Below are 62,201 nucleotides of genomic sequence, written 5' to 3'. Positions count from 1 at the left end.
ACAGGCCCTGGGGCCCAGTGATTAAAAGCCCAGAAACAGGCCCTGGGGCCCAGTGAGTAACGGCCCAGAAACCGGCCCTGGGGCCCAGTGAGTAAAGACCCAGAAACAGGCCTTGGAGCCCAGTGATTAAAGGCCCAGAAACAGGCCCTGGGGCCCAGTGAGTAACGGCCCAGAAACCGGCCCTGGGACCCAGTGAGTAAAGGCCCAGAAACAGGCCCTGGGGCCCAGTGATTAAAGGCCCAGAAACAGGCCCTGGGGCCCAGTGAGTAAAGGCCCACAAACAGTCCCTGGTGCCCAGTGAATAAAGGCCCAGAAACAGGCCCTGGGGCCCAGTGATTAAAGGTCCAGAAACAGGCCCTGGTGCCCAGTGATTAAAGGCCCAGAAACCGGCCCTGGGGCCCAGTGAGTAAAGGTTCAGAAACAGGCCTTGGGGCCCAGTGAATAAAGGCCCAGAAACAGGCCCTGGGGCCCAGTGAGTAAAGGCCCACAAACAGGCCCTGAGGCCCAGTGATTAAAGGCCCACAAACAAGCCCTAGAGCCCAGTGATTAAAGGCCCAGAAACAGGCCCTGGGGCCCAGTGATTAAAGGCCCAGAAACAAGCTCTGGAGCCTAGTGATTAAAGGCCCAGAAATAGGCCCTGGGGCCCAGTGAGTAAAGGTCCAGAAACAGGCCCTGGAACCTGGTGAGAAGCCAAAATGCTTTTTTAAAAAAGAAATATAAATAAATGTAAAAAACGCAAATGTAAAACAGACACCAGAAATCTTATAAAACAAACCGTGTCAACATAAAATGTTCCAATGGGAAATTGTGAGAAACCAACATCAACAAATAAATGAGGATCGGTCGATTGTCTTTGCTCCGTTATCGGCACCGCGGCCTCTTTATTCAGGATCCACACCGAATGTCACCAGCAAAGGTTCCAAAAATCGTAAACATTCGGTAACCTTGATATCACGTGTAGAGCAGTAGCAGAATAACCAGGAGCAGCGGTGGGGAGGGAGTGATGGTTCCCGGGGGAGTGGGGCCCGGGAGCAGCGGTGGGGGGAGGAAGGAGTGATGGTTTCCAGGGGGGTGGGTCCCGGGGACCCTCACACGAGTCGCGGTGCCAGGGAAAGGCTCCAGTCCCTCACCGTGGTTCCCGTGGGTCACGTGATACAACAAAATGGCTGCGCTCCGGGAGACCACGTTCCTCCACAGCGAATCCTTTAAAGGAGGATTATTCTCTGTGAATTTACAGAATGTCCCGCACTTTATTAACACAATGGCCGAACCCGACAAGCTCATTCCTGGAACGATGAACCCCACAATACATAAACAGAGGGGAAGGCCATCTGAGCCCCAACATCTCCTGCTCCACTCACCCCAAATGTGCTCACCTACCACGGGGCTGATCAGAGCAGGTTCCACAATGAATTACCCTCAGGAAGCCCTCCTGTACCTGGACTGTCAAACAGCAGCGGTGGAATGAAGGAGAAGATTGTGTGGGTGAAATCTCTGAGCAAGGGTTAAATGGTCCCACAGTTCAGCTCAAACACAATCGCAATTTCACTTCTTTTTGCTGCCGAGCGTTAAGGATTCGTTCTTCCTTTGTGCCTAGAAATGAAAAAAATGCAGGAGATATAACATCGCACAGGATTGAGCAGGAATGTGGCAGTCCATCATTGACTGGCTCATCAGCAACGTCTGTCAGCTCCACACCAGACATTCTGCAGGGGTGGGGGGTGGTGTAACAGGACACCTGTCCCGGGGGGGGGGGACACCTGTCCCGGGGGGTAACAGGTCACCTGTCTCGGGCGGGGGGGACACACTTGTCCCGGCGGGGGGGGGGGGGGGGGGAAACACTTGTCCCGGGGGGGGGGGGTGTGTAACAGGTCACCTGTCCCCGGGGGGGGGGGGTGGGGGACACCTGTCCCGGGGGGGGGGGGGGGGTGTAACAGGTCACCTGTCTCGGGCGGGGGGGGACACACTTGTCCCGGCAGGGGGGGGGGGGGGGGACACTTGTCCCGGGGGGGGGGGGGGTGTAACAGGTCACCTGTCCCCGGGGGGGGGGGGTGGGGGACACCTGTCCCGGGGGGGGGGGGGACGGACACCTGTCCCCGGGGGGGGGGGGGAGGGGTGTAACAGGTCACCTGTCTCGGGCGGGGGGGACACACTTGTCCCGGCAGGGGGGGGGGGGGGGGACACTTGTCCCGGGGGGGGGGGGGAGTGTAACAGGTCACCTGTCCCCGGGGGGGGGGGGGTGGGGGACACCTGTCCCGGGGGGGGGGGGACACCTGTCCCGGGGGGGGGGGGGGGGACGGACGGACACCTGTCCGGGGGGGGGGGCAGCATGTACAGCTTTCCTACAACAGTGACTGCACTTTGAAAGTGTTTCATTGACTGTAAAGCTCTTTGGGACGTCCTGAGGTTGGGAAAGGTGCTATAGAAATGCAAGTACTTCTTTCCTACACGTGTGTTACCTCATTCATAATGTCATCGACTTGCTTTAACTCCTCATATCGGTCATGTGAGTCTCGCAAGGGCTGCACCATGGTCTCTTCAATCTGAGGGAATAGCTGAGCACAGAACGGGGTGTCAATATTTGCATTTCATTAACAAAGAGCTACCCAGCCAATCCCACTTCCCAGCTCTCGGTCCGTAGCCCTGCAGGTTACAGCACTTCAAGTACATATGCTGAGGGTTTCTGCCTCTACCACCCCTTCAACAGTGAGTTCCAGACCCCCACCACCCTCTGGGTGAAAACATTTCCCTTCAAATCCCCTCCAAACATCATACCAATTACTTTAAATCTATGCCCCCTCTGCTAAGCGGAATAGGTCCATCCTATCCACTCTATCCAGGCCCTTCATAATTATATACACCTCAATAAAGTCTCCCCTCAGCCTCCTCTGTTTCAAAGAAAACAACCCCAGCCTATCCAATCTTTCCTCATAACCAAAATTCTCCAGTTCCGCCAATATTTTTTCATACCCTTTCTTTGCATAATTCAGAAAAGAAAAAGAGAAGGAAATTAATTTGTAGGGTGTCACCAATTGTAAAATCAGGGCCACACTGGGTCTCGAGCTTGTTCATTACCCATCGCGGAATCAGCGAATTCTCAGCCCTGCATCTGTGTTATCTGTGTGAGTGTGTAAGTGTATGTGCAAATGTATGAGTGTGTAAGTGTGAGTGTGTAAATGAACCAGTGCACTTCATCACTTCTGTCACTCACTTTCATCACCGTCTCAAACATGGGGATGAGGACGAACTTGATGAATCCGATCTGAGCTGTGGCTTTAGTCACCTTTTCTCGGTCCATGAACGGGGCGACGGGCAGACCCTCCAACTTCTCCCGGTCACTCTGAAACAATCAACCAAAGGATGGTAAATGGGGCAGGGAGTAAAGTGGTGGGGTATGGGGGGCGGGGGGGGTTACTGGGCAGGAGGGGGAACGGGGCCGGGGAGGGGGAACGGGGCCGGGGAAGGGGGAACGGGGCCGGGGAAGGGGGAACGGGGCCGGGGAAGGGGGAACGGGGCCGGGGAAGGGGGAACGGGGCCGGGGAGGGGGAACGGGGCCGGGGAGGGGGAACGGGGCCGGGGAGGGGGAACGGGGCCGGGGAGGGGGAACGGGGCCGGGGAAGGGGGAACGGGGAACGGGGCCAGGGAAGGGGAACGGGGAACGGGGCCAGGGAAGGGGAACGGGGCCGGGGAAGGGGAACGGGGAACGGGGCCAGGGAAGGGGAACGGGGCCGGGGAAGGGGAACGGGGAACGGGGCCAGGGAAGGGGAACGGGGCCGGGGAAGGGGAACGGGGCCGGGGAAGGGGAACGGGGCCGGGGAAGGGGAACGGGGCCGGGGAAGGGGAACGGGGCCGGGGAAGGGGAACGGGGCCGGGGAAGGGGAACGGGGCCGGGGAGGGGGAACGGGGCCGGGGAGGGGGAACGGGGCCGGGGAGGGGGAACGGGGCCGGGGAGGGGGAACGGGGCCGGGGAGGGGGAACGGGGCCGGGGAGGGGGAACGGGGAACGGGGCCAGGGAAGGGGAATGGGGCCGGGGAAGGGGAACGGGGAACGGGGCCGGGGAAGGGGAACGGGGCCGGGGAGGGGGAACGGGGCCGGGGAGGGGGAACGGGGCCGGGGAGGGGGAACGGGGCCGGGGAGGGGGAACGGGGCCGGGGAGGGGGAACAGGGCCGGGGAGGGGGGAACGGGGCCGGGGAACGGGGCCGGGGAAGGGGAACGGGGCCGGGGAGGGGGAACGGGGCCGGGGAGGGGGAACGGGGCCGGGGAGGGGGAACGGGGAACGGGGCCAGGGAAGGGGAACGGGGCCGGGGAAGGGGAACGGGGCCAGGGAAGGGGAACGGGGCCGGGGAGGGGAACGGGGAACGGGGCCAGGGAAGGGGAACGGGGAACGGGGCCAGGGAAGGGGAACGAGGCCGGGGAAGGGGAACGGGGAACGGGGCCAGGGAAGGGGAACGGGGCCGGGGAGGGGAACGGGGAACGGGGCCAGGGAAGGGGAACGGGGCCGGGGAGGGGAACGGGGCCGGGGAGGGGAACGGGGAACGGGGCCAGGGAAGGGGAACAGGGCCGGGGAGGGGGAACGGGGCCGGGGAAGGGGAACGGGGCTGGGGAGGGATACAGGCCGGGGGGTGTGAGAAGGGACGTGGTGGTGGGGCTGGTTCGGGGATACGGGGCCTTTACCTGCATGAAGTATTCCTGCAGTAAACAGTCCACCCAGGGTTCTGCCACCTCCTTCGGTCTCACCTCATTCGAGATGTCACAGCATTTTATCAGAACCATCTTCAGCTGCAGAGACAGAGCGAGCAGATGTCACATTGGCTCAGCCTCCGCCGGGGCGGGGCTCAGTAACTCCGCCTCCGCCGGGGCGGGGCTCAGCAACTCCGCCTCCGCCGGGGCGGGGCTCAGTAACTCCGCCTCCGCCGGGGCGGGGCTCAGCAACTCCGCCCTCCGCCAGGGCGGGGCTCAGCAACTCCGCCTCCGCCAGGGCGGGGCTCAGTAACTCCGCCTCCGCCAAGGCGGGGCTCAGTAACTCCGCCTCCGCCAGGGCGGGGCTCAGTAACTCTGCCTCCGCCAGGGCGGGGCTCAGTAACTCCGCCTCCGCCGGGCCGGGGCGGGGCTCAGTAACTCCGCCTCCGCCGGGGCTCAGTAACTCCGCCTCCGCCGGGGCGGGGCTCAGTAACTCCGCCTCCGCCGGGGCGGGACTCAGTAACTCCACCTCCGCCAGGGCAGGACTCAGTAACTCTGCCCCATCTTCGTTGTGCCTGTGCTGTAACAGCTTAGCTAATGTCTCATTCTGGAGCACAGCAGTTGGGATGTTGCCGGGACCTACAGCCTTTGCTTTGTCCAGTGCACTCAGCCGTTTCTTGGTGACACATGGAGGGATACAGCACGCAAGGCGGCCATTCGGGCCATGGTGCCTGTGCCAGCACTTTGAAAGAGCTATCGAATCAGTCCCACTCCCCCCGCTCATTCCCCACAGCCCAGCAAGTTTCTTCTTTTCAACTATTTATCCAATTCACTTTTGAAAGTTACTCTTGAATCTGCTCCCACCGCCCTTTCAGGCAGCACGTTCCAGATCATAACTCGCAGCGTAAAAAAAACTCTCCTCTCCCCCTCTGATCCTTTTGCCAATTATCTTAAATCTGAGTCCTCTGGTTCTCGTCAATCCTGCCGATGGAAAGCCTTCACGATTTTGAACATCTCTATTAAATCTCCCCTTAATCAACTCCAGTCTTCTAACATAACTGAAGTCCCACACCCATGGTACCCTTCTAGAAAATCTCCTCTGCACTGTCTGAGGCCTGGACATCCTTCCTAAAGTGTGGCGCCCAGAATTGATTTTTCATTTATTTGTTCCAGGATGTGGGCGTCGCTGGCAAGGCCGGCATTTATTGCCCATCCCTAATTGCCCCTTGAGAAGGTGGTGGTGAGCCGCCTTGAACCGCTACAGTCCGTGTGGTGAAGGTGCTCAGTGGTTTGGTACAACCGAGTGGCTTGCTGGGCCATTCATAGAAACATAGAAAATAGGTGCAGGAGTAGGCCATTCGGCCCTTCGAGCCTGCACCGCCATTCAATGAGTTCATGGCTGAACATTCAACTTCAGTACCCCATTCCTGCTTTCTCGCCATACCCCTTGATCCCCCTAGCAGTAAGGACCTCATCTAACTCCTTTTTGAATATATTTAGTGAATTGGCCTCAACTACTTTCTGTGGTAGAGAATTCCACAGGTTCACCACTCTCTGGGTGAAGAAGTTTCTCCTCACCTCGGTCCTAAATGGCTTACCCCTTATCCTTAGACTGTGACCCCTGGTTCTGGACTTCCCCAACATTGGGAACATTCTTCCTGCATCTAACCTGTCTAACCCCGTCAGAATTTTATATGTTTCTATGAGGTCCCCTCTCATTCTTCTGAACTCCAGTGAATACAAGCCCAGTTGATCCAGTCTTTCTTGATAGGTCAGTCCCGCCATCCTGGGAATCAGTCTGGTGAACCTTCGCTGCACTCCCTCAATAGCAAGAATGTCCTTCCTCAGGTTAGGAGACCAAAACTGTACACAATACTCCAGGTGTGGCCTCACCAATGCCCTGTACAACTGTAGCAACACCTCCCTGCCCCTGTACTCAAATCCCCTTGCTATGAAGGCCAACATGCCATTTGCTTTCTTAACCGCCTGCTGCACCTGCATGCCAACCTTCAATGACTGATGTACCATGACACCCAGGTCTCTTTGCACCTCCCCTTTTCCTAATCTGTCACCATTCAGATAATAGTCTGTCTCTCTGTTTTTACCACCAAAGTGGATAACCTCACATTTATCCACATTATACTTCATCTGCCATGCATTTGCCCACTCACCTAACCTATCCAAGTCGCTCTGCAGCCTCACAGCATCCTCCTCGCAGCTCACACTGCCACCCAACTTAGTGTCATCCGCAAATTTGGAGATACTACATTTAATCCCCTCATCTAAATCATTAATGTACAGTGTAAACAGCTGGGGCCCCAGCACAGAACCTTGCGGTACCCCACTAGTCACTGCCTGCCATTCTGAAAAGTACCCATTTACTCCTACTCTTTGCTTCCTGTCTGACAACCAGTTCTCAATCCATGTCAGTACACTACCCCCAATCCCATGTGCTCTAACTTTGCACATCAATCTCTTGTGTGGGACCTTGTCGAACGCCTTCTGAAAGTCCAAATATACCACATCAACTGGTTCTCCCTTATCCACTCTACTGGAAACATCCTCAAAAAATTCCAGAAGATTTGTCAAGCATGATTTCCCTTTCACAAATCCATGCTGACTTGGACCTATCATGTCACCTCTTTCCAAATGCACTGCTATGACATCCTTAATAATTGATTCCATCATTTTACCCACTACCGATGTCAGGCTGACCGGTCTATAATTCCCTGTTTTCTCTCTCCCTCCTTTTTTAAAAAGTGGGGTTACATTGGCTACCCTCCACTCCATAGGAACTGATCCAGAGTCAATGGAATGTTGGAAAATGACTGTCAACGCATCCACTATTTCCAAGGCCACCTCCTTAAGTACTCTGGGATGCAGTCCATCAGGCCCTGGGGATTTATCGGCCTTCAATCCCATCAATTTCCCCAACACAATTTCCCGGCTAATAAGGATTTCCCTCAGTTCCTCCTCCTTACTAGACCCCCCGACCCCTTTTATAACCGGAAGGTTGTTCGTGTCCTCCTTCGTGAATACCGAACCAAAGTACTTGTTCAATTGGTCCGCCATTTCTTTGTTCCCCGTTATGACTTCCCCTGATTCTGACTGCAGGGGACCTACATTTGTCTTTACTAACCTTTTTCTCTTTACATATCTATAGAAACTTTTGCAATCCGTCTTAATGTTCCCTGCAAGCTTCTTCTCATACTCCATTTTCCCTGCCCTAATCAAACCCTTTGTCCTCCTCTGCTGAGTTCTAAATTTCTCCCAGTCCCCAGGTTCGCTGCTATTTCTGGCCAATTTGTATGCCACTTCCTTGGCTTTAATACTATCCCTGATTTCCCTTGATAGCCACGGTTGAGCCACCTTCCCTTTTTTATTTCTATGCCAGACAGGAATGTACAATTGTTGTAGTTCATCCATGCGGTCTCTAAATGTCTGCCATTGCCCATCCACAGTCAACCCCTTAAGTATCATTCGCCAATCCATCTCAGCCAATTCACGCCTCATACCTTCAAAGTTAGCCTTCTTTAAGTTCTGGACCATGGTCTCTGAATTAACTGTTTCATTCTCCATCCTAATGCAGAATTCCACCATATTATGGTCACTCTTCCCCAAGGGGCCTCGCACAACGAGATTGCTAATTAATCCTTTCTCATTACATAACACCCAGTCTAAGATGGCCTCCCCTCTAGTTGGTTCCTCGACATATTGGTCTAAAAAACCATCCCTTATGCACTCCAGAAAATCCTCCTCCACCGTATTGCTTCCAGTTTGGTTAGCCCAATCTATGTGCATATTAAAGTCACCCATTATAACTGCTGCACCTTTATTGCACGCACCCCTAATTTCCTGTTTGATGCCCTCCCCAACATCACTACTACTGTTTGGAGGTCTGTACACAACTCCCACTAACGTTTTTTGCCCTTTGGTGTTCTGCAGCTCTACCCATATAGATTCCACATCATCCAAGCTAATGTCCTTCCTAACTATTGCCTTAATCTCCTCCTTAACCAGCAATGCTACCCCACCTCCTTTTCCTTTTATTCTATCCTTCCTGAATGTTGAATACCCCTGGATGTTGAGTTCCCAGCCCTGCTCATCCTGGAGCCATGTCTCCGTAATCCCAATCACATCATATTTGTTAACATCTATTTGCACAGTTAATTCATCCACCTTATTGCGGATACTCCTTGCATTAAGCCACAAAGCCTTTAGGCTTGTTTTTTTAACACCCTCTGTCCTTTTAGAATTTTGCTGTACAATGGCCCTTTTTGTTCTTTGCCTTGGGTTTCTCTGCCCTCCACTTTTCCTCATCTCCTTTCTGTCTTTTGTTTTTGCCTCCTTTTTGTTTCCCTCTATCTCCCTGCATTGGTTCCCATCCCCCTGCCATATTAGTTTAACTCCTCCCCAACAGCACTAGCAAACACTCCCCCGAGGACATTGGTTCCGATTCTGCCCAGGTGCAGACCATCCGGATTGTACTGGTCCCACCTCCCCCAGAACCGGTTCCAATGCCCCAGGAATTTGAATCCCTCCCTGCTGCACCATTGCTCAAGCCACGTATTCATCTGAGCTATCCTGCGATTCCTACTCTGACTAGCACGTGGCACTGGTAGCAATCCCGAGATTACTACTTTTGAGGTCCTACTTTTTAATTTAGCTCCTAGCTCCTTAAATTCATTTCGTAGGAACTCATCCCTTTTTTTACCTATGTCATTGGTACCAACGTGCACCACGACAACTGGCTGTTCTCCCTCCCTTTTTAGAATGTCCTCCACCCGCTCCGAGACATCCTTGACCCTTGCACCAGGGAGGCAACATACCATCCTGGAGTCTCGGTTGCGGCCGCAGAAACGCCTATCTATTCCCCTTACAATTGAATCCCCTATCACTATCGCTCTTCCACTCTTTTTCCTGCCCTCCTGTGCAACAGAGCCAGCCATAGTGCCATGAACTTGGCTGCTGCTGCCCTCCCCTGATGAGTCATCCCCCTCAACAGTACATAAAGCGGTGTATCTGTTTTGCAGGGGGATGACCACAGGGGACCCCTGCACTACCTTCCTTGCACTACTCTTCCTGCTGGTCTTCCATTCCCTCGCTGGCTGTGGACCCTTCTCCTGCAGTAAGACCAACTCGCTACACGTGATACTCACGTCATTCTCAGCATCGTGGATGCTCCAGAGTGAATCCACCTTCAGCTCCAACTCCGCAACGCGGACCGTCAGTAGCCGGAGGTGGACACACTTCCCGCACATGTAGTCGTCAGGGACACTGGTGTTGTCCCCGTGTTCCCACATGGTACAGGAGGAGCATATCACGTGACCGAGCTGTCCTGCCATGACTTAACCCTTAGCTACACTTAAATTGCCGACAACAATGTTAAAAGTTACTGACTAATAAAGAAAAAGAAAAACTACTCACCAATCAGCAGCCAATCACTTACCACGTTGGCTGTGACGTCACCTTTTGATTTCTTTCTACTTCTTTTTTGCTGTGAGTCTGGAGTCACATATAGGCCAGACCGGGTAAGGACGACAGATTTCATTCCCTAAATGTTTTTAAATTCCAGATTTATTTAATTAACTGAATTTAAATTCCCCAGCTGCCGTGGTGGGATTTGAACTCATGTCTCTGGATCATTAGTGCCGGCCTCTGGTCGAGTGCCATAACGACTCTGCTACTGTACACCCATCAAATTAAACCACAGTGCAAATGCACTTTTAGCAACTCATTCGTGAATAGAGCACCATTTTTTTATTGACAATATTGGACACAACCGAACCAATACTTTATGAAGGTTTAGCATACTTTCCTTGCGTTTGTACTCTATGCCTCTATTAATAAAGCCAAAGATCCTGTGTGTTTTATGCTATTTAACTGCCTCCCGTTGATACTTACACAGGACACATCTTCCTCGTTGGTGAAATCGAACTTGTCGATTTTCTGTTTAAAGGAGTCAAGGATGTCACCGTGTCGCGCCATGTCAGTTGCCAGGATCAGATTAATGATCCCCTGGAACAGACAGACAGGAAAAAGCTCAGTCAGTCCCAGGCCCAGTCAGAGGACACCCGTCCGCGCTCTCCCTCTCCACAGCACTGACAGTGAGCAGGAGCAGGAACCCTGGCTGATTTCCCGCTCTCTCTAACCCAGGAGTCACTGGGCAGTGATCAGGAGCAGGAGCCCTGGCTGATTTCCCCCTCTCTCTAAACCAAGGGTCACTGGGCAGTGATCAGGAGCAGGAGCCCTGGCTGATTTCCCCTCTCTCTCTAACCCAGGGGTCACTGGCAGTGATCAGGAACAGGAGCCCTGGCTGATTTCCCCTCTCTCTCTAACCCAGGGGTCACTGGGCAGTGATCAGGAGCAGGAACCCTGGCTGATTTCGCCTCTCTCTCTAACCCAGGGGTCACTGGCAGTGATCAGGAGCAGGAACCCTGGCTGATTTCCCCTCTCTCTCTAACCCAGGGGTCACTGGACAGTGATCAGGAGCAAGAACCCTGGCTGATTTCCCCTTTCTCTAACCCAGGGGTCACTGGACAGTGACAGTGGACAGTAATCAGGAACCGTGGCTGATTGACCTCTCTCGCTCTCTAACTCGGTCCCCGTCCTTTGCTATGTTTTTCACAATATGATTGGGAAGAGTCAACATGGTTTTATGAAGGGGAACTCATGTTTGACAAATCTGTTAGAGTTTTTTGAAGATGAAATTAGTAGGATGGATCAGGGGAACCAGTGGATGTAGTGCATTTGGATTTTCAAAAAACATTCGATAAGGTGCCACACACAAGACGTTATTGAACAAAGTTAGGGCTCATGGGATTGTGGGTAATATACTAGCATAGATTGAGGATTGGTTAACGGACAGAAAACAGAGAGTAGGAATAAACGGGTCATTTTCGGGTTGGCAGGCTGTAACTAGTGGGGTGCCGCAAGGATCAGTGCTGGGGCCCCAGCTATTCACAATATATATCAATGACTTAGATGACAGGACTGAGTGTAATATATCCAAGTTTGCTAATGATACAAAGCTAGGTAGGATAGTAAGCCGTGAGCAGGACACAAAGAGGCTGCAGAGGGATATAGACAGGTTGACTGAGTGGGCAAGAACATGGCAAATGGAATGTAATGTGGGGAAGTGTGAAGATAGGAAAAACAAAAAAAAGCAGAGTATTTTTTTAAATGGTGAGAGATTGGGAAATGTTGGTGTTCAGAGGGACCTGGGTGTCCTTGTACACCAATCACTGAAAGTTAACATGCAATTAAGGAAGCAAATGGTATGTTAGCCTTTGTTACCAAGGGATTGGAGTACAAGAGTAAAGACGTCTTACTGCAGGGCCCTGGTGAGACCGCACTGTGTACCGTTCTGGTCTCCTTACCTAAGGAAGGATATACTTGCCATAGAGGGAGTGCATCGAAGGTTCACCAGACTGATTCCTGGGATGGGGGGATTGTCCTATGAGGAGAGATTGAGTAGACTAGGCCTATATTCTCTAGAGTTTAGAAGAATGAGGTGATCTCATTGAAACATACAAAATTCTTACAGGGCTTGACAGGGTGGATGCAGGGAGGATGTTTCCCCCGGGCTGGGGAGTCTAGAACCAGGGGTCACAGTCTCAGGATAAGGAGTCGGCCATTTAGGATTGAGATGAGGAGAAACTTCTTCACTCAGAGGGTGGTGAATCTTTGGAATTCTCTGCCCCAGAGGGCTGTGTATGCTCAGTTGTTGAGTATATTCAAGGCTGAGATCGATAGATTTTTGGGAACGAAGGGAATTAAAGGATATGGGGTTAGTGCGGGAAGGTGGAGTTGAGGTTGAAGATCAGCCATGATCTTGTTGAATAGCAGCGCAGGGTCGAAGGGTAAAAAGGCCCACTCCAGCTCCTATTTCTTAAGTGTCAGCCGTGGCTCAGTGGGTAGCACACTCACCTCTGACCTCTGAGTCAGAAGGTTGTGGGTTCAAGTCCCACTCTAGGAACTTCGGCACATAAATCTAGGCTGACACTCTGGTGCAGTACTGAGAGAGAGAGCTGCACTGTCGGAGGTGTCGTCTTTCGAATGAAATGTTAAACCTAGGCCCGGCCTGCTCTCTCAGGTGAACATAAAAAATCCCATGGCAGCATTTTGAAAAAGAGCAGGGGAGTTATCCCCGGTGTCCTGGGCCAATATTGATCCCTAATCAACAGAACAAATGATCTGATCATTATCACATTGCTGTTTGTGGGAGCTTGCTGTGCGCAAATTGGCTGCTGCGTTTTCCACATTTCAACAGTGACTACGCTCCAAAAGTACTTCATTGGATGTAAAGCGCTTTGGAACGTCCGGTGGTCGTGAAAGGCGCTATATAAATGCAAGTCTGTCTTCTTTTATGTTCTTATGCTCTCACCTGGCGAATCTGCTTGAAGATGTCTGGGTCCATGTTGCCGAAGATGTTGCACTTGGGCTGTGAGTAGATGTGGAATGCGATGGCACAGTGGTGGTTTTCCAGCGGTGAGATGTCGTTGTATCGGACCGCCAGCTCAGTGCGAGCGTTTATTTGGTAGCTGTGTCGAAAGAGAAGTGCAAGAACCAGTAATGGCGCTTCCAGTGACAGCGTTCATTACCCATCCCCTCACTGACCCTGGCCCCCCAGCCCCTTACTGATCCCGGCACAACCCCCCACCCTTTCACTGACCCCTCAGGGCCCTAACTGACCCCCCCAGGGCCCACACTGACCCTGGCCCCCCACTGACCCTGGCCCCCCCATCCCCTCACTGATCCCGGCGCAACCCCCCACCCTCTCACTGACCCCCCCCCCCCAGGGCCCTCAGTGACCCCCCCCCCCAGGGCCCTCACTGACCTCCCCCCCTCCGGGCCCTCACTGAGCACCCCCCCCCCCCAGTGCCTTCACTGACCCCCCCCCCCCCCAGGGCCCTCACTGAACCCCCCCCCAGGGCCCTCACTGACCTCCCCCCCCAGGGCCCTCACTGACCTTCCCCAGGGCCCTCACTGACCCCGCCCCCCAGGGCCCTCGCTGACCTCCCATGGGCCCTCGCTGACCTCCCCCGGGCCCTCGCTGACCTCCCCCGGGCCCTCGCTGACCTCCCCCGGGCCCTGGCTGACCTCCCCCGGGCCCTCGCTGACCCCCCCCCAGGGCCCTCACTGACCCCCCCCCCCCCAAGGCCCTCACTGACCCACCCCCCCCCCCCCCAAGGCCCTCACTGACCCCCCCAAGGCCCTCAATGACCCCCCCCCCAGGGCCCTCACTGACCCCCCTCCCAGGGCTCTTACTGACCCCCCTCAGGGCCCTCACTGACCACCCCTGGGCCCTCACTGACCACCCCTGGGCCCTCACTGACCACCTCTGGGCCCTCACTGACCACCCCTGGGCCCTCACTGACCACCCCTGGGCCCTCACTGACCACCCCTGGGCCCTCACTGACCACCCCTGGGCCCTCACTGACCACCCCTGGGCCCTCACTGACCTCCCCTGGGCCCTCACTGACCACCCCTGGGCCCTCACTGATTCCCCCCCCACACCCTCACTGACCTCCCTGGGCCCTCACTGACCCCATAGGGCCCTCACTGACCTCCCAAGACCCTCACTGACCTCTCCATGGCCCTCACTGATCTCCCCTGGGCCCTCACTGACCTCCCAGCTCCGTCATTGGCTTATCCGGATGGACCCGGACTGCAGGAGAACACGGAAGAGGCCATTCAGCCCCTCGAGCCCGTTCCGCCATTCAATCAGATCGTGGCTGATCTGTATCTTAACTCCATTGATCCACCTTGGTTCAGTGACCCTCGGTACCCTCACCCAACAAACATCTATCAGTTGAAATTTTCAATTGACCAGCCTCCACAGTTTTTTGGGGGAGAGAGTTCCAGATTCCCACCGCCCTTTGTGTGAAGAAATGTTTCCTGACACCACCCTGAAGTCCTGGCTCTAATTTTAATGTTCCGCCCCTTGTTCTGGATTCTCTACCCGCCCCCCCCCCACTTTCTCCACCAGAGGAAATAGTTTTTCTCTCTATTTACTCTATCAACTCCTGTAATCATCTTCAACACCTCAATTAGATCCCTCCATAGTCTTCGCTACTCGAGGGACTATAAGCCCAGTCTGTGCAACCTGTCCTCGGAATTTAACCCCTGCACCCCAGTATCATCCTGGTGAATCTGCACTGCTCCCCCTCTGTAATGTATTATGCCTGGGTTTACCTGCCACCAGGGGGAGCAACTGTCGGAGGTCATTGGGCCACAGACACACACGTGCAGCCCTTGTATATAAAGAAAGCCTCCATGTATAATCCTCACTTTGAGAGCTGAACACAGTTCCTCCAGATACGTGTCTGACCCGAGCTCTGTACATCACTCCCACCCGCTCTCGAAAGAAAGGCCAACGGTTGGGGGGAGAGGGTGTGGAAATCAGCCATTGCTCCTCCTCCTGATCCATACCCAATGACCACGACTTAGACCCCCCAACCCCGTCTCTTGAGCAGTGTTTCCCAGTCCGGGGACACGGGAACTCCAGGAGTTGGGATATCTGCCCCCAACAAGGGGTAAAGGAAACGCGCAGGCCAGGTGAGGCCTGGCTTGATTTGGGTTCCTGTTGGGGTTACACCAGGACTACACTGGAAAGGCTCTGGGGTCACACCACTGAACCTGAGGAAAGACAGGAGCAGGCTGTTGGGGAGCAGAAAGGCCAACATGGACTGGTTGGGCTGCATGGCCTGTGTCTGTGCCGTATAGCCTATGTAATCCTATGTAGACAAGTTTAAACAATGTGGTGTGCGGAGTGTGTCCCAGATGGTGAGCACATTGTCGCTGAGACTGGAATTTGAACTCGTGTGTGTCCAAATGCCACTGGGCTTCTCAACTGCTTCAGTCTCAGCTCAGAGCTGTGTCTGCTCATCTCAACCGACGCTTCAATTAACCTCAGTGACCCGGGCTAAGGAGGGGGCCCAGAGTCAGGGACCCTGCTCCTGATCACTGCCCAGTGACCCCTGGGTTAGAGAGAGGGGAAATCAGCCAGGGTTCCTGCTCCTGATCACTGCCCAGTGACCCCTGGGTTAGAGAGAGGGGAAATCAGCCAGGGTTCCTGCTCCTGATCACTACCCAGTGACCCCTGGGTTAGAGAGAGAGAGAGAGGGGAAATCAGCCAGGGTTCCTGCTCCTGATCACTGCCCAGTGACCCCTGGGTTAGAGAGAGGGGAAATCAGCCAGGGTTCCTGCTCCTGATCACTGCCCAGTGACCCCTGGGTTAGAGAGAGGGGGAAATCAGCCAGGGTTCCTGCTCCTGATCACTGCCCAGTGACCCCTGGGTTTGAGAGAGGGGAAATCAGCCAGGGTTCCTGCTCCTGATCACTGCCCAGTGACCCCTGGGTTAGAGAGAGGGGAAATCAGCCAGGGTTCCTGCTCCTGATCACTGCCCAGTGACCCCTGGGTTAGAGAGAGGGGGAAATCAGCCAGGGTTCCTGCTCCTGATCACTGCCCAGTGACCCCTGGGTTTGAGAGAGGGGAAATCAGCCAGGGTTCCTGCTCCTGATCACTGCCCAGTGACCCCTGGGTTTGAGAGAGGGGAAATCAGCCAGGGTTCCTGCTCCTGATCACTGCCCAGTGACCCCTGGGTTTGAGAGAGGGGAAATCAGCCAGGGTTCCTGCTCCTGATCACTGCCCAGTGACTCCTGGGTTAGAGAGAGAGGGGGGAAATCAGCCAGGGTTCCTGCTCCTGATCACTGCCCAGTGACTCCTGGGTTAGAGAGAGGGGAAATCAGCCAGGGTTCCTGCTCCTGATCACTGCCCAGTGACCCCTGGTTTAGAGATCCTTACCAACGGATCCATTACAGACCCAATCCATGTCCGGACCGGGTTCAAACAGGGCTGCGTCATTGCTCCAACCCTCTTCTCAATCTTTCTCGCCGCCATGCTCCACCTCACAGTCAACAAGCTCCCCTCTGGAATGGAATTAAACTACAGAAACAGTGGGAAGCTGTTTAACCTACGCCGCCTCCAGGCCAGGTCCAAGATCACCTCAACCTCTGTCGTTGAGCTACAGTACACAGATGACGCCTGCGTCTGCGCACATTCTGAGGCTGAACTCCAGGATATAGTCAAAGTATTCACTGAGGCATATGAAAGCATGGACCTTACGCTTAACATCCCTAAGACAAAGGTCCTCCACCAACCTGTCATCGCTGCACAGCACTGCCCTCCAATCATCAAGATTGACGACGCAGCCCGCGACAACGTGGACCATTTCCCATACCTCGGGAGCCTCTTGTCAACAAAGGCAGACATTGATGAGGAGATTCAACATTGCCTCCAGTGTGCCAGTGCAGCCTTTGGCCACCTGAGGAAAAGAGTGTTTGAAGACCAGGCCCTCAGATCTACCACCAAACTCATGGTCTACAGGGCTGTAGTAATACCAGCCCTCCTTTATGGATCAGTGGCATGGACAATGTATAGAAGACACCTCAAGTCGCTGAAGATATATCACCAACAATGTCTCTGCAAGATCCTGCAAATCCCCTGGGAGGACAGGCGTACCAACATCAGTGTCCTTGACCAGGCTAACATCCCCAGTATTGAAGCACTGACCACACTCGATCAGCTTCGCTGGGCAGGCCACATAGATAGCATGCCAGACACGAGACTCCCTAAGCAAATGCTCCAGGCGGAACTCCTTCACAGCAAACGAGCCAAAGGTGAGCAGCGGAAAAGTTACAAAGGACACCCTCAAAGCCTCCCTGGTAAAGTATGACATCCCCACTGACACCTGGCCAAAGACCACCCTAAGCGGAGAAAGTGCATCCGGGAGGGCGTTGAGCTCTTCAAATCTCAACAGCAAGAGCGTGAAGAGGTCAGGCGCAGGCAGCGGAAGGAGCGCGTGGCAAACCAGCCCCACCCCCCACTTCCCTTGACCAATATCTGTCCCACCTGTAACAAGGTCTGTGACTCTCATAAAGAACTGTTCAGCCACCAAAGAACTCACCAGGAGTGGAAGCAAGTCTTCCTCGATTCCGAGGGACTGCCTGTGATGATGAGAGAGGGGAAATCAGCCAGGGTTCCTGCTCCTGATCATTGCCCAGAGACCCTTGGGTTAGAGAGAGGGGGGAAATCAGCCAGGGATCCTGCTCCTGATCACTGCCCAGAGACCCTTCGGTTAGAGAGAGGGGGGAAATCAGCCAGGGATCCTGCTCCTGATCACTATCTAGTGACCCCTGGGTTAGAGAGAGGGGAAATCAGCCCGGGTTCCTGCTCCTGATCACTATCTAGTGACCCCTGGGTTAGAGAGAGGGGAAATCAGCCCGGGTTCCTGCTCCTGATCACCGCCCAGTGACCCCCGGGTTAGAGAGAGAGAGGGGGAAATCAGCCCGGGTTCCTGCTCCTGATCACTGCCCAGTGACCCCCGGGTTAGAGAGAGGGGAAATCAGCCCGGGTTCCTGCTCCTGATCACTGCCCAGTGACCCCCGGGTTAGAGAGAGGGGAAATCAGCCCGGGTTCCTGCTCCTGATCACTGCCCAGTGACCCCCGGGTTAGAGAGAGGGGGAAATCAGCCCGGGTTCCTGCTCCTGATCACCGCCCAGTGACCCACTGCTGCAGGAAGGTGCGGACCTGAAATGGGGTCAGAGTTGGGTTCCACTGGAGAGGTAGCAGAGGGCAGTCGGGGCCTGGCAGAGGGCGAGGCAGTGTCTCAGGGACGGGGTGTTCTGGAGAAAGTGGACACATGGGTTTAACCAGAGAGAGGTGAAGACAAGACATGACGGGACGGGACGGGACGTGACGGGACAGGTGAGGAGACGAGACTCACGTGTTGTTGTAGCCTGGGTGGTCCAGGTCGTGACAGACGGCAGCGCTCATCATGATCAGGATATCGACCTGTGAGAACTTCTCCTGGAACAAACCATTACTTGGTCAGCTTAGGGCTCGCAGAAAACAGTCCCCGCTCCCCACCCCCACTGCTCCCCACCCCCAGCCCCACTGCTCCCCACCCCCACCCCTCACCCACCCCCACCCCACCCCCACCCGCTCCCCACCCCACTGCTCCCCACCTCCTCCCGACCCCCACCCCCTCCCCACCCCCATCCCTCCCCACCCCCACTGCTCCCCACCCCCAGCCCCACTGCTCCCCACCCCCACCCCTCACCCACCCCCACCCCACCCCCACCCGCTCCCCACCCCACTGCTCCCCACCTCCTCCCGACCCCCACCCCCACCCGCTCCCCACCCCTCCCCACCCCCACCCGCTCCCCACCCCGCTCCCCACCCCTCCCCCCACCCCCCCCCTCCCCCACCCGCACCCCTCCCCCACCCGCTCCAACCACCCAGCCCCCACCGTATGACCGCCCCCTCCCCCACCGCGTGACCCCCTCCGCTCCCACACCGTGATCCGCTCCCCACCCCCGCTGTGAGCCGTTCCCCTCCCCTCCCCGAATGTGTGACCCCCCTCCCAACCCATCCCCCGCCGCAGCCGGTGCACTGCTCGCTCGATGGTCAGGCCGTGGATTGTGGAGCCTGGTGGACAGGGCAATGCCGTTCTCCCAGCCACCCCCACACTGTTCCCCTTGGTGCTGCCCGAATGGGCTGCCACTGACCTGCAGATTGCAGAGGCAGATCATGCTGTACATCATCTGGGTCACACAGAAGCAATGCCGGAAGTTGTGGAATGGATTGTTCCGGTAATTGTCATGAATAGACAGCTTTAAAAAAGAAAATGACATCCATGTGAAATAAAGGAAGCGTCCCAGCACCCGTACCCACATAGTGCCCAGTGTCCTAGCTCTCATACATGCCCCCCCACCCCCCAGCCCCCTCCCCGACAGTGCAGCACTCCCTCAGTACTGCCCCTCCGACAGTGCAGCACTCCCTCAGTACTGCCCTCCGACAGTGGGCGCTCCCTCAGTACTGCCCTCCGACAGTGGGCACTCCCTCAGTACTGCCCTCCGACAGTGCGGCGCTCCCGCAGTACCGCCCCTCCGACAGTGCGGCACTCCCTCAGTACTGCCCTCCGACAGTGCGGCGCTCCCTCAGTACCGCCCCTCCGACAGTGCGGCACTCCCTCAGTACTGCCCTCCGACAGTGCGGCACTCCCTCAGTACCGCCCCTCCGACAGTGTGGCACTCCCTCAGTACTGCCCTCCGACAGTGCGGCGCTCCCTCAGTACTATCCAACAGTGCAACACTCCCTCAGTACTGACCCTCCAACAGTGCAGCGCTCCCTCAGTACAGCCCCTCCGACAGTGCGGCGCTCCCTCAGTGCTGCCCCTCCAACAGTGCAGAACTAACTCAGTACGGACCCTCCGACAGTGCGGCGCTCCCTCAATACTACCCGACTGTGCGGCGCTCCCTCAGTACTGCCCCACCGACAGTGCGGCGCTCCCTCAGTACTACCTGACAGTGCAACACTGCCTCAGTACACAGTACATGCAATCTCTGTCTCGCTCTTTTTCTTCCTTCCTTCACTCCAATTTCCATTTCACCATTTCTCCTCTCTCTCACTCACTGTCCCTCCTGCCCCACTCTCTCTCTCCCCCCTTCCCTCACCCCGGGGCAGCATTCTGAAACAGCTGGTGGTCTTACCAGCCACCTCTTCAGAGTGATGGGGTTGATGTTGAAATCTTTGATCAGCCCCAGACTGTGGTACATGTGCTCCAAACAGCTGAGCATCTGGGGAGCAGAGAAAGAATTTCAGCCTGTGGCTCCAGTTGTACAGAGGCAGAATGTGGGGCAGATGGTGAGCACCGGTGGGAGAGATGGTGAGCACCGGTGGGAGAGATGGTGAGCACCGGTGGGAGAGATGGTGAGCACCGGTGGGGGAGATGGTGAGCACCAGTGGGAGAGATGGTGAGCACCGGTGGGAGAGATGGTGAGCACCGGTGGGAGAGATGGTGAGCACCGGTGGGAGAGATGGTGAGCACCGGTGGGAGAGATGGTGAGCACCGGTGGGGGAGATGGTGAGCACCGGTGGGGGAGATGGTGAGCACCGGTGGGGGAGATGGTGAGCACCGGTGGGAGAGATGGTGAGCACCGGTGGGGGAGATGGTGAGCACCGGTGGGAGAGATGGTGAGCACCGGTGGGAGAGATGGTGAGCACCGGTGGGAGAGATGGTGAGCACCGGTGGGGGAGATGGTGAGCACCGGTGGGGGAGATGGTGAGCACCGGTGGGGGAGATGGTGAGCACCGGTGGGAGAGATGGTGAGCACCGGTGGGGGAGATGGTGAGCACCGGTGGGGGAGATGGTGAGCACTGCCCAGTCTGCAGAACACGTGTACATGTGTGTGGATTCTATGCGATTCCTGTGTACAGTAATTTACTTGAACTAGTTTGTGTTACACGTTCCTACAAATGGAAGAATTCCTATTGTGTTAATCGCGGGGTGTCTGTTTGTCAGATACACAAGGGACTGGTGATCATATTTGATGCAGACATTGAGCAAGATTTATTTTTGAGAAATCATTTGTACAAATAGATAGTTTCAGTATTATTGCAGGAGAGAGTGGCAGGTGGGGGATGGGGGGGGGGGGCGGGGGCGAGGGAGAGGAGGTGGGGGCGAGGGAGACGAGGTGGGGGCGAGGGAGACGAGGTGGGGGCGAGGGAGACGAGGTGGGGGCGAGGGAGACGAGGTGGGGGCGAGGGAGAGGAGGTGGGGGCGAAGGAGACGAGGTGGGGGCGAGGGAGACGAGGTGGGGGCGAGGGAGACGAGGTGGGGGCGAGGGAGATGAGGTGGGGGCGAGGGAGACGAGGTGGGGGCGAGGGAGACGAGGTGGGGGCGAAGGAGACGAGGTGGGGGCGAAGGAGACGAGGTGGGGGCGAGGGAGACGAGGTGGGGGCGAGGGAGACGAGGTGGGGGCGAGGGAGACGAGGTGGGGGCGAGGGAGATGAGGTGGGGGCGAGGAAGACGAGGTGGGGGCGAGGGAGACGAGGTGGGGGCGAGGGAGACGAGGTGGGGGCGAAGGAGACGAGGTGGGGGCGAAGGAGACGAGGTGGGGGCGAGGGAGACGAGGTGGGGGCGAGGGAGACGAGGTGGGGTAGGGGAGGAGGAGGTCGGGTAGGGGAGAAGAGGTGGGGGCGAGGGAGTCGAGGTGGGGGCGAGGGAGAGGAGGTCGGGTAGGGGGAGGAGGAGGTCGGGTAGGGGAGAAGAGGTGGGGGTGAGGGAGAGGAGGTCGGGTAGGGGGAGAGGAGGTGGGGGCGAGGGAGAGGAGAGGTAGGGGGATGGGGAGGGGGTTGGGGAGTGTGGGGAGGGGGTGGGGGAGTGTGAGGAGGGGGAGTGTGAGGAGGGGAAGGGGGAGTGTGATGAGGGGGAGGGCGAGTGTGAGGAGGGGGAGGGCGAGTGTGAGGAGGGGGAGGGGGAGTGAGAGGAGTGGGAGCGGGAGTGTGAGGAGTGGGAGCGGGAGTGTGAGGAGGGGGAGGGCGAGTGTGAGGAGGGGGAGGGCGAGTGTGAGGAGGGGGAGGGCGAGTGTGAGGAGGGGGAGGGCGAGTGTGAGGAGGGGGAGGGCGAGTGTGAGGAGGGGGAGGGCGAGTGTGAGGAGGGGGTGGGGAGGAGCGGCGCTCACCTCATTGGCCTCCCACTGCCAGGCATTGAAAGTGGGTTTCCTGAGCGTGTCGATGGTCTCGGCAGAGAGCGTGTACTGTAAATAAAACAGGCGCCGTTCATTCACACTGCTGGCGAATACAATCACCACCACAGTCTTTACATCAACTGCAGCCTCTAAACATCTTCTAATGCAGATACAGCCACTCCCCGTACCCTTTAATATCCCACCCAGTCTAATCCCACTCTCCCCTCACTCCTCGTACCCTTTAATATCCCACCCAGTCTAATCCCACTCTCCCCTCACTCCCATACCCTTCAGTATCCCACCCAGTCTAATCCCACTCTCCCCTCACTCCCCACACCCTTTAATATCCCACCCAGTCTCATCCCACTCTCCCCTCACCCCTTGTACCCTTTAATATCCCACCCAGTCTAATCCCACTCTCCCCTCACTCCCCACACCCTTTAATATCCCACCCAGTCTCATCCCACTCTCCCCTCACTCCTTGTACCCTTTAATATCCCACCCAGTCCAATCTCACTCTAATTACCCTTTAATTTATCTCTTTTTCAGGAAACTATCTAATTGGCATTGAACAGAATTCACAGCCTCTGCTTCTAGAGCAGTTAGTGGCTGAAAATGTGTTGCATTGTTAGTTGTGTTTTGGGTGTGGAGGCAGATTGGGCTGGTTACCCAGTTACTGTGAGGCAGACTAGGCTGGTTACCCGGTTACTGTGAGGCAGACTGGGCTGGTTACCCGGTTACTGTGAGGCAGACTAGGCTGGTTACCCGGTTACTGTGAGGCAGACCAGGCTGGGATCTGGTTACTGTGAAGCAGACCAGGCTGGGACTTGGTGACCTGGTTACTGTGAGGCAGACTGGGCTGGGACCTGGTTACCTGGTTACTGTGAGGCAGACTGGGCTGGTTACCTGGTTACTGTGAGGCAGAGCAGGCTGGGAACTGGTTACATAGAAACATAGAAAATAGGTGCAGGAGGAGGCCATTCGGCCCTTTGAGCCTGCACCACCATTCAATAAGATCATGGCTAATCATTCACCTCAGTACCCCTTTCCTGATTTCTCTCCATACCCCTTGATCCCTTTAGACCGAAGGGCCATATCCAACGAACTGGCATCAACAACTCTCTGCGGTAGGGAATTCCACAGGTTAACAACTCTCTGAGTGAAGAAGTTTCTCCTCAACTCAGTCCTAAATGGCTTACCCCTTATCCTAAGACTATGTCCCCTGGTTCTGGTCTTCTCCAACATCGGGAACATTCTTCCTGCATCTAACCAGTCGAGTCCCGTCAGAATCTTATATGTTTCTATGAGATCCCCTCTCATCCTTCTAAACTCCAGTGAATAAAGGCCCAGTCGATCCAGTCTCTCCTCATATGTCAGTCCAGCCATCCCGGGAATCAGTCTGGTGAACCTTTGCTGCATTCCCTCAATAGCAAGAATGTCGTTCCTCAGATTAGGAGACCAAAACTGAACACAATATTCCAGATGTGGCCTCACTAAGGCCCTGTACAACTGCAGTAAGACCTCCCTGCTCCTATACTCAAATCCCCTAGCTATGAAGCCCAACATACCATTTGCCTTCTTCACCGCCTGCTGTACCTGCATGCCAACTTTCGATGACTGATGAACCATGACACCCAGGTCTCGTTGCACCTCCTCTTTTCCTAATCTGCAGCCATTCAGATAATATTCTGCCTTCGTGTTTTTGCTCCCAAAGTGGATAACCTCACATTTATCCACATTATAATGCATCTGCCATGCATTTGCCCACTCACTTAATCTGTCCAAGTAAATCTGCAGCCACTTAGCGTCCCCCTCACAGCTCACACCGCCACCCAGTTTAGTGTCATCTGCAAACTTGGGAGATATTATACTCAATTCCTTCATCTAAATCATTAGTGTATATTATAAATAGTTGGGGTCCCAGCACTGAGCCCTGCGGCACTCCACTAGTCACTCCATGCCATTCTGAAAAGGATCCGTTTATCCCGACTCTATGCTTCCTATCTGCCAACCAGTTCTCTATCCACGTTAGTACATTACCCCCAATACCATGTGCTTTGATTTTGCACACCAATCTCTTGTGTGGGACCTTGTCAAAAGCCTTTTGAAAGTCCAAATACACCGCATCCACTGGTTCTCCCTTGTCCACTCTACTAGTTACATCCTTAAAAAATTCTAGAAGATTTGTCAAGCATGATTTCCCTTTCATAAATCCATGCTGACTTAGACCGATCCTGTCACTGCTTTCCAAATGCGCTGCTATTTCATCTTTAATAATTGATTCCAACATTTTCTCCACTACTGATGTCAGGCTAACCAGTCTATAATTACTCATTTTCTCTCTCCCTCCTTTTTAAAAAAAGTGGTGTTACATTAGCTACCCTCCAGTCCATAAGAACTGATCCAGAGTCGATAGACTGTTGGAAAATGATCACCAATGCATCCACTATTTCTGGGGCCACTTCCTTAAGTACTCTGGGATGCAGACTATCAGACCCCGGGAATTTATTGGCCTTCAAATCCCATCAATTTCCCCAACACAATTTCCCGCCTAATAAGGATATCCTTCAGTTCCTCCTTCTCACTAGACCCTCGGTCCCCTAGTACATTCGGAAGGTTATTTGTGTCTTCCTTCGTGAAGACAGAACCAAAGTATTTGTTCAACTGGTCTGCCATTTCTTTGTTCCCCATTATAAATTCACCTGAATCTGACTGCAAGGGACCTTTTTCTCTTCACATATCTATAGAAGCTTTTGCAGTCAGTTTTTGTGTTCCCTGCAAGCTTCCTCTGGTACTTTACCTGGTTACTGTGAGGCAGACTGGGCTGGGACCTGGTTACCGTGCAGGGACCCGATGCCCAGTTCTATCAGCTGTATGTAATGTGAGGAGTTGAGTTACCTTTGGGTAGGATGGCACATCACGTCGTGGAGTCAACTTCGTCTCATCCAGGAAACTGTATTATAGCAAGAATTACAGAGCACATCAACAGTAGCAACACAGCCTTAGCCCCACTCCTTGGCCCCCAGCTCTCTGCCCCAGTGTCCCGGGGATCAGGGCTGGGGGATGTACTGAGGGTCCTGGGGATCGGGGCTGGGGGATATACTGAGTGAGGATCCCGGGGATCGGGGCTGGGGGATGTACTGAGTGAGGGTCCGGAGGTTTCGGGGTGGGGGATATACTGAGTGAGGGTCCCGGGAATCGGGGCTGGGGGATGTACTGAGGGAGTGTCCCGGGTATCGGGGCTGGGGGATATACTGAGTGCGGGTCCCGGGAATCGGGGCTGGGGGATGTACTGAGGGAGTGTCCTGGGAATCGGGGCTGGGGGATGTACTGAGGGAGTGTCCCGGGTATCGGGGCTGGGGGATATACTGAGTGAGGGTCCCGGGAATCGGGGCTGGGGGATGTACTGAGGGAGTGTCCCGGGTATCGGGGCTGGGGGATGTACTGAGGGTCCTGGGGCTCGGGGATGTACTGAAGGTCCCGGGGATCAGGGCTGGGGGATATACTGAGTGAGGGTCCTGGGGATCGGGGCTGGGGGATGTACTGAGTGAGGGTCCCGGGGATCGGGGCTAGGGGATGTACTGAGTGAGGGTCCCGGGAATCGAGGATGGGGAATGTACTGAGGGTCCCGGGTATCGGTGCTGGGGGGTGTACTGAGGGAGTGTCCCGGGTATCGGGGCTGGGAGATGTACTGAGGGAGTGTCCCGGGTATCGGGGCTGGGGGATGTACTGAGGGGCTCGGGGATGTACTGAGGGTCCCGGGGATCAGGGCTGGGGGATGTACTGAGGGTCCCGGGGATCAGGGCTGGGGGATGTACTGAGTGAGGGTCCCGGGGATCAGGGCTGGGGGATGTACTGAGGGTCCCGGGGATCGGGGCTGGGAGATGTACTGGGGGCCCTGGGGATCGGGGGATGTACTGAGGGTCCCGGGGATCGGGGCTGGGGGATGTACTGAGGGAATGTCCTGGGGATCGGGGCTGGGGGATGTACTGAGGGTCCCGGGGATTGGGGCTGGGTGTACCGGGTGGAGTATACCTGGGTTCGGTGCTGGGAGATGTACTCAGCAGGTATGTAACAATCAGACGGAGACCAGCCTCCGAGGAGGATCTCCTACCCCACACTCACCTGTTGTTTCGTTTTGCTATTTCATCGCGCAGTTTTCGAATGTCGTTCCGACATTTCTCGATTTCAACCACCTTCAGCCCCTCCACTGCCAATAAAGAGAGAGAGCTGAAATGGATTAACATCATGTGTCGTAGATCGCACTGCGAATTCTCCAATGCACATTACCACCTCAGTGCTCACCCCTACTCTCCCACAAGTGCTGACCCTCGCCGAGGCTAACTGCACTGAGCTGTCGCAATGCCCTGTCTTCATGTCTGAGCCCAAACAGTGTCAGCATCACAGCTGTGCTAATTTCTCTCTGTCTCTGTCTGTGGGTGTGGCTGTGGTTTGGGGGGGGGGGGGGGGAGGGGAGGGGAGGAGGGCTCAGTCCCACACCAGGCACTTAGAAGATAGGACTTTGTGAATCTCTGGAATTCTCCACCCGAGGGCTGTGGATTCTGAGTCGTTGAGTATATAGAAACATAGAAAATAGGTGCAGGAGTAGGCCATTCGGCCCTTCGAGCCTGCACTGCCATTCAATGAGTTCATGGCTGAACATGCAACCTCAGTACCCCATTCCTGCTTTCTCGCCATACCCCTTGATCCCCCTAGTAGTAAGGACTACATCTAACTCCTTTTTGAATATATTTAGTGAATTGGCCTCAACAACTTTCTGTGGTAGAGAATTCCACAGGTTCACCACTCTCTGGGTGAAGAAGTTTCTCCTCACCTCGGTCCTAAATGGCTTACCCCTTATCCTTAGACTGTGACCCCTGGTTCTGGACTTCCCCAACATTGGGAACATTCTTCCTGCATCTAACCTGTCTAAACACGTCGGAATTTTAAACGTTTCTATGAGATCCCCTCTCATTCTTCTGAACTTCAGTGAATACAAGCCCAGTTGATCCAGTCTTTCTTAATATGTCAGTCCCGCCATCCCGGGAATCAGTCTGGTGAACCTTCGCTGCACTCCCTCAATAGCAAGAATGTCCTTCCTCAAGTTAGGAGACCAAAACTGTACACAATACTCCAGGTGTGGCCTCACCAAGGTCCTGTACAACTGCAGTAACACCTCCCTGCCCCTGTACTCAAATCCCCTCGCTATGAAGGCCAACATGCCATTTGCTTTCTTAACCGCCTGCTGTACTTGCATGCCAACCTTCAATGACTGATGTACCATGACACCCAGGTCTCGTTGCACCTCCCCTTTTCCTAATCTGTCACCATTCAGATAATAGTCTGACTCTCTGTTTTTACCACCAAAGTGGATAACCTCACATTTATCCACATTATACTTCATCTGCCATGCATTTGCCCACTCACCTAACCTATCCAAGTCACTCTGCAGCCTCATAGCATCCTCCTCACAGCTCACATTGCCACCCAACTTAGTGTCATCCGCAAATTTGGAGATACTACATTTAATCCCCTCGTCTAAATCATTAATGTACAATGTAAACAGCTGGGGCCCCAGCACAGAACCTTGCGGTACCCCAGTAGTCACTGCCTGCCATTCTGAAAAGTACCCATTTACTCCTACTCTTTGCTTCCTGTCTGACAACCAGTTCTCAATCCATGTCAGCACACTACCCCCAATCCCATGTGCTTTAACTTTGCACATTAATCTCTTGTGTGGGACCTTGTCGAAAGCCTTCTGAAAGTCCAAATATACCACATCAACTGGTTCTCCCTTGTCCACTCTACTGGAAACATCCTCAAAAAATTCCAGAAGATTTGTCAAGCATGATTTCCCTTTCACAAATCCATGCTAACTTGGACCTATCATGTCACCTCTTTTCAAATGCGCTGCTATGACATCCTTAATAATTGATTCCATCATTTTACCCACTACTGATGTCAGGCTGACCGGTCTATAATTCCCTGTTTTCTCTCTCCCTCCTTTTTTAAAAAGTGGGGTTACATTGACTACCCTCCACTCGATAGGAACTGATCCAGAGTCTATGGAATGTTGGAAAATGACTGTCAATGCATCCGCTATTTCCAAGGCCACCTCCTTAAGTACTCTGGGATGCAGTCCGTCAGGCCCTGGGGATTTATCGGCCTTCAATCCCATCAATTTCCCTAATGCAATTTCCCGACTAATAAGGATTTCCCTCAGTTCCTCCTTCTTACTCCTTTTATATCCGGAAGGTTGTTTGTGTCCTCCTTAGTGAATACCAAACCAAAGTACTTGTTCAATTGGTCTGCCATTTCTTTGTTCCCCATTATGACTTCCCTGATTCTGACTGCAGGGGACCTATGTTTGTCTTTACTAACCTTTTTCTCTTTACATATCTATAGAAACTTTTGCAGTCCGTCTTAATGTTCCCTGCAAGCTTCCTCTCGTACTCTATTTTCCTTGCCCTAATCAAACCCTTTGTCCTCCTCTGCTGAGTTCTAAATTTCTCCCAGTCCCCAGGTTCACTGCTATTTCTGGCCACTTTGTATGCCACTTCCTTGGCTTTAATACTATCCCTGATTTCCCTTGATAGCCACGGTTGAGCCACCTTCCCTTTTTATTTTTACGCCAGACAGGGATGTATAATTGTTGTAGTTCATCCATGCGGTCTCTAAATGTCTGCCATTGCCCATCCACAGTCAACCCCTTAAGTATCATTCGCCAAGCTATCCTAGCCAATTCACGCCTCATACCTTCAAAGTTACCCTTCTTTAAGTTCTGGACCTTGGTCTCTGAATTAACTGTTTCATTCTCCATCCCAATGTAGAATTCCACCATATTATGGTCACTCTTCCCTCGCACAACGAGATTGCTAATTAATCCTCTCTCATTACACAACACCCAGTCTAAGATAGCCTCCCCCCTAGTTGGTTCCTCGACATATTGGTCTAGAAAACCATCCCTTATGCACTTCAGGAAATCCTCCTCCACCGTATTGCTTCCAGTTTGGTTAGCCCAATCTATGTGCATATTAAAGTCACCCATTATAACTGCTGCACCTTTATTGCATGCACCCCTAATTTCCTGTTTGATGCCCTCCCCCACATCACTAAGCATATTCAAGACAGGGGTCGATAAATATTTGGAAACTGTCATGTAACCCATGTATAAACTAACCTAAGTTGTACACCATGAGAACATTGACCACAAGGTGATGAACCTGTGGGAGACACTCCTAACCTGGACTTTCAGGTATAAAAGGGGAAGCTCCACCCACCTTCATCACTTCAGTGCTAGAATAAAGGTTACTGGTCACAGAGTGACCTTCTCTCAAGTATGGGCCTCGTGTGCATTTATACTGTATAGTAAGGACATATTAGAAACTAACGGAATCAAGGGATATGGGAACGGGACAGGAAAGTGGAGTTGAGGTCGAAGATCAGCCATGATCCTATTGAATGGCGGAGCAGGCTCAAGGGGCCGAATGGCCGACTCCTGCTCCTATTTCTTATGTTGTGACGAAGGGCCGTCGACCTGAGATGTTAACTCTGTTTCTCTCCACGGATGCTGCCTGACCCGCTGAGATTTCCAGCATTTTCTGTTTTTATTTCAGATTACAACATCCGCAGTATTTTGAATTCCTATTCTAATGTTCACTGACACGTTTAAAGAGAGGTGAATGGAGAAGGGATATAGGAACAGGGTGATACGAGGGAATGAGTGGCTGCAGGTAGAGCATAGACCTGTGGCTCGGTTTGCATGCGATAGATTTGATGGAATTCTCTGTAAGCAACAACTTGAATTTATATAGCACCTTCAATGCAGTAAAAAACCCCAAGGGGCCTTCATAGGAGTGTTACCAAACAAAACCAATGGTGGAGCAAATCAAATCGGGGACGCTCAAGAGGCGAGAATTGGAGAAGCGCAGAGATCTTGGAGGTTTGTAGGGCTGGAGGAGATTACAGAGATAGGGCAAGGTGAGGCCAGCGAGGGATGTGAAAACATTCAATAAGATCTGTTTTCAGATCAGCCATGATCTTATTGAATGGCCAACTTCTGCTCCTATTTTTTCTGATGAGAATTTTAAAACCAAAGTGGACTGGGAGCCTATGTCGGTCATCGAGCACAGGGTGACTTAAAAGACTTGCATTTCTATTGCGCCTTTCAAGACCACCGGATGTCTCAAAGCGCTTTACAGCCAATGAAATACTTTTGAAGTGTAGTCCCTGTTGTAATGTGGGAAACATGGCAGCCAATTTGCGCACAGCAAGCTCTCACACACAGCAAAGTGATAATGATCAGATAATCTGCATTTTGTTATGTTGATTGATGGATAAATATTGGCCAGGACACCGGAGATAACTTCCCTGCTCTTCTTCGATATAGCACAATGGGATCTTGAATGACCACCTGAGAAAGCAGACTCGGTTTAACGGCTCATCCAAAAGACGGCACCTCCGATAGTGCGGCACTCCCTCAGTACTGCCCCTCCGACAGTGCGGCACTCCCTCAGTACCGCCCCTCCAACAGTTCAGCACTCCCTCAGTACTGCCCCTCCGACAATGCAGCACTCCCTCAGTACTGCCCCTTCATCAGTGCGGCACTCCCTCAGTACTGCCCATCCGACAGTTCAGCACTCTCTCAGTACTGCCCCTCTGACAGTTCAGCACTCCCTCAGTACTGCCCCTCTGACAGTTCAGCACTCCCTCAGTACTGCCCCTCCGACAGTTCAGCACTCCCTCAGTACTGCCCCTCCGACAGTTCAGCACTCCCTCGGTACTACCCCTCCGACAGTGCGGCACTCCCTCAGTACTGCCCCTCCAACAGTGCGGCACTCCCTCAGTACTGCCCCTCCAACAGTGCGGCACACCCTCAGTACTGCCCCTCCAACAGTGCGGCACACCCTCAGTACTGCACTGGGTGTCAGCATAGATTTTTTTGCACTCAAGTCACTGGAGTGGGACTTGAACCCATAACCTTCTAACTCAGAGGTGAGAGTGCTACCCACTGAGCCACAGCGCGAATTAGGATATGGGCAGCTGTGCTGTACACTGTGCGTTCTCTATTAGAGACTCATGCAGCCCAAGCCTCTGTGCTGCCCATGCTCTCTCTCTCCCTGTGACCCCCACACTCTCTCTCTCCATGACCCCCACGCACTCTCTCTCACCCCGTGACCCCCGCGCTCTCTCTCCGAACCCCCCACTCCGCGCGCGCTTTCTCTCTCCGAACCCCCTGTATCCCCCTGCGCATGCGCTCTCTCCATACCCCCCCAGCGCCGCTCTCTCCATACCCCCCCCCGCGCTCTCTCTCCATACCTCCACGTACCCACCCACCCACTCACTCACTCTCTCTCTCTCTCTCTCTCCATACCCCCGATGCGCTCGTTATCTCTCTCTCTCCATACCCCCGATGCGCTCGTTCTCTCTCTGTACTCCGACATTTTTTTTCTCTCCGTACCCCGTTGCGCTCTCTCTCTCTCCGTACCCCAACGCTCTCTCTCTGTACCTCGGCGTTCTCTCTCTCTCTCTCTGTACCCCCACACTCACTCACTCTCTCTCTCTCTCTCTCTCTCCGTACCCCGACGTGCTCTCTCTCTCTCTCCATACTCCCAAAGCGTGCTCTCTCTCTCTTTCTCTCCGTACCCCCGACTGTAATGTCTGTACGCTTGTAATGTTTGTAGCTCCACACTGTGGATGTGGACGTATTGTTTACTGCAACTGCAGAGTTAATAATAAATAGAACTTGGCAGATTTCCAGAGGCTTCCGAGAGAGCTGCCTGCCATGTGAGAAGCTGTGTGTGCTGTGCTCTGTGAATATATCACATTTGGTGGCGAGATGGGATATTTCGGATGATTTAAAGCTTAAATTTTGTTGGTGAAGGATTCAGCCAGCCGACAGAGATACTTTGGAAATTTCTGTCTTTGGAAAACAGCTATAAAATACAGCACACGGTGTGAACAGCTAGAGATTAAAATGGCAGGTGTAATCGGACATTTGGGGGAATATAGACACGACCGGGAATGTTTTAAAGCGTATGTGGATCTGCTAGAAATGTATTTCACTGCAAATAACATAATCGAAGTTCCAGATAATGCAGTCCAGAACCGGTCTGTGTTGGAACATAAGAGAGCGATCTTCTTATCGGAGGCAGGTCCGGCATTATACGAAACCCTTGTAAATCTGCTTGTGCCTGACGAGACAAAGGACACAATGCTTAAAGAGATTTTAACGAAGCTGGAGCAGCACTGTAACCCCAAACCGTTAGAAATTGCTGAAAGCTATCGTTTCGGGATTTGGAATCAAAAGGCTGATGAAGCATCAGTGATTACGTCGTAGCATTAAAAATGCTATTGATGCACTGTAATTTTGGAAACTTTCAAAACCGATTATTACGGGATCGTTTTATTGTGGGGTGAAAAATGATGCGAGCAGAAGGAAGTTATTGATGACGGATGACTTGACTTTTGAGATTGCTTGTCAGACAGCGAGGTCGATGGGCATGGCTGAACAATATTCCCGAGAATTAAATAATGATTACGGTCGTCAGTCAACCTAGTTAAATCACCTGCAGGTTCAAAGTAAAAGGCGGTGGGGGCCCAAAGTCTCAGAAACTGGAAATTCGAACAGAGCGTCGAAGTTGTGCTATAGGTGCCTGGGACAACACATTGCTCAAAGTTGTGAAGGCAGAGTGTTTCTTCTGCAGAAAGACTGGGCATCTTGTGAAGGCATGCCAACTGAAGGGTAAACCAGCTTTTAAAGCAAGAGTCCAGCGTTCAAAGCTATGAGTAGAAATCCCAAGAGACTACATAGCGTGCAAGAACAACAACAAGATGAGGAAATGTTAGAGTTACACGTCATCAGGAGCACGAGATTCGGAAAGCATTAAAATCCACATAGATGTTGCGGGATTCAAGATACCAATGGAATTGACACGGGTGCATCTGTAAGTGTAATACCGGAGTCGCTGAACCGCGACAAATTGCGTGATTTTCAACTGGAAAAATCCAAGATAGAGCTGCGAGGCTACTTGGGAGAGAAAATTCCTGTGGTAGGTCGTATCACCGTACCGGTGAAATATAAAGATTAATTTCAGAACTTGTCTCTAATAGTAGTGAAAGGAGACAAGTCTGCCTTACTAGGAAGAAATTGGTTGAGCTCACTGAAGCTGGATTGGAGTAAGATTTTCTGTGTGGAAGTGAGATTTTCATCAACGGATGAGGTTATCAAGCAGTATCCGAAGGTGTTCTGCGAAATGGGCAGTCCGATCCAAGGCTTTAAGGTGAGTGTCAGGGTACAGAAGAACGCTAGATCGGTTTACTACAAGCCACGTTCCGTACCATATGCACTCAAGGAGAAAATTGAGCAAGAACTCAAAAGACTAGAGACTGAGAACATTATTTGTAAGATAGATCGATGTAATTGGGCTACACCCATTGTTGTTGCACCTAAGTCTGACGGTAAGGTAAGATTGTGTGGTGATTATAAAGTAACTGTAAACCAGGTTCTAGAGGGTAATGTCCCCAATACATTGCCGAATATAGAAGATTTGTTCACAACACTGACAGGTGGTCAGATCTTCTCAAAACTGGATCTTACGAATGCCTACTTACAGCTTGAACTAGATGAGGAGTCCAAGTCATGTTTGACTATAAATACTCATCAAGGCCTATATCAATTTAATAGGCTACCGCTTAGAGTGTCTTCCGCCCCTGCCATATTCCAATGGGTAATGAACCAGATTTTGCAAGGTATTGAAGGGGTAGTATGTTATTTGGATGACATACTAATTTCAGCACCAAATAGGCAAATTCATAATAACATATTGAATGAAGTCCTCAAACGGCTAGAGAAGCACAGAGTACGAGTGTCTGCTTGTAAATGTGAGTTATTTAAAAACTCAATGGACTACTTAGGGTACAGAGTAGACAAAGATGGTTTACATCCAACCATGGAAAAATTGGATGCGATCAGAAATGCACCCACTCCCAGGAATATCACTGAACTTCGTTCATTCTTGGGTCTTTTGAACTATTATGGGAAGTTCCTACCAAATTTAGCCACAGTATCACATCCACTGAATGAACTTTTGAAAAAACAGGTCCATTGGAAGTGGTCAAAAGAATGCGATACAGCATTCAAGGAGTGTAAAAGCAAATTGGTAGAGAGCACCATGTTAGTTCACTGTGACATTTCTAAGGAGATTAAGCTAGCATGTGATGCCTCTCCGTATGGAGTTGGGGCAGTAATCTCTCATGTATTAAATCGTGGAGAGGAGAGACCAATTGCTTTTGCTTCACGCACTCTCAGTGCCAGTGAGAGTAATTATGCGCAAATTGAAATGGAAGCTTTGGCATTAATTTTTGGGGTCAAGAAGTTTCACAAATACTTGTATGGTCATAAGTTTACCATCGTTACGGACCATGAGTCCCTAACAGCAATCCTCCATCCAAAGTCCCCAGTTCTAAAATTAGCTGCAGCCCGAATGCAGAGATGGGCTTTGATTTTGTCAGCATATACATATGATATTGAATACAGACAATCAGCTGATCACAGTAATGCTGATGCAATGTCTAGCTTGCCTTCCCCATCACAAGTTACACCCGATAGGGAAGAAGTGTTTTATTTTTCATACATTGATGAACTGCCAGTCACAGCTGAAGAGATTGGTAGAGCAACCAAACGTGACCCAGTGATGTCAAAGGTGTATGATTATATTACAAATGGATGGCCAAACCAGGTAACAGACAAAGATACACATCCATTCTTCATTTGTAGGAATGAATTATCAGTCGATAAAGATTGTATCATGTGGGGTGCAAGAGTGGTTATACCAAATAAATTCAGGTCCAAATTATTAGGAGACCTCCATGACCAGCACCTGGGAATGTGCTTGACCAAGAGTTTTGCACGCAGTTATTTATGGTGGCCAGGTCTTGATAAAGATATAGAGTACATCGTGAGTCAGTGTACGACATGTCAATCGGTAAGCAAGCAACCACCACCAGTACCATTACAGCCATGGAAATGGCCTCCCAGGGTGTGGCAAAGGCTACATATTGATTTTGCTGAGTTAGAAGGACAACAATTGTTCATTGTGATTGATAGCCATTCGAAGTGGGTTGAGGTGTTTCCCAATGTGGAAAATAACAACAAGTAAAACATTGGACATTTTACGAAAATTATTTTCTTCATTTGGTCTCCCTGAAGAAATTGTTTCGGATAATGGACCACAATTTCGTTCAGAAGAATTTGCACAATTCACGAGCAAAAATGGTGTGAAACATACCAAGGTTCCACCATACCATCCTGCTTCGAATGGTGTAGTAGAGTGCACTGTACAAATTGTAAAACGTGCCCTCATAAAACAAATGTTCGATCCAAATCCAAGGAATCGACAGTTGTCATTGGATCACAAATTGGCTAATTTTTTTTATTACATATCGAAATACTCCTCATACAACTACTGGTAGAACACCAGCAGAGTTATTTCTCAAACGACAGCCACGAACCAGATTCTCGTTGTTAAAACCAAATTTGGCACAGTCCGTAAAAGAGACACAATTAAGACAGAAAGAGAATCATGATAGAGGTCGAGTAAAAGAGAGAAGTGTGAAATTAAACCAGAAGGTGAGAGTGAAGAACCATCACCATAAATGGTTACCAGGAAGAGTGGTGAAGATATGTGATCCTTGCACATATTTGGTAAAGATGTTTGATAATGGACAGGTTCGGTTTGTTCATATTGATCATATTTTACCTACAGACATGGAAGGAATTGAAGGTGGGAATGATTCAATTGTGTCTGACTCATCAGATAGTTTTGATACACCAGTAGCAAATCCTAAATCCAATGTACTGGAAACAAATCCAGGAGAGAATCAGAATGAAAGTCTGAGTCCGAGTCAGGGAAACAAAGAGCCTGAAGTTCGAGTGAGTTCAAATGAAAATCAAGGAAAGTCCGTGGAGGAAAACGTTCCTCAGGATGAGCCTCGAATGAGTGTGAAATCGACACCATGTTTGGAAGGTTCTGTTTGAGAGCGGAGATATCCTCTTCGAAACAGAAAACAAGTGGTAAAGTAAAATTTGTAAATATGGAAAAAAATAAGTTTATATCTTGTGTTATGTATAAACATGAAAGTTATGTATGATGTTTATTATAATAACTTCTTCATTCAGGAGTGAGAAGTGTAATGTCTGTAAGCTTGTCATGTTTGTAGCTCCATACTGTGGATGTGGGCATATTGTGTACTGCAACTGCAAAGTTAATAATAAACAGAACCAGGTAGATTTCCGGAGGCTTCCAAGAGAGCTGCCTGCCATGTTAGGAGCTGTATGTGCTGTGCTCTGTGAATATATCTGTGCTCTCTCCCTACCCCCCACTATCTCTCTCTCCCTCTATATATATATATATATATACATTATATATATATATATACCCCCACACTCTCTCTCTCTGCACTCCCCACATTCTCTCTCTCTCTCTCTCTCTCTCTGTAGCCCCCACATTCTCTCTCTCCGTAGCCCCCACATACTCTCTCTCTCTCTCTGTACCCCCCCACACACACTTTCTCTCTCTCTGCACTCCCCACATTCTCTCTCTCTCTCTCTCTCTCTCTCTGTACCCCCCCACACACACTTTCTCTCTCCGTACCCCGACGCTCTCTCTCTCTCTCTCTGTACTCTCCAACGTGTACTTTCGCCGTGCATACCCTGCGCGCCCTCTCCATGCTGCCTCCCACGCACACTCTCTCTCTGTGCCCCTCTCTCCATGCCCCCTCCCCCGCGCCCCATCTCTCCGTGCCCCATCCGCCGCGCCACGCGCCCCCTCCTCCGTGCCCCCCTCCGTACCCTGCGCCCCCTCTCTCCCTGCCTCCTCCCCCGCGTCCTGTGTCCCTCTCCGTGCCCCCCCGTGTCCCCTCTCTCCGTGCCCCCTCCCCTGCGTCCCCTCACTCTCCATACCCTCTCTCCGTGCCCCGTGCCCCTTCTCTTTCCATTGCCCCTCTCCGTGCCCCGCGTCCCCATCTCCCTGACTTCTTCCCCGTGCCCTGTGCCCCTCTACATGCCCCCCCCCCACGTCCCCTCTCTCCATGCCCCCTCCCCTGCGTCCCCTCTCTCTCCATACCCCCTCTCCGTGCCCCGCGTCCCCTCTCTCCATACCCCCTCTCCGCGCCCTGCGTCCCCTCTCTCTCCATACCCCCTAGCCGCGCCCTGCGTCCCCTCTCTCTCCATACCCCCTCTCCATGCCCCACGTCCCCTCTCTCCATACCCCCTCTCCCTGCCCCGCGTCCCCTCTCTCTCTCCATACCCCCTCTCCCTGCCCCGCGTCCCCTCTCTCTCCATACCCGCTCTCCGCGCCGTGTCCCCCCTCTCTCTATACCCCCTCTCCATGCCCCGCGTCCCCTCTCCATACCCCCTCTCCCTGCCCCGCGTCCCCTCTCTCCATACCCCCTCTCCATGCCCCGCGTCCCTTCTCTCTCCATACCCCCTCTCCGCGCCCTGCGTCCCCTCTCTCTCCATACCCCCTCTCCGTGCCCCGCGTCCCCTCTCTCCATACCCCCTCTCCATGCCCCGCGTCCCCTCTCTCTCCATAACCCCTCTCCGTGCCCTGTGTCCCCTCTCTCTCCATACCCTCTCTCCGTGCCCCGCGTCCCCTCTCTCCATACCCCTTCTCCGTGCCCTGTGTCCCCTCTCTCTCCATACCCCCTCTCCGCGCCCCGCGTCCCCTCTCTCTCCATACCCTCTCTCCGTGCCCCGCGTCCCCTCTCTCCATGCCGTGTCCCCTCTCTCTCCATACCCCCTCTCCGCGCCCCGCGTCCCCTCTCTCCATACCTCCTCTCCGTGCCCTGCGTCCCCTCTCTCCATAGCCCCTCTCCCTGCCCCACGTCCCCTCTCTCTCCATACCTCCTCTCCGTGCCCTGCGTCCCCTCTCTCCATACCCCCTCTCCATGCCTCGCGTCCCCTCTCTCCATACCCCCTCTCCCTGCCCCGCGTCCCCTCTCTCCATACCCCCTCTCCGTGCCCCGCGTCCCCTCTCTCCATACCCCCTCTCCATGCCCCGCGTCCCATCTCTCTCCATAACCCCTCTCCGTGTCCTGTGTCCCCTCTCTCTCCATACCCCCTCTCCCTGCCCCGCGTCCCCTCTCTCCATACCCCCTCTCCGTGCCCCGCGTCCCCTCTCTCCATACCCCCTCTCCATGCCCCGCATCCCATCTCTCTCCATAACCCCTCTCCGTGTCCTGTGTCCCCTCTCTCTCCATACCCTCTCTCCGTGCCCCGCGTCCCCTCTCTCCATATCCCCTCTCCGTGCCCTGTGTCCCCTCTCTCTCCATACCCCCTCTCCGCGCCCCGCGTCCCCTCTCTCTCCATACCCTCTCTCCGTGCCCCGCGTCCCCTCTCTCCATGCCCTGTGTCCCCTCTCTCTCCATACCCCCTCTCCGTGCCCCGCGTCCCCTCTCTCCATACCTCCTCTCCGCGCCCTGCGTCCCCTCTCTCCATAGCCCCTCTCCCTGCCCCGCGTCCCCTCTCTCTCCATACTCCCTCTCCATGCCCTGCGTCCCCTCTTTCCATACCCCCTCTCCATGCCTCGCGTCCCCTCTCTCCATACCCCCTCTCCCTGCCCCGCGTCCCCTCTCTGCATACCCCCTGTCCGTGCCCCGCGTCCCCTCTCTCTCCATACCCCCTCTCCATGCCCCGCGTCCCCTCTCTCCATACCCCCTCTCCATGCCCCGCGTCCCCTCTCTCTCCATATCCCCTGTCCGTGCCCCGCATCCCCTCTCTCTCCATACCCCCTGTCCGTGCCCCGCGTCCCCTCTCTGCATACCCCCTGTCCGTGCCCCGCGTCCCCTCTCTCTCCATAGCCCCTCTCCCTGCCTCGCGTACCCTCTCTCCATACCCCCTCTCCATGTCCCATGCCCCCTCTCTCTCCATACCCCCTCTCCGTGCCCCGCGTTCTCTCTCTCTCCATACCCCCTCTCCATGCCCCACGCCCCCTCTCCCTCTGCCCCCTTCCCCGCGCCGTGTGCCCTTCCCGCGTCCCCTCTCTCTGTGCCTCGTGCCCCCGTGTCCCCTCCCCCGCGCCCTGCGTCCCCCCTCTCCATGCTCCGTGCACCCTCTCTCCATGCCCCCTCCTCCACGCCCCTCTCTCTGCGCCCCCTCACCCGCGCACTGTGTGCCCCAATACATACGTACACTCCACTCTCTTTTCCAGCATGGCCAGGCGGTTTGTAACCTCAATTTTCAGTTCATTTATTTTGAAGGCCCTGAATAAGAGAGAAGAGATTCAGTGGCTCAGTGACGAGATCGAGTTAAAGGGAATGAGGCCGGCAATGTGTAATAATCAGGGAATTACCTGGAAAATTGCTCTGCAACTTGTGCTAGAACATTCTGGAAAACTTCATCTTTCTCTGAAACACGAAGGTTAAAGTGGAGAAAGTTTACATCGTGGCAGGTCGACTGGCCCTGGACCTCGGGGCCTCCCAAAGCATCGCTGACCCACCCCCACATTCAAAGTATGTCCTGATCCACTCCCCCAATCCCCTTCCCGATCCCCGTAACCCCAAACCTCTCCCCGATTCCCAGAACACCAAACCCCCTCCCCGATCCCTGTAACCCCAGACCCCCTCACCGATCCCCGTAACACCAAACCCCTCCCAGATACCCCAAACCCCCTCCCCGATCCCCGTAACCCCAAACCCCTCCCCAATTCCCAGAACACCAAACCCCTGCCCGATCCCTGTAATCCCAAACCCCTCCCTGATCCCCGTAACCCCAAACCCCTCCCCGATCCCCGTAACCCCAAACCCCCTCCCCGATCCCCGTAACCCCAAACCCCTCCCCGATCCCCGTAACCCCCAAACCCCGTCCCCGATCCCCGTAACCCCAAAGCCCTCCCCGATCCCTGTAACCCCAAACCCCTCCCCGATCCCCGTAACCCCAAACCCCTCCCCGATCCCTGTAACCCCAAACCCCCTCCCCGATCCCTGTAACCCCAAACCCCCTCCCCGATCCCTGTAACCCCAAACCCCTCCCCGATCCCCGTAACCCCAAACCCCTCCCCGATCCCCGTAACCCCAAACCCCTCCCCGATCCCCGTAACCCCAAACCCCTCCCCGATCCCCGTAACCCCAAACCCCTCCCCGATCCCCGTAACCCCAAACCCCTCCCCGATCCCCGTAACCCCAAACCCCTCCCCGATCCCCGTAACCCCAGACCCCCTCCCCGATCCCCGTAACCCCAGACCCCCTCCCCGATCCCCGCAACCCCAGACCCCTCCCCGATTCCCGTAACCCCAAATCCCTCCCCGATCCCCGTAACCCCAGACCCCCTCCCCGATCCCCGCAACCCCAGACCCCTCCCCGATCCCCGTAACCCCAAACCCCTCCCCGATCCCCGTAACCGATCCCCGTAACCCCAAACCCCTCACCGATCCCCGTAACCCCAAACCCCTCCCCGATCCCCGTAACCCCAAACCCCTCCCCGATCCCCGTAACCCCAAACCCCTCCCCGATCCCCGTAACCCCAAACCCCTCCCCGATCCCCGTAACCCCAAACCCCTCCCCGATCCCCGTAACCCCAAACCCCTCCCCGATCCCCGTAACCCCAAACCCCTCCCCGATCCCCGTAACCCCAAACCCCTCCCCGATCCCCGTAACCCCAAACCCCTCCCCGATCCCCGTAACCCCAAACCCTCTCCCCGATCCCCGTAACCCCAAACCCTCTCCCCGATCCCCGTAACCCCAAACCCCCTCCCCGATCCCCGTAACCCCAAACCCCTCCCCGATCCCCGTAACCCCAAACCCCTCCCCGATCCCCATAACCCCAAACCCCCTCCCCGAAACCCCAAACCTCTCCCCGATCCCAAACCCCTCCCCGATCCCCATAACCCCAAACCCCTCCCCGATTCCCAGAACACCAAACCCCTCCCCGATCCCCGTAACACCAAACCCCTCCCCGATCCCCGTAACACCAAACCCCCTCTCCGATCTCTGTAACCCCCCCCACCCTGATCCACGGAACCCCAAACCCCCTCCCTGATCCACTCCCCCCCCAAGCCCCCTCCCCCCAACCCCGGCCCCCCTCCCCTCCCTCGTCGCAAACCACCCCCCTCCGCTCCCTCGTCCCAAACCCCCCCCCTCCCTCGCCCCAAATCCCCCCGCCCCGCAACCACGAACCCCGTAGCTACAAACCCCTTCCCCAATCACCTCTCTCCGTTTTCCCTCCACCATCCCACCGATCCGCTGGTCCACTCCTCCCAACCCCGAACTCTGTCTCCCCCCGCCCCCAATACTGAGTAACACTTGTTCACACCAAGGTACTAAGTACCAATCACAGAATAGCCATTGTTTCCACCCTTGACGTGTGGGGAACTTTGCTCACGGCAATGGTGAGCTATTTACCTGATAATTGGGTACCAGTGAGAACGACGACCCGATACGGAGATCTGGAATTGAGAGAGAAAGAGGCGACTCAGAATGGGGAGATCAGAGGCACGTTAATGCTTGCACTTTCTCATAAGAAATTAACTTCTCATGAAGTGAGTTTGGGCTGGTTACACATACTTCAGGGAGATCACTGAATGCCTGGTGGCGAGTTACTGAAGGGGGGAAGCTGGAACGGTAAAGGTACCTTTCTGTGTTTGTAGGCATGGTCGGATCGATGGAGATTAGCGCGTTGTCTGGGTCCACCAGAGAGATAGCCGAGCTTCTGAAACACACGGACAACAGTCAGACTAATGAAGTTTGACAAATGTGGCGATTTAAAAGCTCGTTCCTCGGAGCTGTGAGCCACTGAACTGAGAAATAGGCTGATGATGTGAGGTCGCCATACCCACTGGGCAACGGCAATCAGGTTGAAGATCTCGGTCAGCAACACAAACCAATCTCACTCATCAAAATCTTCCCCACCGCCGCCCACACTCCCAGACACACATCAAGTCAAGCTTTTCAGAGCATTGCTGTCTCCGATAACAGTATATCTACTGTCTCTGGGAGTTATAATCTGTCTCTAACTCGGGCTGTACCTGCCCTGGGAGTGTTTGATGGGACAGTGTAGAGGGAGCTTTACTCTGTATCTAACCCCCTGTACTTGCCCTGGGAGTGTTTGATGGGACAGTGTAGAGGGAACTTTACCCTGTATCTAACCCCGTGCTGTACCTGCCCTGGGTGTGTTTGATGGGACAGTTAAGAGGGAGCTTTACTCTGTATCTAACCCCCTGAACCTGCCCTGGGAGTGTTTGATGGGACAGTGTAGAGGGAGCTTTACTCTGTATCTAACCACGTGCTGTACCTGCCCTGGGAGTGTTTGATGGGACTGTTTAGAGGGAGCTTTACTCTGTATCTAACCCCCTGTACCTGCCCTGGGAGTGTTTGATGGGACAGTGTAGAGGGAGCTTGAAATTGAGATAATTAATGAAAAGAATTGGTGTGGTATTTTGTACTCAGTCTGTACAGGTCTGTGGGTATATTTACTGTTGAGTTAAGTACAAGGAGGGAGGCCTTACCGAGCCAGACCGGCAGTGCTGCACAGCAGTTCCCTGATGTCACTCGGGCTGCAAAATCTGCTGAAAATCACCTGCGTAAAACAGAATGAGGAACAGTAAAGACAGCATTAATCCCAGACTGCTCAATGAAGAATAATACTTTTAATCCAAATCACCATCCTCCTCCCTCAGTGGAGCAGGCAGAGTGGGAGGGGGAGCAAGAGGGTATTTCTGGTATCATCATTGTAAATCTTCTCTGCACCCTCCCAGTGCCTCAAAATCCTTTTTATAATAAGGCGACCAGAACTGTACGCAGTGCACCGAGTGTGGTCTAACCAAGGTTCGATACAGGTTTAGCATAGCTTCCCTACTTTTCAATTCTATACCTCCAGAAATAAACCCTAGTTCTTAGTTTGCTTTTTACGGCCTTGCTAATCTGTGTCACTACTTTTAGTGATTTGTGTATTTGTATCCGAGATCCCTTTGTTCCTCTACCCCACCCAGACTCGCACCCTCCCAGTAATAAGTGACCTCCCTATTCTTCCTACCAACATACAATACCTCACATTTATCTGTGTTGAACTTCATTTGCCAATTATATGCCCATTCTGCAAGTTTATTAATGTCCCCCTGTAATGTGTTGCAGTCCCCCTCAGTATCGACTATCCTCCAATTTGGTGTTACCCGCAAATTTAAAAATTGTGTTTTTGATCAAAATCTAAATGGTTAATATAAATTGTGACCAACAGTGGTCCCAGCACTGATCCTTGTGGAACACCACTACCCACCTTCTGCCACTGTGAATAGTTACCCTTTACCCCTACTCTCTGCTTTCTGTCTTGAAGCCAGCTAGCTATCCATTCTGCTACTTGTCCCCTGACCCTGCATTCTCTGACCTTGTTCATCAGTCTATTGTGGGGTACCTTATCGAAGGCCTTTTGAAAATCTAGATAAATTACATCTACTGCATTACCCTTGTCTACTCTCTCTGTTACCTCTTCAAAACATTCACTGAGGTTGGTCAAGCAAGACTTTCCCTTTTGAAACTCATGCTGACTATTCATTATTATCTTTTGGTTTCTAGATGTTCTTCTATTTTCCCCTTTAGTCAGGATTCCATTATTTTTCCTACTACGGATGTTAAGCTGACAGGTCTGTAATTCCCTGGGCATGTTCTATCCCCCTTCTTAAATATGGGTATTACGTTAGCTGGCACTACACCTTTTTATAACGAATTATTAAATATGTGTAATAATGTCTTTTCCCTAGATTCTTTTAAAATGCGTGGACACAATCCACCCGGACCAGAGATTTTACCCTCTTTGAGTTTGATTAGTTTATTTAATATATCCCCTCGTTTTATTTTAAATGTATTTATCGCATTACTAATCTCATCATCCAATGTCATGTCCACCTGTTCTATCTCCCTGGTAAATATTGAAGCAAATAATGATTTAATATGACTGCCATCTCCTTATTCTTACCTTTGGTATTATCCTGTCTATCCCTTAATGGCCCTATTCCCACCCAAGACCTCCTTTTTTTATTGTTGCGCTTGTAAAATAGATGTTCCTCTACTTTTATTTCTGTTATAGAAACATAGAAAATAGGTGCAGGAGTAGACCATTCGTCCTTCGAGCCTGCACCAGCATTCAATATGATCATGGCTGATCATTTTTGCAACTTCAGTACCCCATTTCTGCTTTCTCTCCATATCCCTTGATCTCTTTAGCCGTTAGGGGCACATCTAACTCCCTTTTGAATATATCTAATGAACTGGCCTCAACAACTTTCTGTGGTAGAGAATTGCACAGGTTAACAATTCTGAGTGAAGAAGTTTCTCCTCATCTCGGTCCTAAATGGCTTACCCCTTATCCTAAGACTGTGACCCCTGGTTCTGGACTTCCCCAACATCGGGAACATTCTTCTGCATCTAACCAGTAACCCATCAGAATCTTGTGTGTTTCTATGAGATCCTCTTTCATTCTTCTACATTCCAGTGAATATAAGCCGAGTCGATCCAGTCTTTCTTCATATGTCAGTCCTGCCAGCCCGGGAATCAGTCTGGTGAACCTTCGCTGTACTCCCTCAAAAGCAAAAATATCCTTCCTCAGATTAAGAGACCAAAACTGAACACAATATTCCAGGTGTGGCCTCACCAAGACCCTGTACAACTGCTGTAAGACCTCCCTGCTCCTATACTCAAATCCTCTCGCTATTTGCCATTTGCCTTCTTCACCTCCTGCTGTACCTACATGCCAACTTTCAATGACTGATGTACCATGACACCCAGGACTCGTTGCACCTCCCCATTTACTAATCTGTCACCAATCAGATAATATTCTGCCTTCCTGTTTTTGCCACCAAAGTGGATAACCTCACATTTATCTACATTATACTGCATCTGCCACGCATTTGCCCACTCACCTAACCTATCCAAGTCACCCTGCAGCCTCTTACCATCCTCCTCACAGCTCACACTGCCACCCAGCTAAATGTCATCGGCAAACTTGGAGATATTACATTCAATTCCTTCGTCTAAATCATTGATGTATATTGTAAATAGCTGGGCTCCCAGCACTGAACCTTGGGGTACTGCACTAGTCACTGCCTGCCATTCTGAAAAGGACCCGTTTATTCCTACGGTTCATTTCTTGTCTGCCAACCTGTTCTTTATCCACGTCAATACATTACCCCCAATACCATGTGCTTTAACCATGGTACAGGAGGCTATTAACTGGGGGGAGTAAAAAGGAATGTGGTAGTGGTAGGGGACAGTACAGTCAGGGGGATAGATACTGTTCTCTGCAGCCACGACAGGGAGTCCCAGAGGTTGTGTTGCCTGCCCGGTGCCAGGGTTAAGGATATCTCCTCACAGCTGGAGAAGAACTTGAAGTGGTGGGGGCGCAGGGGTGGGGGAATCCAGTTGTCGTGGTCCACATAGGAACCAATGACAGAGGTAGAACTAAGAATGAGGCTCTGCTTCGGGAGTTTGAGGAGTTAGGGTCTAAATTAATAAGCGAACCTCAAGGGTAATAATGCCGAAGAAGGCATGTGGAATGCTTGCCTTTCTAAGTCAAGGCATGGAATACAAGAGCAGGGAGGTTATGCTTGAATTGTATAAAACACTAGTTAGGCCACAGCTGGAATACTGTGTGCAGTTCTAGTCACCACATTACAGGAAAGATGTGATTGCACTGGAAATGGTGCAGAGGAGATTTACAAGAATGTTGCCTGGACTGGAGAATTTTGGCCATGAGGAAAAATTAGAGATGCTGGGTCTGTTTTCTTTGGAACAGAGGAGGCTGAAGGGAGACCTGATTGAGGTGTGTAAAATTATGAGGGGCCTGGATAGAGTGGCTAGGAAGGATCTGTTTCCCTTGGTAGAGGGGTCAACAACCAGGGGACATTGATTTAAAGTAATTGGGGGGAGGTTTAGAGGGGATTTGAGGGGAAATTTCTTCACCCAGAGGGTTGTGGGGGGTCTGGAACTCACTGCCTGAAAGGGTGGTAGAGGCAGAAACACTCACCACATTCAAAAAATACTTGGATGTGCACTTGAAGTGCCGTAACCTGCAGGGCTACGGACCAAGAGCTGGAAAGTGGGATTAGGCTGGGTAGCTCTTGGTTGGCCGGCGCCGACACAATGGACCGAAATGGCCTCCTTCTGTGCTGTAAATTTCTATGATTCTACTACCTGAGCCACGCGCAAATTGGCATAGGGTCAAACAGATCAGAGAGTTAAATGCGTGGCTCAGAGTGGTGTGGGAAGAAGGGATTTCAATTCATGGAACACTGGCACCAGTACTGGGGAATGAGGGAGCTGTTCTGTTGGAACGGGCTCCACTTAAACCGGGCTGGGGACCAGCGTCCTGGCGAATCGAATAACTAGAAAGGGCTTTAAACAAAAAAATGAGGGGGGGGGGAGGGGTGGTTGGAGGGATCAGGTGAGGGGAAATTTAGAAAGTTTAAGAGAAAGGACAAGGCAATAGTGCAGGGTGGCGATGGGGGTAATGATAACCAGAGTGACAGGAAGGGACAGAGCGTACAAACATGAGTGCACCAGCAAATAGAGTCAAAAAGACAAAATTCTTTATCTGAATGCTCGCAGCTTTCATAACAAGATAGATGTGTTGACAGCAGAAATAGAAATAAATGCGTATGATCTGATAGCCATTTCAGAGATGTGGTTTTCAAGGTGGGAACTGAATATTCAGAGGTACTTGACATTTCTAAAGGATAGGTAAAAAGGAAAAGGAGGTGGGATAGCTCTGTTAATAAAGGATGAGATCAGTACAGTCGTGAGAAATGGTATTGGCTCGGAAGATCAAGATATAGAATCAGTTTGGGTGGAGATAAGATATAGTAAGGGAACAACGTCACTGGTGGGCGTAGTCTAGAAGCCCCCTAAAAGTAGCTACACTGTTGGACAGAGTATAAATCAAGAAATAATGGAGGCTTGTAAGAGAGTTACTGCAATAATTGTGGGCAATTTTAATCTTCATATAGATTGGACAAATCAAATTGGCAAAGGTAGCCTTGAGGACGAGTTCATAGAGTGTATTTGGGATGGTTTCTTCGAACAATATGTTGTGGAACCAACCAGGGAACAGGCTATTTTAGATCTGGTCATGTGAAATGAGACAGGATTAATTAATGATCTCATAGTAAAGGATCCTCTAGGGAAGAGTGATCATAGCATGATAGAATATCTCATTCAGTTTGAGGGTGAGAAACTTGGGTCTGAAACTAGTGTCATAAACCTAAATAAAGGCAATTACAAAGGTATGAAGGCAGAGTTGGCTAAAGTGGGCTGGGAAAATAGGTTACAGGGTCAGACAGCAGACATTTAAGGAGATATTTCACAATTCTCAACGAAAATATATTCCATTGAGAAAGACTCTACGAGAAGGATGAACCATCCGTGGCTAACTAAGGATGTTAAGGATGGTATCAAATTGAAAACAATGGTGTACAATGCTGTGAAGATTAATCGTAGGCCAGAGGATTGGGACATTTTTAGAAACCAACAAAGGATGACTAAAAAATAAAGAGGTAGAAAATAGATTGAGTGTAAACTAGCAAGAAATATAAAAACAGAGTGAAAGCTTTTACAAATATACACAAAGGACGTGAGTGGCTAAAGTAAATTTTGGTGATCAGGAGCCGGAACCCTGGCTGATTTCCCCTCTCTCTAACCCAGGGGTCACTGGACAGTGATCTAGAGCAGGAACCCTGGCTGATTTCCCCTCTCTCTAACCCAGGGGTCACTGGGCAGTCATCAGGAGCAGGAACCCTGGCTGATTTCCCCTCTCTCTAACCGAAGGGTCACTGGGCAGTGATCAGGAGCAGGTACCCTGGCTGATTTCCCCTCTCTCTAACCCAGGGGTCACTGGGCAGTGATCAGGAGCAGGAACCCTGGCTGATTTCCCCTCTCTCTAACCCAGGGGTCACTGGGCAGTGATCAGGAGCAGGTACCCTGGCTGATTTCCCCTCTCTCTAACCCAGGGGTCACTGGGCAGTGATCAGGAGCAGGAACCTTGGCTGATGTCCCCTCTCTCTAACCCAGGGGTCACTGGGCAGTGATCTAGAGCAGGAACCCTGGCTGATTTCCCCTCTCTCTAACCCAGGGGTCACTGGGCAGTGATCAGGAGCAGGAACCTTGGCTGATTTCCCCTCTCTCTAACCCAGGGGTCACTGGGCAGTGATCAGGAGCAGGTACCCTGGCTGATTTCCTCTCTCGCTAACCCAGGGGTCACTGGACAGTGATCAGGAGCAGGAACCTTGGCTGATTTCCCCTCTCTCGCTAACCCAAGGGTCACTGGGCATTGATCAGGAGCAGGAACCCAGACTGATTCCCCCTCTCTCTAACCCAGGGGTCACTGGGCATTGATCAGGAGCAGGAACCCGGACTGATTCCCCCGCTCTCTAACCCAGGGGTCACTGGGCAGTGATCAGGACCAGGAACCCGGACTGATTCCCCCGCTCTCTAACCCAGGGGTCACTGGGCAGTGATCAGGACCAGGAACCCGGACTGATTCCCCCTCTCTCTAACCCAGGGGTCACTGGGCAGTGATCAGGACCAGGAACCCGGACTGATTCCCCCGCTCTCTAACCCAGAACCCACTTGTAGAACCGACTGTTGGGCTGGCGCAGATCTCCAAACTCAGCACAGACCGGGTTTGAAATCTTTGACCCTTCTGGTGTGTGTGTGGAGCTCAGTATCACATTGAGCTGAGCCAGTAGCGCGCCCTGAAACCTTATGCAACAAAACACAGCATTTAACGTCCCAGCCATGCACTTATTTAGAATAATTGGATGGTGTTTGCGCCTCCCATTTTCTCTAAACAGGGAACTGGTGCCCATGTTGTGAAAAATGAATGGAACCCCAGGGGTGAACCCTTTCTATGCTAAGTGGGCAGTAACTGTGTGACCAGTGAGCGTACCTTCTGTGTGCGGCCCTCGATGTCAAGGTAGATGGCTTTGGGTCGGTAACTGGATGATGCGGTTCCCATTGCACTGATGGAACAAACACAGAGCTGAGGGGCGATGATCACAGCGATGCAGAATCTCGAGCTCCTCCGCAGACCAGTACTTAGCCTGAGCTTCACACACCGTTTAATTTGACGCACCACTCTCACTACTAACCCAGCCACCCACTGACACGCTGTAAGTTCCACACACTAACCCTCTGGCACTGCTTCCCTCTCCCCCGTCACTCACAGCTCTGTCTGCCCAATTGTTTTGCACAGTATTTATCTCTCCTCTAGTCTCCAAGCACTCAGGATCTCTATAGCAACACACAGGAGAGGCGGAACCCTCTAGAATTAAATTCTCTAATTACCACAACTCGAGAGTCACTTTCAATGGAGCCTGTTGGGCAGTCAGAGACAATGGCGTTACGCTGAGACACAGTCCCTACTGCAGTCACTCCCGGGTACAGGTCCGTATAACTGCCCCACAATTAAACAGTGCACTCACCAGCAACACAAATAATTTTTATTATAAAGTTCGGTAGCAACAAAATACAGTTGTCAGAAGCGAAATTATGAAAAAGCAATTAGCAAATAAAACAGGAAACTAGTCAAAACTTTACAGCATGGGGTTAGATACATAGTAAAGCTCCCTCTACACTGTCCCATCAAACACTTCCAAGGCAGGTACAGCACGGGGTCAGATACAGAGTAAAGCTCCCTCTACACTGTCCCATCAAATACTCCCAGGGCAGGTACAGGGGGTTAGATACAGAGTAAAGCTCGATCGACACTGTCCCATCAAACACTCCCAGGGCAGGTACAGCACGGTGTTAGATACAGAGTAAAGCTCCCTCTACACTGTCCCATCAAACACTCCCAGGGCAGGTACAGGGGGTTAGATACAGAGTAAAGCTCGATCTACACTGTCCCATCAAACACTCCCAGGGCAGGTACAGCACGGTGTTAGATACAGAGTAAAGCTCCCTCTAAACTGTCCCATCAAACACTCCCACGGCACCAAGAACATTAATGGCCCCTCCCCCAGCCCTCTGCACCCCCTCGCAAACCAGATCCCCCTCCTCACTGTCTCCTCCCCCCTCCCCACACACTGCTCCTCTGCCCCCCTCAACTCTGCCCTCCACTCCACTCGCCTCAGCTCAGCACCCTACCATGAAGTCACAAATGTAATAAAATGCTTGAAGAAATCGACCCATAAAATACTAACATGCTGCATCAGCACAATGCACTACGCTTACTTGGCTAGTTTCACATTGATTTAATTTTGATCTTTATGTTTGTGTGTGTATTTCAAGGGGATGTCAGCAGCACATGTTGTCCTTCACACTGGCTGTCAGCTGCATACAGTGCCCAACAATCACTGCAGGGAGTTTATAGAAATATGGAACAAAATGCTAGAATTACATATGGTTCTGACAGCTGCAGGAGACTCTCAACAATCGTTCCATAATTGGGAGTTTCCGTTATCCTTCCCATCAGGATCACTGACTTTGTCTAACGGCATAAGGACACGTGACTCTGACCATGGCTTCCTGGTGAGATTCTGTAAGGCATCCCGTTAATCGTGCCAAAGTGCGTCAGGGTTGGAGGGGTAGGTGTGGGTTTGGTGGTAGGGCACCGCTCAAGTGATCTGCTGTGTCCTGGAGGGTATGGATTATTAAAAGGTCAATATTAGGCCAAAATAGTGAGGAAACCTTTATAAATCATTGGTTTGGCACACTGGGAATTCGGAGCACAGTTCTGGTCGTCACAGTACGAAAAGCATATTGTAGCTTTTGAAAAGATACAGAGGAGAGAAACCATCATGATTGAGAGAATGGAGGGATTGGATTATGAGCGATTCAGTAAATTGGGTACATTCTCACTGGAAGAGAAGGTGGAGAGGTGATGATTGCTGGTTTTAGGATTCTAAAGGGACTGGATAATGTCGCCCATGACCAGCTGTCTCACCGTGTCCAGAACAGTAGACCCAGAGCACACGGCCTGTGCCTGAAGGTGGGAAACATTCTAAACAAACCTGCGGAAACTATCTTTCAGTGAGCAAGGGGTCAATCTATGGGACAGACCCCCTAGGGAGATGGTGGGAGCAGATAATATTGATTCATTCAAATGCAAATTACAGAGATTTCTGTCAGAAAGTAACATTTTGGGATATGGTTTGTGAGTAATGACGTGGGGCGAGTTTAGCGAGCTTGGGAGGAAGAGGTGACTTTGGACCAATGGATCCCAAAGCTCTCCCCCACTGGGGGATCCCTCGCCTCATGTCTGGGGCTGTTGTTGCATCATTGATATAGATCGATTGCTGTGATTGGTCAACAACAGGATGGGAGAAGGCAAACTAGAATCAAAGAAATTGACAGCACGGGGGAGGCCATTTCGGCTCATCGTGTCCGCGCCAGCCGACAAAGCTCTCCAGCCTATTTCCACTTTCCAGCTCTTGGTCCGTAGCCCTGTAGGTTGCGGCATTTCAAGTGCACATCCAAGTACTTTTTAAATGCTATGAGGGTTTCTGCCTCTACCACCCTTTCAGGCAGTGAGTTCCAGTCCCCCACCACCCTCTGGGTGAAGAAATTTCCTCTCATATCTCCTCAAACCTCCCCCCAATTACTTAAAATCTAGGCCCCCTGGTTGTTGACCCCTCTGCTAATGGAAGTAAGTCCTTCCTATCCACTCTATCCAGGCCCCTCATAATTTTATACACCTCAATCAGGTCTCCCCTCAGCCTCCGCTGTTCCAAAGAAAACAAATCCAGCATCTCCAATCTTTCCTCATAACTAAAATTCTCCAGTCCAGGCAACATCCTCGGAAATCTCCTCTGTACTCTCTCCAGTGCAATCACATCCTTCCTGTAATGAGGTGACCAAAACTGCACACAGTACTCCAAGCTGTGGCCTAACTAGTGTTTTATACAGTTCAAGCATAACCTCCCTGCTCTTGTATTCCACGCCTCGGCTAATAAAGGCAAGTATTCCATATGCCTTCTTAACCATCTTATCGACCTGGCTTGCTACCTTCAGGGATCTGTGGACCTGCACTCCAAGGTCCCTTTGTTCCTCTCCACGTTTCAGTGCCGTACCATTTAATGTGCATTCCCTTGTCTTGTTAGACCTCCCCAAATGCATTACCTCACACTTATCCGATTGAATTCCATTTGTCACTGTTCTGCCCACCTGACCAGTTCATTGATATCTTCCTGCAGCCTACAGCTTTTTCCTGCATTATCAACCACACAGCCAATTTTTGTATCATCTGCAAACTTCTTAATCATACCCCCTACATTCAAGTCTAGATCATTGATTATATACCACAAAAAGCAAGGGACCCAGTACTGAGCCCTGTGGAACCCAACTCGAAACAGCCTTCCAGTCGCAAAAACACCCATCAACCATTACCCTTTGCTTCCTGCCTCTGAGCCAATTTTGGATCCAACTTGCCACTTTGCCCTGGATCCCATGGGCTTTTACTTTCATGACCAGTCTGTCACCTTGTGGGAGCTTATCAAAAACCTTGTTGAAATCCATAAACACTGCATCATACACACAGCCCTCATCGACCCTCCTGGTTACCTCCTCGAAAAATTCAATCAGGTTAGTCAGACACGACCTTCCCTTAACAAATCCATGCTGACTGTCTTTGATTAATCCATGTCTTTCTAAATGAAGATTTATTCTGTCCCTCAGAATTATTTACCATAATTTTCCCACCACCGAGGTTAGGCTGACTGGCCTGTAATTACTCGGTCTGTCCCTTTCTCCCTTTTTAAACAAAGGTGCAACATTAGCAGTCCTCCAGTTCCACATCTGTAGCCAGAAAGGATTGGAAAATGATGGTCAGTGTAGTGTCTCTGCACCTTGTTACAAACTCACACGAGGCATGATTATATCAGACACGGTCACTCTGTGACCTTCACTTTATTTCCAGGACTGAAGAGTGCTGATCCTGGGTGGGACCTCCCCTTTTATACCTGGAAGCCCAGGTGAGGAGCTCACCCCTGTGGTCAGGGTGTACATTACAAGGGTACAGGTACAGTATGCATGAGTTACAGTTACATATTTATAGTCATTGCAAGATGGTGAAATACATGACATCACCTCTCCCCTTCGATCTTTTAATTTCAGAGGTTAAGTCTATCGGGTGGTCGGTGCTCTCTCGTGGAGCGCCGCAGTTGTGACTCTGGTGGCTGAGCCTCAGCACGTGTCTCTGTCACTTGAGGTGATTCCGGCCTGTCCGGGCGGACTGTGCCTGCTGAGGGCTGTCTTTGTTGCTCGTGCGCTGGCAGTGGTGTGGGTGCTATCTCATCATGCTCTTCTTCAGGTTCCTCCGTGTCTGCACTGAACCTTGTCTTTACTTGGTCCAAGTGTTTGTGGCAGATCTGCCCATTGTTTAGTCTGACCACCATGATCCTGTTTCCTTCTTTGCCAATTACGGTGCCCTCAAGCCATTTGGGTCCCAAAGCATGGTTAAGAACAAATACCGAGCCATCTATTTCTATACACCTCCCCCTTGAGCTTCGATCATGGAGCTGGCGCTTGCCCTCAACAATGTCTGCCAGGGCTGGGTGAATGAGGGACAGCCACGTCTTAAGCGTGCATTTTATGAGGAGTTCCGCTGGCGGGACTCCCGTGAGCGAGTGCGGCCAGGACCTGTAGGCCAGCAGGAGGCGCGACAGGCGGTACTGAAGGGACGGTCCTGGATGCGGAGCATGCGCTGCTTTATGACTTGGACCGCCCGTTCCGCCTGGCCATTGGAGGCTGGCTTGAACGGCGCTGTCCGGACGTGCTTGATCCCATTGCCCGACACAAACTCCTGGAATTCATGGCTGGTAAAACACGGGCCATTATTGCTGACCAGGATGTCCGGCAAGCCGTGGGTTGCGAAAACTGTACGCAGACTCTCCACAGTGGTGGATGTCATGCACGAGTTCAATATGATGCACTCGATCCACTTCGAGTATGCATCGACAACGATCAGGAACATTTTTCCCATGAACGGGCCCGCATAGTCCACGTGAGTACGTGACCATGGCCTGGTGGGCCAGGGCCACGGGCTGAGTGGGGCCTCCCTGGGGGCATTGCTCAGCTGGACACATGTTGTGCACCTGCGAACACAGTGTTCCAGGTCTGAGTCAATCCCCGGCCACCACAAGTGTGACCGGGCAATGGCCTTCATTAACACGATGCCAGGGTGCTCGCTGTGGAGTTCCCTGATGAACACTTCCCTTCCTTTCTGGGGCATGACTACCCGGCTGCCCCATAACAGGCAGTCGGCTTGGAAGGAGAGTTCAACCATCCGTCTCCGAAATGGCCTGACTTCCTCGGGGCACGCCCTGTGTGTGGGCGCCCAATCCCCCAATCTCCATTTTTTTATCATGGATAGGAGGGGGTCCCTGTTGGTCCAGAGTTCAATCTGGCGGGCTGTGATGGGGGCGCCCGCAGTGTCAAAAGCCTCAACGGCCATGACCATCTCGGCGCTCTGCTCCGACGCCCCCTCGGTGGTGGCCAGTGGAAGCCTGCTGAGTGCGTCAGCGCAATTTTCGGTGCCTGGCCGGTGCCGGATGGTGTAGTCATACGCAGCCAGCGTGAGGGCCCAGCGCTGTATGCGAGCTGACGCATTAGCGTTGACAGCCTTGCTGTCGGACCAGAGGGATGTTAACAGCCTGTGGTCCGTCTCTAGCTCAAACCGTCTACCGAAAAAGGTACTGGTGCATCTTTTTCACACTGTACACACACGCGAGTGCCTCCTTCTCGACCATGCCGTATCCACGCTCTGCCTGGGAGAGCGACCTGGAGGCGTAAGCCACCGGTTGGAGTCGGCCGCCATCATCATTACCCTGCTGCAAAACACACCCAACCCCGTAGGATGACGCATCGCATGTTGAAACCAGTTTTTTATAGGGGTCATATAAAGTCAACAGTTTGTTGGAACACAGCAGGTTCCTCGCCTTATTGAAAGCCCGTTCTTGACAATCCCCCCCAAGACCATTCACAACCTGTACGCAGGAGCATGTGTAACGGCTCCAACAATGTGCTTGAGTTCGGCAGGAAGTTCCCAAAATAGTTCAAGAGCCCCAGGAATGATCGCAACTCCGACGTGTTGCCGGGCCTGGGCGCCCGGCGAATCGCCTCAGTTTTTGATTCAGTGGACCGGATCCCATCTGCGGCAACCCTCCTGCCCAGGAACTCGACCTCTGGGGCCAAAAACACACACTTGACCTTTTTCAGCCGCAGGCCTACCCGTCCCAATCGGCGTAGCACCTCCTCCAGGTTGCGGAGGTGTTCCTCGGTGTCTCGACCCGTTATAAGGATGTCGTCTTCGAACACGATCGTTCCAGGGATGGACTTGAGCAAGCTTTCCATGTTTCGCTGAAAGATAGCCGCAGCCGAACGAATGACAAACGGGCACTTATTGTAAACAAATAATCCTTTGTGTGTCGTGATGGTGGTCAGAAACTTGGATTCTTCAGCCAGTTCCTGAGTCATGTAGGCCGAAGTGAGGTCCAGCTTCGTGAATAGCTTCCCACCTGCCAGCGTGGCAAAAAGGTCCTCCGCTCTCGGGAGCGGGTATTGGTCCTGTAGTGACACTCGGTTGATGGTGGCTTTGTAGTCGCCACAAATCCTAACTGAGCTATCTGCTTTGAGGACGGGAACAATGGGACTTGCCCAGTCGCTGAATTCAACGAGCGAAATTATGCCCTCTCTGAGCAGCCTGTCCAGTTCACTTTCAATTTTTTCATGCATCACGTAAGGCACCGCTCTGACTTTGTGGTGCACTGGTCTGGCGTCCGGAGTGATGCGTATCACTACTTTAGTGCCCTTGAACGTTCCGACACCGGGTTGAAAGAGTGACTCGAATTTTTGCAATACCTGCGAGCATGAACTTCGCTCCACGGATGAAATGGCGTGCACATCCCCCCATTTCCAATTCATCTCAGCTAGCCAACTCCTCCCCAAGAGCGCGGGGCCATTTCCCGGAACAATCCAGAGTGACAGCCAGTTCTGTGATCCATTATGCATTACCACCAAATTTGCACTGCCCAGCACTGGGATGATCTCTTTGGTGTACGTATGTAGCTGCGTCTCAATGTGTTCCAATTGGGGCCTGCTTGCTCTGTGTGGCCATAGTCTCTCAAATTGTTGGGCGCTCATGAAGGGCTGGCTAGCTCCGGTATCCAGCTCCATGTGCACCAGGATGCCATTCAGTAAGACTTTCATCATCATGGGTGGCGTTTTGGTGTATGAGCTGTGGATGTCAGCCACATGAACTCTCTGAACTTCAGCATCCATGGTTGTTCCACAGGCCTCATCCTGCATTTCAGACCCCTCGTCTGGTTCGTCTGTCTCGCAGACTAGCCTCACTACTGCCTTTTTGCACATCCTGGCCAGGTGTCCCTTGACATTACAAATCCTGCAGGTGTAAAGTTGGAACCTGCAGATTTTTGCAGTGTGTTTGCTCCCACATCTCCAACATGAGCTGAGATTGCTGTTAACAAAAGGGCTATTCCCAGGCATTCCTCTCTGATGGCTCGTTTGGCTGTTTCTAAGCATTCTGATGGAGGGTGTTAATTGTCCCATCGCAGGATGCATTGTTCCTTGTGATGGTGTGAATTGCCGATCCCCTTTCCATTGTCCCTGTTGCAGGCCCACCCTGGAGCTAGTTGCTGCCTGGACGGTGTCGAATTGCCCTTGCCTGCCTGTGGGGGTCTGTGTCCTTTTTACAACATTAACTCCCTAGTTCATCGCAACATTGAAACCAGGGCTGTGTGCGTAAATTAGCTTGGTCTCCTCTTCCCCTGCCATGAAGGTCTGAGCTATCAACGCTGCCCCTTCTAAAGTCAAATACTTAGTCTTTATGAGCTTCCTGAAAATGCCGGCATGATTAATGTCCTCAATGAAAAAGTCCCTTAGCATCTCCCCCCTGCAGGCATCAAAGAACTTATAGAGACTGGCCAAACGCCGAAGTTCTGCCAGAAATCCGAGATGTTTTGACCCTCCCGACGCCGGTGAGAGTAGAACCGGTGCCGGGCCATGTGTATGCTATTTGCCGGCTTGAGATGCTCACTGATCAGCTGGCTGAGCTCTTCAAAGGACTTGTCCGCTGGTTTTTGGGGTGCGAGCAGGTCTTTCATCACCGCATACATCTGTGGACCACAGCTGGTCAGTAGACGCGCCCTCCGCTTGTCAGTCACTGCCTCTTCCTTTGTGACAAAGCTCTGCTGGAGTCTTTCCACAAAGTCGTCCCAGTCCTCACCCACACAGTAGCGTTCCTCTGTGCCACCGGTGGCCATTCTCGTGGTTCGGTGATTCCCGATTCTCGTCGCCAGATGTAGTGTCTCTGCACCTTGTTACAAACTCACATGAGGCATGGATATATCAGACACGGTCACTCTGTGACCTTCGCTTTATTTCTAGGACTGAAGAGTGCTGATCCTGGGTGGGACCTCCCCTTTTGTACCTGGAAGCCCAGGTGAGGAGTTCACTCCCTGTGGTCAGGGTGTGCATTACAAGGGTACAGGTACAGTATGCATGAGTTACAGTTACATACTTATAGTCATTGCAAGATGGTGAAATACGTGACAGTCAGAGCCTCTGCTATTTCCTCTACTGATTCTCTTCATAGCCTGGGATACATTACATCCGGGCCTGGGGATTTATCCCCTTAATACTTCCTCTCTCTCCATGTACATTTCAGCTAATATTTCACACTTCTCCTCCCTGATTGCAATGTTTGCATCGCCCCTCTCTTTTGTGAAAACAGACGCAAAATATTCATGAAGAACCATACCCATGTCTTCCGCCTCCACGCACAGATTACCTTGATGGTCACTAATAGGCCCTACTCTTTCTTTAGTTATCCTCTTGCTCTTAATATATTTATAAAACATCTTTGGGTTTTCCTTTATTTTACTTGCCAACATTTTTTTATGCTCTCTCTTTGCTTTCCTAATTTCCTTTATAATCTCACCCCTGCACTTTCAGTACTCCATCCGGTTTCTGCAGTAATGAGTCCTCGGTATTGGCCATAAGCCTCCCTTTTTTCGTTTATCCTACCCTGTATGTCCCTTAACATCTGGGGGCTCTAGATTTGTTAGTCCCAACCTTTTTCTTAAAGGGAACATACTGTTATATATGCAGACTATAGATATACTCTCTGTGTAGTCACTGTATAGTTGTATAAGATGGAGACTTGTTACCTGATGTACTATCAATAAGGTTTACACTGTGTATATACTATGCTGGCACCACTAGAGGGTGCAACTGGTGGAGACCGGGGCTTCCTGCCCCTGTGGCAGAGGCTGTCCACCATAGGGCACTGCGGTGGGAGACCTGAGGGTTACCTGCATCGGTGTGCAGGGCCCAGTATAAAAGGCTGCTCACCATGCTTGTGCCTCACTCTGGAGTTACGAATAAAGGACCAAGGTTACTACAGTTTGAGTACAACACATTGCCTCGTGGAGTCATTCATAAGTGCATTACAGACATAACACATACTTGCTCTTAACTCTCAGGATCTCCTCCTTGAATGCCCCCCACTGCTTTGACATTGATTTATCTTCAAGTAGCTGTTTCCAGTCCACTTTGACTAAATCACCTTAGAGCTTAGTAAAATTGGCTTTCCCCCAATTGAGAACTTTTATTCCTGGTCCATCTTTGCCCTTTTCCATAACTACCTTAAATCTAACTCCCACTGATACCCCTTCCCCCTTCCACCTGCTCAGCTTCATTCCCCAAAACTGAGTCCAGAACCATTCCCATGTTGTAGGGCTTGCTATATACTGATTACAAAGGTTCTCCTGAATGCATTTTCGGAATTCTGCACCCTCTATACCTTTCACACTAATTTTATCCCAGTTAATATTAGGGTAGTTGAAATCCCCTAATATTACCACCCTATAGTTTTTGCACCTCAGAAATGTGCCTACATATTTGCTCTTGTATCTCCCTCTGACTGTTTGGGGGTCTATAGTACACTCCCAGCAGTGGAATCACACCTTTTTTGTTCTTCAATTCAACCCATATGGCCTCATTTGATGATCCTTCCAACATATCATTCCCTCTCACAGCTGTTTCTTCAATCAATACTGCAACCCTCCCTCCTTTTTTTATCCTCTTCTCTATCCAGACTAGATGGACCTGGTATCTAGCAATACCTGTGCTCCTGTGTCACCGTGGATCTCGCTTCCGAACTGAAGTGGTCAAACAATAAAAAGCTGATGGTTCCTGACCAAGCATCCTGCTCCCTGCTGTCAAAGAAACAAAGAGTCCAGTTAGCAGGCAGTATTTGAGCACACAGAGGACTTGCAGCTGACTGCCAGGCGTGTGTGTGGAGTGCTACAAGCCAGGCAAGCCTGGCTCCTCATGTTTAAAATTGGAAAGCTGTGTGAAGCACCGAGGCCCACGACGCAAGACACCAGGGTTAACAACCAGTCACACATTTCGCATTTGTGCTGAATAGGACTGCGAAGTTCAGCTTATCTGTGTCATTTGAATGGCAGTAGCTGCCATTTAATCATGTACCTCCCTACCACTGCAAGTTTAAACTCCAGTCCAGACCTTGCATTAGCCCTGGCTCCCATTCACTTTGGAAAATGATGGAGTTTAGCATCAATAAACACACACATACACAAGCCCATTTCCCTCACCACCATGTCTTGGAACAACAACAGCCGCATGTCACGTAGTAAACCTTTTCTTTGCTCTGGCTCCAGGCTATTTAATCTTTTGCCACTAACATATGCATCTAATTGAATGGCAGAACAAGCTCGAGGGGCTGAATGGCCTCCTCCTGTTCCTATGTGTGAATTAAGCTTGAAAGTGAGGCTGACTTTTTTTGGACTTGTGGAGAACCTGTGTCACTGCAATGCTCGACCAATCGATAGCTCAGCTGGTTAAAGCAATGAGTTTCTGAGCCAGGTAGAACAGAACGATGCAGGCGTCAGCCCTCGGTCTGCACTGAGTTAGTGGCTGTCACATGGAGAGGAGCTAACATTGGCCTCAACAACTCTCAGACTACAGAGGGGAAAGTCAGCCAGGCTCCTGATCCCTGCTGGAAGGTGCTTGTGTGGACATCAAAGTCTAGGCTTACAGATAAATGTGCAGTGTATTTTTGTGCTATTTGCCTCAGTGCATTTTAGAGCAACAGTAAGTAACCGGTTAAAAGCCCTGCTGAAACAGGGTTGTAAATCTATAGAATTCTCTGCCCCAGAGAGCTGTAGAGGCTGGGTCATTGGATATATTTAAGGCGGAGATAGACAGATTTTTGAGTGATAAGGGAGTAAAGCATTATGGGGAGCGGGCAGGGAAGTGGAGCTGAGTCCATGATCAGATCAGTCATGATCTTATTAAATGGCGGAGCAGGCTCGAGGGGCCAAATGGCCAACTCCTGCTCCTATTTCTTATGTAGGGGAATGTCACTTGACCACGTTAAGTATTCCTCCATCCTCGCAAAAAAGCTTGGGATCAGGATTGGACTACATGGTCGCACCATCTAAGCTTTAACAGTTTGCCAATACTCCTTTCACGCAAAGCATGTTCTCGAATTATCAGATCCAGCAAGTGTAGGAGAGTCAGTCCCCACAGTCACAGCAAAACAACCAGCCCCCCCGCAGGACAGAACCAGCCCCCCCGTAGGACAGAACCAGCCCCCCCGCAGGACAGAACCAGCCCCCCCGCAGGACAGAACCAGCCTCCCCGCAGGACAGAACCAGCCCCCCCGCAGGACAGAACCAGCCTCCCCGCAGGATATAACCAGCCCCCCCGCAGGACAGAACCAGCCTCCCCGCAGGATATAACCAGCCCCCCCGCAGGACAGAACCAGCCCCCCCGCAGGACAGAACCAGCCCCCCCGCAGGACAGAACCAGCCCCCCCGCAGGACAGAACTAGCCCCCCCGTAGGACAGAACCAGCCTCCCCGCAGGACAGAACCAGCCCCCCCGCAGGACAGAACCAGCCTCCCCGCAGGACAGAACCAGCCCCCCCGCAGGACAGAACCAGCCCCCCCGCAGGACAGAACCAGCCCCCCCGCAGGACAGAACCAGCTCCCCCGCAGGACAGAACCAGCCCCCCCGCAGGACAGAACCAGCCCCCCTGTAGGACAGAACTAGCCCACGCAGAACAGCACAGGAGACCATTCGGCACATCGAGTCTGTGCCGGCACTTCCGAAGAGCGATCCAGTTATTTTTCAACTTCGGTCCTGGGATTTGGGCTTTGCTGGCAAGGCCGGCATTTATTGCCCATCTCTAAAAACTGGTGGTGGTGAGCCACCTTCTTGAACCGCTGCAGTCCGTATGGTGAAGGTGCTCCCACAGTGCTGTTAAGGAGGGAGTTCCAGGATTTTGACCCAGCGACGATGAAGGAACGGTGATATATTTCCAAGTCAGGATGGTGTGTGACTTGGAGGGAACTTGGAGGTGGTTGTGTTCCTATGCGCCTGCTGCCCTTGTCCTTCTAAGTGGTAGAGGTAGCGTTTTTGGGAGGTTCTGCCGAAGAAGCCTTGGCGAGTTGCTGCAGTGCATCTTGTAGATGGTGCACACTGCAGCCACGGTGCGTCGGTGATGGAGGGAGTGAATGTTGAAGGTGGTGGATGGGGTGCCAATCAAGCGGGCTGCTTTGTCCTGGATGTTGTTGAGCTTCGAGTATTGTTGGAGCTGTACTCATCCAGGCAAGTGGGGAGTATTCCATCACACTCCTGACGTGCCTTGTAGAAAGAAGGTGGAAAGGCTTTAAGGAGGTGAGAAACTCGCCGTAGAATACATAAGAACATAAGAAATAGGAGCAGGAGTAGGCCATTTGGCCCCTCGAGCCTGCTTCGCCATTCAATAAGATCATGGCCTCAACTCCACCTCCCTGTCCTCTCCCCATAACCCTGGACTCCCTTTGTTGTGTATCTGTAAAGCATGTGCTCCCATGTTCTGCCACCGCGTAACCGGGGTAACCGCGTAGTGCTACCCAAAAAGGGCAGGGAGACGTTCATTTCGGATCTCCACAGCACACACCCGAGTATAGTAATAGA

At 52.3% G+C, this 62,201-nt stretch overlaps 1 protein-coding gene across 1 annotated transcript; it reads right to left on the bottom strand.

Annotated features, from left to right (window-relative positions):
- Nucleotides 1–1,491: 1,491 nt before the first annotated feature.
- Nucleotides 1,492–49,213, bottom strand: pde9aa (phosphodiesterase 9aa). The gene is given in 18 exon segments (XM_070892874.1): nt 1,492–1,593; nt 2,460–2,555; nt 3,212–3,340; nt 4,676–4,780; nt 10,586–10,699; nt 13,068–13,224; nt 18,471–18,553; nt 19,255–19,359; nt 20,239–20,325; nt 22,213–22,287; nt 25,117–25,219; nt 26,344–26,428; nt 39,410–39,480; nt 39,570–39,624; nt 41,617–41,660; nt 41,846–41,923; nt 42,720–42,790; nt 49,145–49,213. Coding segments are annotated over 18 exon segments (1,575 nt in total). The 3' UTR covers nt 1,492–1,545.
- Between the last annotated feature and the right edge of the window lie 12,988 nt (nt 49,214–62,201).

Source organism: Pristiophorus japonicus, chromosome 11, assembly GCF_044704955.1.
Source record: "Pristiophorus japonicus isolate sPriJap1 chromosome 11, sPriJap1.hap1, whole genome shotgun sequence".
NCBI classification, from domain to species: domain Eukaryota; kingdom Metazoa; phylum Chordata; class Chondrichthyes; family Pristiophoridae; genus Pristiophorus; species Pristiophorus japonicus.
The sequence above is the reverse complement of the archived record's forward strand: the minus strand, read 5'-3'. Positions and strand labels throughout refer to the sequence as shown.